Consider the following 72,089-nt stretch of genomic DNA (forward strand, 5'->3'; position numbering starts at 1 on the left):
TTACATTGAAATGAATGTGTGAAAATACAGATTACGAGTGGAGTTTTATACCAATTTGTATTTACATTGAAAACAAACATGTGCCAATGCGTCTATGTTGGAGTTTTATGATGATTTACATTTACAGCAAAAACAAATGCAGCCTTGGGTCTTTTTAGAATACAAGGAGGGCTAAGTGTTAAAGTGGACATGTCATTGATCATAATCATCTGTGATCACTGACCCTAAAAGCCACTAGTGTTGGTGATCACAGATCACGATATGTTAAAATACGAGGGGGCTAGGTGTCACTTACCAATCGCCACTAGCGGTGGTCATGGGTTGGGGTTTCAAGTGGGTTTGATGTGGGAAGAATTGGGTGCCGACTAACTTTGAAGTATTAAGCTTAGGCTTCGCCTTCAAAATTATGGGTCTGATTTGGACCCAATTTTATTTTTTACCATGTTGAAATGGTCACCCCCTCACTAATAGTGAATGCCATTTACTTGGATGAGTTTGGCTTCAATCAGGGCAAAGCTCGTTGGAGCAGTTTTTACTGCCTTGCATTGAGAATATCTGTACTTTATGCTTTATTTCATGGGGAGATATTCCCATTGCAAAGTTAGAAAAGGCTACTAGAATGGTGTGGGCACATGTTTGTCCTGATGGAAGCCAATCTCTACTCGGATTAGGTGGGGGAGGAAATAGGGTGTGTTCAGTGTGGTTTGAAGAAAATCTTAGACTAAGACAATAAAATACGATCTATAAAATTCTTCAACAAAACCAAACCATTTTGGTATGTAAACCAAACCAAACAATTTTGTTACAATTTGGTGTGGTTTCTAATATGGGTTGGGCCATTTCATTGCATTTAATCCAATTAGAAAGCCCAAACAATATATATATATATATACATATATATATATATATATATATATATATATATATATATATATATATATATATATATGCATAAATTTATGTGCTACTAAAATGTTAGCTTTAATAGCTACTAAAATGCCTATATTTATGTATTTTATTAATCTCTAAATGTAGATTCAATTATTAATTTTCACCTCATTTAATCCCATCTCATGAAGTCTTAGGTATTGAATATCATTTTCTTTTATTAAATTCTATATTTAAGTTATTTTCAACCATCCGAATCAAATTGATCAACCTATAAAGTCATAGTTAAGTAATAAAAATTTTAAAATAGAAATAAATATAAAAAATTAAAAAAATGTAGAGAAAATGAGTCATATTTATGATATTTTTATTAATCAAATTAAAAAATAAGTGTAGTAAACAATAATTATTTTTATTGACAATGAAAATTAAATACATAATTTAAAACTAGCCAAAAATAAAATATAAAAACTAATAATAAATAGTTCAACTTTTGGATTAAACGTGTTAACCTTTAATGTCATAAATAAATAATAAAATTTAATAAAATATAAAAATAAAAAATACGTAAATTTTGCAAAAAAATACATTTAGGTGCATGTATATAATCATATATTTATTGTATTAAACAAAAAGTAAGTGTGATGTATCATAATCATTTTTACACACAAAAATATAAAAAAAAAACTATAGAAAAAATTGAACATATCTGTAATTCTATATTTACACTATTATTAAAATTATGAATAAAATTTTGAAACTTTCATTTGACTAAAATATTCATTTTTGAATTTAGTTCATATTTAATCATAAGATTCAAATTGTTAATTGAACTACTACTTTTAACCTCATCAATTCCCTCTACTTAAATCTTACATTTTATTTTTGATAAATAAACAAAAAAAAACACCAAAAAGAAGAATCTAATCGAGTAAATTAACCTATCAATGATACTTGAAAATCCACAACTCAATCCCACATATTTGGATGGGGTGTTTATATATCATATTTAGATTTTGAAATTTACATCTGATTAATAATAAAAAACAAAAAAATCTATAAAATTTATAAAAAAAAATTGGATACATTATTATTATCTTTATAATCTTCTAAAATTAATACTCTACATATATATTTATTTAAATTTAAAATTTCTGGTTTGTTTTATTTTATAAAATGCAGAATCGAACCAAATCTGAAATTTCAGTTCGGTTCGATTTGGTGCATGCACCGTATAGTGGACTTTTTGTTTCGTTTTTGTTTTGTTGTTTTTGTTTTTTTTTGTTTTTTTTTTTTTTTTGTATATTGAACTCTCCGTAAAAAACAATTGTGGAAATCGGTGTTGCATTTGCTTCACATCTGCTTTTTACCCGCAGAAGTAGAGGATGCAGTGGAGAAAGAGCCTTTCCTTCCCTTCTCCAGATGAAGTTGTCCCAGTTCAATGGCAGCGGCAGCAGCAGCAACAACAAGAAGTTGCTCTTTTTGTCTCCGATCAGAGGACTCTCTATTTGGTATTTTCTCTCCGTCTGTCTGTCTATCTGTCTCTCTCTCGTGATAGTATTATTGATTTGACTTGAATTTCTCAGGTGAACATTTTCATTGTGAGCATGGTTCGTTTTTTGAATCGATTCTCAGCTCTCTGTGAGGAAAAACTCGCCCACGTCCACAGGTATGAACCTTCCAGTTTCTTTATTCCGGTTACTCATGGAAACATATCTTATTAGAATAAGATTATTCAAGATCAAAACAGAAAAAGGAAGACATAGCTCTATGCCTCCTTTTGGTATAGCTGGTTGAGTCTGCTTTAACCCCATTTTGATACCCACATGGAGAAAATAAATCTAAGAGAAAGGTAATAAAGGTAATTAATTATTTTGTTTAAGGTTTAGTTTTTCATAACGGATCCTATCTTGAAAACCAGAGGAAAAAGGGAAATTAGTTATTCTGATTTTTCTTATTCTAATTTGTTCATTGAAACTCTTATATTTCTTAGTTTACTATTGTTGGAGTTTTTTAATTTTAGTTATTCTAGTTGTCTTGTAAATCTAGGGTTTGTATGAGAAAGGAAGAAAGAAAGAGAGAAAGGAGAAGAAGAGAGGAGTTTGTCGAATGGTGTGTTCTTGTTACTATTCACACCCTCAAAAAGCATTTTATATTTTGAAACAAGAGTATAAAGAGAAAATGTAAAGACTAAAAACACCATTGCCTAAACTTTCTCAACACTCCCCATCAAGCTGAGCATATATGTCAATCATGCCCAGCTTGGCAAGGTTCTTAGCAAACTTTGGGTGGTGAACACCTTTAGTGAGGCAATCGGCTAGTTAGTCTTTCGAACTTACAAAAGGAAAACAAATCTCTCCACTAGCAATTTTTTCTCTAATAAAGTGTCTGTCCACCTCAATATGCTTTGTACGATTATGTTAAACAGGATTGTGGGTAATGTTTATGGCTGCTTGATTGTCACAATATAGTCTCATTGGGATATCCGCTTGGATCCCATCTTAGCCAATAAGGTCTTCAATTAGAGTAGTTTAAACACTCCATGAGCTATTGCCTTGCATTCTGCCTCAGCACTAGAACGGGCAACCACAGATTGTTTCTTCTCCATGAAACCACATTGCTTCTGACTAATGCATAATAACCAGATGTTGATCTTCTATCATCAATGGACCCTACCCAATCTACATCTGTGTAAGCCTCAATCTTTAGATGGTTGTGGTTGGAATACAATATCCCTTTACTAGGGCATTCTTTCAAATAGGCCAAAATTCTATTAATTGTCTATATATGAGAGGTCCCAGGTTCATGAATATATTGGCTAACCACTCCAACAACGCAGGATATGTCAGGTCTAGTCAAACAAAGATACAGAAGGCGGCCTACTGAAGAACTTCTCCTTCAGTAGCACTCAACTTGTGGTTGGGATCAATTGAGTTTCTACAAGTTTACACCCTAATTTCCCAACTTCATGAAGCAAGTCAAGTACATATTTCCTTTGTGACAAAAAAAATCCATTTTTAGATCTTGCAACTTCAATGCCAAGAAAGTATCGGAGATCACCAAGGTCTTTAATCTCAAATTTGGAAGCAATGAAGGACTTTAATTGGGAGATATCCGCGATATCGTCACCTGTCACAACAATATCATCAACATATACTATCAACATTGTTACTCTTCCATCAGCTCTTCTAATGAATAAAGTGTGGTTTGCCTGAGATTGAGAAAACTCAATCTTTAAGATGGCATTTCTGAGCTTGTCAAACCATGCTCTAGGAGATTGCTTGAGCCCATACTAGGACTTCTTTAAGCGACAAAATTTTCCTTCACTGTTAGGAAAGCTCACCCCAGGTGGTAAGTCCATATACATTTCCTTTTGTAAGCCCCCATTGAGGAAGGCATTCTTCACATCCATTTGATATAAAGACCAAGAGTAATAGGCAACAAGAGAAATGACCACACGAATAGAGTTCATTTTAGCAACTGGAGCAAATGTTTCCAGATGATCAATGGCATAAGTTTGTGTATATCCCTTGGCTACAACGCCATGAGGCGTGCTAGGGGGGTCTTGCTCCGTTCTAGTGAGCTCTTGCCTCTACTTCGACAAGACCTCCTCTTTCAACTAATGTTATACATCTTTATTTTTCTTAATATAAAAGATTTTTATTAAAAATAAAGAAAAAGTGAGATCCTCCCTTCCTCTTCATCCTCCTCCTCCTAACCCCCTCCTCTTAAGGAGGCTTACGCTTCCTTGTGTTTAGGAGGCTTACGCCTCTTGCGTTTCGAACTATGCCTCACGTCTCTAGGTAGTGGAACGCCTCGCATCACACCTCCACGTTTTAAAACATTGATTGGACCTTTAGAGAGTCCCACTATCTCTGACAGGTTTGCTTTCATAGTGGCAAGAGGGGGAGGTCATGGGAATAGAAGAGGAGGCCGAGGTGGTCCTATATTTAACCGCGGTGGTGGGCATAGTGGAGGTTGAGATTTAGGGGGAGGTCATGGTAGAAGACACAATAATGGTCTAGGAAGTGCACATACTATGGAATGGAGGGGTATATTATTAATTTTTGTTATGATCTGCATTGGCCAATCATGTTGTGACAAGTGGTGTTGGTGAAGTTGGTGAAAACTTACAAGTTGACCAGACACGTTCTACATTTGTAAGTGCATTAGGAAGGAGATGGCGAGTGTTCCACATAATGAATATAAAGGGTTTCTCTAGGGTTTCTCGTAGAACTACACTACTACCCTTGCCCACTTAGGTATAGCTTGTTTGGCATCCAAACCGTCCCATTGGATTATTGACTTTGGAGCTTCCAATTATATGACTGGGACTTTAGGTGTGTTTTTCTTCATTTCTTAGTCCTCCACATTCCAAATACCCTAGCTAATGGTTTTACTTCCCATATTTGTGGTGTTGGTAATGTAGAAAACGTTGTTTTTAAAGTTCCCAACCAACATGGACAAGAAATCCAACCACAACTCAGGTCTTCAAACCCTCTGAGTCTCAAACTGTAAGAATTCAGATGTGTCTTCCCTGTTATGAGACTGAAACAAAAAGACCTCTCCAACATTATCACTCAATGGAAAACACCAATGCCATTCTGTGCATGTCCATGTCATAACACCAACTTTTGCTAAGCTCAACCTCACTAAAGAAGCATCTAGACTTAATGATTTTTTTAAAGTAACTTCAACACAATCTTGAGTTATTTATTTTTTGTTTTCTCTTTAAAAAATTCAACATATTGCAGGAATTTCAGCCCTAAAAGAATAACCTAATCAAATGAAAACCTTATATCTCTAGATGAACCCTCATGACTCGCCTTTAACCCCACAGACCCAAACCTTGGACCTAAACCTTACAAAGCATCATTTGTTTTTGAGTTTTCTCCTCAAAATTGATAGTTAAGTTTTGGATCATTTCTGTCCTCAAGTTCCTTGCTCTTCCAACAAAAAATTTATCAATGAATTTCTACCAATTTTGATCCCAACTTAGATGATCAAATGACAAGTTGCAAAGCAGTGTCCATACAAACTTCCAAGTTTTCTAACTTTATGAGTATTCCACATGCTTTAAAATTGATGCACTTCTTTGTAATTTAAGTTGCAGAATCTATTAAAATTCAAGTGCATCTATTTTAATGATTGGAACGACCAGATGGTTGTTGCTAATAGTTTTTAGTTTTGTGATTGTTCAGGAGAATATTGCAGTTAGATGCTTCTCTTACACTACTAGAGGCACAGTTAATGAGCATTGATTGGAATAAAACTGAAGAGCATTGTAGCAGGTCAGAAGATGCTGGGTCTTCAAAATAACCAAATATACATAATAATCATTTATCTATGGAAAGTTCCTGCAGCATGTTAATCTGGGTTTAGTTTGAATGTTTTCTTTTTTCTTGGTATATAGTTGTACTTTTTGCCTGATGAAAGTAATGTTCTTTTATGATTTTCTTACACCATCTTTATGGTAGAAGTTACCCTAGTCATACCCAGTGTTAACGAAATAATTCACCCCAAATTGGGATAAGTTGCCTCTTCTAATTGGGAACTGTAATGCTCATGTAGATTAGCCATTTCTGGGAGAAGTGCTAGAAAAATGTGGTTTTGGGGAAAGATGGAGAAGGTGAATGGACGGGTGTACCAAATTCAGTAACTTTATCTTAATAAATGGGATGTAAAATGTATTTTCCCAGCCAAGAAGGGATTAAGGCAGGGAGATCTGCTCTCCTTTTTTCTCATTACTCTTCTTGTAGATGTGCGTAGTAGATTAAGTTTTAGGGCAGATGAATGTGGGCTGATCATGGGATGGAGAATTGAAAGGGAACAGATTGTAATAACACATTTGCTCTTTGCAGATGATATGGCATTATTTTGTTAGGACATGTGAGGGGAGGTAGCAAGGAACATGCATTTACTGGTTCAGTGTTTTGAGGTACCTTGGAATAGTACTGGGCGGGAATGCTAAATAGTGTGTTTTTTGCAACCCAATGTTGGATAGATTCACCAAAAAAAAAAAAAAAAGAAAAGAAAAGCATGCAACTTGGAAGAGGCCCCATATCTCATTGAAAGGATAACCTTGTCTATCCTCCCACCAGTTTTTCCTCTAGGTTTTTCATTCCCCAACATTGGTAACTAAAAGACTAGAAAAGATAGAGTTTTTCTTTGGGAACTGCGTGAAGCTTGGGGGGGGTGATAGGAGTGGGGATAATTAGATTAAACAATTATTAGGAAAATGACTTTGGAGATATCCACTAGATGAGGTGATAGGAAGTATATATTAGTGCTCATCCAAATGGCTGGGGTGCTGGCTTGGTTGCAAGATCTACTCTAGCTTCTCCATGAAAGTCATTTTCTTATTTGCCCGTCTTTCTTGAACTTCACAAGGTATGATGCTTGTTTTGGGAATAAAATTGAAGTTTTGGGAAGAATTATGGTGGGGTAATGTTCAATTTAAAGGATGCTTTTTCCTCCTTGTACAACCTTTCACCTCTCAGGCTTAATTCTATTTTGCGGTTTGCTTCACCTTCTCTTTTCTCCCCATTGTGGCTGGTCTGGAATTTTAGTTTTAGTAATGGGCCCTAGGGTCTCCAGAGTTCCTCTAATTGCTCTTCTAAAGGACGTCCTGTTTGGATCTTGAATCTGTCCAGAAATGGTGGCAGGATTTGGAGCTTAAACCCCTCTGGTTCCTTTTCTTTCTCTTCATTTGCTTTAGGCCTTGACCCAGTCCCTTGTTCATTCAGTACTACTACTGATGGCCCTGGGTTCCCCATGCTGCATCTTTTAAAATTCAGCATAACCTGGTTCTGATTTGGGGGCTTCTGATTAGCTTGAACCAAATGCCTTGTAGTTGAACATCTTGATATTCACTGTCATCCCCTCGATAGGATACAACACTTGCTTAATCGGACTAAAGTTCTCAAAACTAGATACTTTCCATGTCACAATTATTTCACGATACAAAACTCAGTTAAGGACTCTTGGGGGTAGAGGATCATTTTAGTGGGGAAAGAAATAGGCAGGTGTTGTTAGGGATCAGTTTGGGGATTTCTGTGCCAGTGTTCAATCTGTAATTCTATGTTATAGTTGTCTTTGTTTTTATTTTTCCTCTTGAAGCTGGTTTTGTAATATTTTTGGGCCTGATGCCTTATTCCTAGGGCAGCTAGGAGATTTTTCTAATAGTTGATAAAAAAAGAAGAGTTACTGGAAAAAATGGTGTTTGTGGAAAATTGGCTATGAACAATTATCAAAAAAAAAAAAATAAAAGATAAAAGAAAAAAAAGGCTATGGACAGAATTTGCGTGGAAGGGCCCTTGGATTTCATCTAGGATAAATGTGTTGGGCGCACAAGAAAACAAGGTGTTTTACTGTAGATTCGGTATATAATTTGGCACTACCGCACCATCATTTCGGAAAAATGCCAAAGGACCCATGCTATAAACAATGCAATTAGATTTAATGTTTTTAAAGATTTAGTGCCTTCGGTGTTTAATTGATTTGATTTTAGGTGCTATTTGGATGGATTTAGTGTTTTGTACATGTCATTCATGCATGTGACATACGTATATGCACATGGCATACATGTATCATTGAATACATTTTAGTGCCATGTGGCATTCATATATATTATTATATAACACGTGTCATTAAATACATTCTAATGTTGTATGTGCCATATGGCACGTCATTAAATACATTTTAGTGTCATGCAAAGTTCTAAATTTTGATACGCCGATTAAGGCACATCAAGTGATATCGATAGTGTTTTTTTTCACATTTTTTATTTTTTTCAAAACCGGTTCTGGGGGGCCGATTTAAGGCTTCACCCCCTAAACCCGTCAGAACCCTGATACGCCTTTTGTAAGGATATATCGGAGAGCTCCCGAGACGATATGTATCGGCTGATGCGTATCTATACTTTGAACCTTGGTGCCATCCGGCGTATTTATGTTTTGCCACAATGGTACGTGTCATTGATTACATTCAAGTGCCACATCACACATAATGTCATTTAATTCATCCGAGTGACATGTGGCATCTATATATTAACCATATGGTAGGGATTTAAATGCCACACATGCAATTAATGTACGTGCTGTAGACAACATAAAGCACATTTTGGCCTCAAAAGCACAAAATATGAAAAGCCAATTTCGTATTTTTGTAAAAGTATAAATGATGCCAACCAAACTAAAAGTGTTTCTGGTACCATCTTACATAAAAGTCTATCCTAACAATACCTTAATTTTCCCACAAAAAAAAATTTAATTTCTCTCTTTTTTTTTTAAACTTTGGATCAGTGCGATCAAGACCATTTAAATTTGTAACATTCACTAACTATTACCATAATCTATTGAAAAGAGTACAAGTCGTTTTTGCACAATTCACATATACAATTCTCTTGTCTCTCTCAATCTGATTAATGCTGTCTTGTAAAAGAGTCTTTAGAGAATCTTCAATTTTGTTGGTTGTAGTATCTCACCCCACTTTGTTGTATCTTGGGCTCGATTTGGAAAGAATGCAAATGTAAATATTCACAGTTCATCTAAATTATAACATTTGTATTTATAATGAACATATTTGTATTTATACTATTCCCAAATGGAGTCTTGAGTTGGGGTGCTCACGGTTTGGTTAATTGAACCGTGGGTCTTTTTTTTGTAACCGAATTGGTACTATCGGTTTTTTAAAAACCGATTGACCGGTTTGGTTAATTGTTGGCTCGGTTCATCATTTTTTATTTTTACAAAATATATTATATAAATATATAATAAAAAGTGTATAAATATATAAAATATTTTATTTTAAGTAATAAATAATATATCATATATTATAAGTATATATTTATATATAATATATATTTATTAATTTATAATATATAAAAAATATTAAATATATATAAAATATATAAAAATATATGTATACCAGTCGGTTCTCAGTTAACTACTGGTTTTCCATATTGGTTAACCAAAATTGAACTGATATCTTCATTTTTTTTTTAAATACCGAACCGATCGGTTCAATTAACTGATTTTTTTGTTTGCTTTTGGTCAGTTCAGATTTTCAGTTTTTTTGTTCACCCCTAGCCTTGAGTTCAGCTTGCGAAGAGTGCAAATACCAACATATCTGTACTTATAAAACGGATGCTTGACTTCCTATTGGCATTTGGTGCATGTCATAAACGTTAAATTTGATTATATGATTTTATCCTTGTCCACATGCATAGCACATTCCCTTGCACAAGTACAAGTGTATTATATTATTAAACCTTGTATTTGTATTTGTGATCTTTTCAAACTAAATGTTGAAAACAAATTTACTTATAACTCAAAAACAAATTCAATCTATTGAATGAAGGGCAAATAACCTTCTAAAACCAGTGTTTAGACACGTTTTACAGTTTCACCTCTAACCACATCTCCAATAGAAACGAATTAGGAAATTCCAACGTTATGACCATCCCAAAAGTTAAGTTTTTACTTGGAGAGCAATATACGGTAGTCTTGTTATGGAGAAGCTTTGACGAAGAAAAATAACAAAGAACTCCTTAATACAACGTTATCACCAGCAATATACAGTAGTTCTGTTATGGGGAAGTGATGGAGCGCAATCTGGCCGGTCTTAGCTATCAACGAATTCGCCTCTAAGTTGGAGCGTCGGGGAGCCTGAAACGGGAAAGATGAAAGAACTCCAGGGGAAACCCGGTATGATAACTTCGAAGCTCAAGTCAGTAATCTTTTAAAGGCAAAGTGTAAATTAGATAGCACAAAGTTCACATACCTTGTTTGTTGGGGGCAGGGGGCCTTTTATAACCACTTTGCGCACTCGCTCCGAGGCCCTTGTCAGGTTGGGTATGATTACCCTTGCGTCTGTCAATTTGGTCATTGTCTTTTCTGCGGGGATAGAACCACCACTGCCTAATCGTCTCTCTAACGGGAGATGGCGGTGCTCGGAGGCGGTGGTAGGTGGCCGTTTAGAGTGTGGTCGTCAAGCGTCAGATCCCAAGTTAGTCAGGTGCGACGCCCTCGGGTACGGACTTCCCCAGTGTCAGGCATAGTACGGTTTGTTTGGTTTTGGTGCCCTGAAGGTGATGTGGTGGAGTGGTGAGCGAGGCGAAGTCTTGAGTTTGGAGGTATGTATAGGGCCGGTTAGTTTGGCGAGGTGTATCTCGAATTGTTACAAGGCAGGACAGTTCGATGAGGTGTATTCCGAACTGTTACAAGGTAGGCTAGTTCGGCGAGGTGTATTCCGAATTGTTACAAGGCAGGCCAGTTCGGCGAGGTGTATCTTGAACCGTTAAGGCAGGCCAGTTCGACGAGGTGTATCCCGAACTGTTGCAAGGCGGGCCAGTTTGGCGAAGTATGTCCCGAACTGTTGCAAGGCAGGCCAGTTCGGATTACTTTCTGGTTTGGGGCCAAGGGTGAGTTCGGGCCCCTAGTAGGGAGTTCGGACCGTTGGTTTCTCCCCTTGGTGCTCGCGCCTTAGGCTTGCTTTTGTGTCGAGCTGTTGCTTTTGCCACGTGTCGCATAACTGTGAGGTCGGGCCAAATCTTCCTTCAATTGCCCCCCACTCCTCGCGCCAAGGGTCTTGCCCTGGTGCGAGGAGTTTTGCGAGGTGGTAGGTGGATTTGTCCCGTTCTTCGAATCTTGACTGCGCGAGTTGCTTTTGCCAGGGTTCTTCGGTTCCGAGAAGGCGGGAAATGTGCCTACTGCTCATAAATGTTGACGGTCGTGACAGCGCGCGTTTAAATTTCAAAAATTCGCGCCGCTAGGACGTGACAGCGGGTCATTTAAATTTGAAAAAAGCATGCCACTGCCGTTCTGAAGGGACGTGCGCTGGCGGTTTTGTCAGTTGCAGGGAGACGTGCGGCGTGGTCAGTTTCAGAAAGATGTGCGCCGGTGCGACGTCGGTTTCAAAAAGACATGCATTGACGTTTCGTTCTTTTCGGAAAGATGTGCGCCAATCACGTCTTGACCTTAGGGGACGTGCGGTCAGCACGAATGTGGGTCGTCAGATCGTCTTTGATCTGCACGGCCGGTTCTTGGTTACTGTAATTATAAATAGTGGGGGACCCCAGTCGATTTGTCACTTCTGCGGTTTGCCTCTTGAGCTCGCGTCCAAGTTTTTCAACTCGCGTCTAGGCTGGTTACTTAGCCTTCAAAGTTTTTGGCTTGTTCCCATCACCGGAGCTTTCAAAACTTTCTTTCGGTGGGTACCTTCCTAAATCCACCTCTTTTCCTCGATGTCTAGCTTTGATAGCTCAGACGACTCTTCAAGTAGGACTGACGTAGGTTCCACAAACCGAGTTGTATCCCCCGACTGCCTTAGTGATCCTGAGGTGGAACTCGATGATGACTATGAACCCGTAGGCTGCGCCGCTTCGGGCAGTTTGGCGTCTACCTCTCGTTGGGGTCGGATGCTAAACAGGTTTGGCCCCTCGACTATGACGCCCGAGGGGCTTCAAACTATACTTATGTCTTACAATCTGCCTGAGGGGTATATGTATTTCATTCTTTCGGGTAACTTTCCTTGGGAACACGGTCTGGATGAGATCGTGATTTTTTGAGAGCAGCTCGCTGTGGGGTTGCGACTGCCTTTCCACCCCCTTCTCGTCGAAGTCATAAACCACTTCGGTGTCACCATTGGCCAGCTTCATCCGAACTCTATTCGGAACCTGGTGGGGACAGGCTCCCTCTTTTGTGAACAAAACTTCCCTTTAGACTTGGAGATTTTCTCTTCTATCTTCATGCTCAAGAGGCAAGTGGATTCTCTTCTTGGGGGAAGACGGGCATATTACCTTTCTCCTCGTCCGGGCTTTAAGCTTCTGCACGATCTTCCTAATAAGGTCTCGGCGTGGAAGCGGGACTACTTCGGCGTGCGAAGTTCACAAGGATGGCCCTTTCAGACTGGGTGGAGTGAGGCTGCTCCTGATTCTGGTGTCACTCTCGACAAAGAGACGGTGAAGGGCCTTCGGCTGAAGTGCCATGAGTACTTGACAGAGGCCAAGCTTATTGCGGCTGGTATGAGTTCGGGTAGGTTTCTAGTTCTACGGTTTCTTGCTTGCTTTGTTCCTTCATTTTTTCTGATGTCGAACTCGTTTCTACAGTTGTGATGGATGCGAAGACAACTCGTGGGGGGCGCCTGTTCCAAGGCATGAAGAGGAGGAAGCGGATCGCCAGGCGAACTCGTACCGAGCTGCCCCTGGATGAGGAGCCTCAAGTTCCAAGCCACACGCCGGAGGATCTGCACAGGGAGCCCGAGGTGACTCCGCCAATGCATGAAACTACCGGGGCGCCTTACGCTGAGACCACTCATACGGGTGCTCCTGCATACTCCAGTGCTCTTGCTCACTCTGGGTCCGCTCATACGCGAGCTGGGCCCTCGGGCTCGGGAGCTCAAGGGGAGTTCAGGAGCGTGTTGACGCCGAACTACGCTCTTCAGAAGAGTAGGGAGGCTACTTTCACCGAGGAGATCGCGGCGTGGACCGATCTTCCTTTGAATCAGGTCGCCTGTCGCGCCGTAACACACGCTATGGTGGTAAGTCAGATTTCGTCTGCCTTCATTTTCTATTGCTTTTGCTGTTGTTGCTCACTTGTTTCTTTTGGTAGGTGAATTCTTCAATTCACGCCTTAGTAGCCCAAGTGGAGAGGAGCTCGCGACAGGCGCGAGCTACTGAGGCTGTCGCCCATGCTGCTGAAGAGGCTTTCTGTGCCGTCAAGGCGAATACCCGAGCTGCTAAGGCGGCTGCTTATGCTGCCGAAGAAGCTGCTCGCGTCGCCATGGCCAGGCAGACAATGTCTCAGCGTGATGCCGAGGCCATGGGGGTAGTCGTCAAACACATGGCGGACTTGAAGTTGGACTTGCAGCATCAAGTCGAATATCTTCAGGAGGACATCAGGGAGAAAACGCAGATTTTTTCCCAAGGCATTGAAGACGCCAAGAAGAAGGCCGTTGAAGACTATATTATCTCTCCGCGTTTTGACGATCTGATGGTGGATTCTTACAGAAGGGGGTTCAAACTGAGTCGGTGGATGATCCAGAACACGTACCCCGACATCGATGTTAGTGCCATATCCACTTCGCGTATAACTCAGGAGATGGCTAATGTTGCCGATGGCGAGCCAGATTCTGAAAGAGAGGCAGGGCCTTCGAATGTTGTTGAAGTGCCTTCTGATGGCGAAGAAGTAGCTCCGAGCATGTAAAGATTTTTTTTAAGTGCCTTCTGATGGCCAATGTACTCCTGTTTCTTGCAACGGAATAGACAATCTTTTTGCCTGAGTGTTCTTTTTCCCGAACTGATTCTTTGTTGATCTGATAATATGCCACTCTCGTCCGGATTATTGTACTTACACGACCTGTTTTGGCGCTAAGGATTTTGTAGCGAACTGGTTTTTTTGCCGAGCTAATAATATACCCGACTTTTCTTTGCTTGCTTACACCGAGGTTCCTCTTGGCTCTGCATCATGGCCCTTAGGCCCTTGAAGTGATTTCATCCACTTCGCTTGGCGGTTTATAGGTAGTATCGCCTTAAGTTCACAATGTTCCATGCTCGAGGTATTTGTTTGCCTTATAAGGTTTCGAGCTCGTATGCCCCCCCGAGCTCTCTCTTTACTTTATAGGGCCCTTCCCAGTTTGGTCCAAGTTTACATACGCCGGGTTCGGGCACCATAATCTTACAAAGGACCAGGTCGTCGACCCGGAAGCTTCGCTGCTTTACTTTGGCATTGCAGTAGCGAGCTACTTGCTGCTGATAGGCTGCTGTCCGGATGTGTGCGAGGTCCCTTACCTCGTCCAGTAGGTCAAGGTTGGTCCGTAACTCGTCTCCGTTTGTCCGATCGTCGTATGTTTCTAGTCGCAATGTTGGTACTTCGATTTCTACCAAGATCACTGCTTCAGTGCCGTAGGTGAGGTTGAAGGGGGTTTCTCTTATGGCGGTTTTTTCTGTAGTTCGGTGAGCCCATAAAACGCTTGGTAGCTCTTCGGCCCACAATCCCTTAGCTCGATCTAAGCGTGCTTTCAGTCCGCGCAGGATGGCTATATTCATAACTTCCGTATGACCGTTTGCCTACGGGTGCGCGACTGATGTGAAGTTCTGCCGAATCCCCATGCTCTGGCACCACTCTTGGAACTTGATATCCTCGAACTGCTTGCCATTGTCGGAGATTAGTACCCGAGGTAACCCGAAATGACATACTATGTTCTTCCAAAAGAAGTTCTGTATGTTTCGGGCCGTAACTGTTGCCAGAGGTTCGGCTTCTATCCACTTCGTGAAGTAATCCTCTGCCACAACTAGGAATTTTCTCCCTCCTGTTGCTGGCGGGAATGGCCCCAAGAGGTTGATGCCCCATTGTGCAAAGAGCCACGAGCTGGCGAGGTATTTGAGGTCGGAAGCAGGCTGATGGTGGATATTGGCTTGCTTCTGGCATTTGTCGCATTTTCTGACGAGCTCGATTGCTTCTGCCTTCATCGTTGGCCAGTAGTATCATTGTCGAAGTGCTTTTTGGGCGAGTGCTCTGCCACCCAGGTGTCCGCCGCATAGGCCTTCATGAGTGTCGCGGAGTACGAACTTGGCTTTGACAGGTCGCAGGCAACGCAAGTAGGGGAGCGTGTAGGACCGTCAGTACAACCGTTCATCAATTATGACGTATTTGGCTGCCTGGCGCTGCATCCTCTTGGCCGCATTGCGTTCTACAAGGAGGGTTCCGTCTATCAAGAAGCTCGTGAGTGGGTCGATCTAGCTCGGCTCTGCTTCGAGGACGGGAGCGACCTCCTCTGCCCCCCCTGAGAATACTAGGCCGAGGTAAATTCTCTATGTTCACGGTTCTCATGTTGTGACTTGTGCTGGCTAGCTGGGATAGAGCGTCGGCCTCAGTGTTCTCTGACCTCGGGATTTGCCTGATGAAGTGTGACTAGAAGTTGAGCAGGGCCTCTTTTACTTTCGCCAAGTATGCGATCATAGAGAGCTCGCGCGCTTCATACTCGCCCGTGACTTGGTTGACCACGAGCTGGGAATCGCTGCAGATGACCAAGTGCTTTGCTCTTACCTTTTGCACTAACTTCAGCCCGACTATCAGTGCTTCGTACTCTGCCTCGTTGTTAGATGTCGCGAACTCAAAGCGTAGTGCGTATTCCAATTTTGTGCCATCCGTGCCGCATAAGATTATTCTAGCCCCGCTACCTTGCTGGTTCGAGGAACCATCTACGTAAAGGATCCAGGGCTCCTCATCCCAGTTCGCGTTTCGCCTGACCAGGAGAGATGCCACACTGGCTGCCACTTCACGGGTTCAGACTCTATTGGCTCGGGAGTTCCGGGTTCACCCAAACTGGGGACCTCAGACTCAACCTGTTGGGCTTCGTGGCTGAAAGTGCACTCGACGATAAAATCTGCCAAAGCTTGGGCTTTAATTGCGGTCCGTGGTTTGTACTAGAGATCGTACTCGCTGAGTTCGATGGCCCACTTCGTCAGCCTACCGGAGACCTCGGGCTTCAACAAGACTTGCCTTAGGGGTTTGTCGGTTAAGACGATGACTGTATGAGCTTGGAAGTACGGGTAGAGTTTCCGAGCTGATATCACCAGTGCGTAGGCTATTTTCTCTATCTGCGGGTACCTCGTCTCTGCTCCCTGCAGAATTTTACTAACATAATAGACGGGCCGCTGGACCCGGTCTACTTGTTTTACTAATACCGAACTGACCACCTCGTCGCTCGCCGAGAGGTACAGTTCTAAGACCTCGCCCTCCTCGGGTCTGGCTAAGGTCGGTAAGGTGGCGAGGTAAGTCTTTAGCTCATCGAACGCGAGCTGGCAATCTCGGGTCCATTCGAACCCTTTGCCTTTGATTGCCTTAAAGAAAGGCAGGCAGCGGTCTGCCGACTTGGACATGAAACGACTCAGAGCGGCTATGCGGCCGTTTAGCCTTTGAACTTCTTTTACTTTCCGAGGTGGTCTCATATCAAGGATGGCCTTTATTTTGTCAGGGTTGGCCTCAATACATCGCCGGTTGACAATGTACCCTAAAAACTTACCTGAGGTGACACCGAAGACACTTGTTTGGGTTTAGTCTCATGTTATATTGACGTAGAATTTGAAAAACAGAATCCAAGTCTTTTATTAATTCTCGCAAAAACTGTGTTTTGACAACCATGTTGTCTACATAACATTCGATTTTCGTGCCAATTAAAGGCCGAAAAATTTATTTACAAGTCTTTGAAAGGTCGCACCAGCATTCTTTAGCCCGAAGGGCATGACCTTGTAACAGTACAGGCCGAACTCGGTAATGAAGCTGGTTTTTTCTTGGTCGGACTGGTCCATCTTGATCTGGTTGTAGCCTGAGTAGGCGTCCAGGAAGCTTAGCAGCTCATGTCCCGAGGTCGCGTCCACTAGGTGGTCAATTCGGGGCAAGGGGAAGCAGTCTTTTAGGCAAGCTCGATTCAGGTCGGTGTAGTCGACGCACATGCGCCACTTGCCGTTGGCTTTTTTCACCAGCACTGGGTTGGCTACCCAGCTCGGGTAATGAACTTCCCTTATGAAGTCCGCTGCGAGGAGCTTTTTGACTTCTTCGTCGACCGCCCTCCAGCGCTTCGGGGCTAAGTTGCATTTCTTCTGTCTAATGGGTCTGACTATAGGGTCAGTGTTAAGCTTGTGAGTTATAAGGCCAGGGTCAATACCGGGCATATCTGCCACAGACCATGCAAAAATATCTAAATTTTGGAGTAAGAAACTTACCTATTCAGTTTGCAAAGGCTCCTTGACGGAGGCACCGATCTGGAGTGTTCGTGCCGGATCTGTAGCCGAGGTCGGGACTGCGACTGTTTCCTCAGTGGGCGAAGCTCGTTCCTCGCCCTGCTCCACAGGCCGCTCCAGTTCGAGGTCGCCGACTACCTTGGTTTTTCCCTTTAGGGCGACGACATAGCATTTGCGGGACTCAAGTTGATCACCCCGCGCTACCCCCATAACGAAGTCCGTTGGGAACTTCATTGCCAGATAATAGGTGGAGACTACAGCACGCTGAATATGCGTAATTGGTCGCCCTATTATGGCGTTGTATGGGGAGGGGGTCGCGACCACTAGAAAATCATGGGTGAGTCTTACCGCGTATGGCCATGTGCCGACTTCCACAGGTACTGTTATCTTCCCCAGGGGCCTGACTTCCTCTCCACTGAAGCCCACCAGAGGAGTGTGTGCGGGTTTCAATTCACTTTTCTGCAACTGCAATTGGATGAACGCCGATTTGAATAGGATGTCCGCCGAACTGCCTGAGTCTACTAGTATGCGCCGGACTTCGAAGTCGTTGATCCTTAGCTTTATGACGAGCATGTCGTCGTGGGGGTAGTGAACACCTCGTGCGTCGTCTTTTGTAAAAAAGATTGTTCTTCCTTCTTTGGCCTCTTGGGAGGATTCTGCTCCCCTCGGGCTGCTTCGCGAACTGACGTCCTTGCTGCCACCGAAGTGCATCCTGCCACCACCGAACCGCCTACTATCACGTGGATGGTTCCCTGTACTAGCCTTTCTTCTGGGGGAGGTCGCTGTAAGGGTTCGGTCGGCCTGTTGCTCGGCTCGGGGACATCCTTCCCGTGTTTCCCTTGCCGACCTGCTTTATTACTATTGTCATAATGTACAAAATTTCTTAAGTACCCGCGACGGATGAGTCATTCTATCTCGTCGCGGAGATTATTACATTGCTCGGTGCTATGATCGTGATCTTTATGAAAACTACAATATAAATTTTTGTTCCTCTCGTTGGGTTGCTCTTCAGGCGAGGTGGCCGCTTTACGTAAGGGGCATCCTTGATCATCATCAGGATCTCGATCCGCCTTGTGTTCAATGGCGTGTAATCCGTCTAAACTGCTAAGGGAGCTCGGGACGGCTGGCTTGGCTTCGCCTCTCAGTTCTGGCCTCTTTTGTCACTGGGGTTGGAGGGCTTGCCTTCTCTTTTTCTTTTTTCAACCCCGCCTTCGTTTCTCTGGTTGATCTCTTCCTCTGTTCTCATAAACTTGTCCGCGAGCTTGAGGAAGTCGGCCACGGTTACTGGCTGGCTAGCCACCATGTGCCACTTGAATTCTTTGTGCGTCACCCCTCTTTTGGCCGCGGTGAGCTGTACCGCGAGGTCTAATCGAGGGATCTGCAAACATGCTTCATTGAATCGTTTGATATAGCTCCAGATGGGTTCTCCCTCTCTTTGGATTACCCCAAAGATACTTTCCTCGGTTCTGGGACACCTTTTGCTAGTAACAAAGTGCACAGTGAAGATCTGCACGAACTGAGGCCAGCTTCTTATTGACCCGAAAGCTAGGTTCTGGTACCAGGTGTGGACCACCCCTCTGAAGGTGGTGGTGAAGGCCACGCACATGCACGACTCGCTTGCCCTAGTGTGGTGCATTTGTGACTGGAACGGGTCGACGTGGTCGTTGGGGTCAAAGGACCCATCATACTTGTCCAGAGAAGGGAGTTTGAAATCTCTAGGCAAGGGGACTGCCAAAAGTTATGCTGAAAGGGGGGAAGGAACTGAGAGAATGGGGACGGTTTTTACCTCGCCCGAGCTCGTTTCTTCCTAGCCTCTGAGCTCGGGTAGCACACAAGTAGCAGTTCGGCGACTTCGTCGGTGCCTTCTTTAAGTGGGCCTAGTGCTGGCGCTGCTGGCCTCCGTGTTGCCGAGCTCGACGGGCCCGAAATGTTGGCCTGCTACTAAGGCGCTGAAGTGGTTCTCCGTGAGCAGGAACTCGGGCTTGGAGCGCCAGGGTGGCTTCGTGGGCGAGCTTCCTGACCCACCCGTGAGCTGCAAGGCGGGGGTGATCTTTCTTTGCTTACGGCCCGGGGATAAGGCCTGACTATTAGGGGGTTTTGTGGTCGGGAAGCTTCTTGGTGAGGTCGTCCACTTTGAGGAGAGGCATTGATTGACTTTGAAACGGGGTGCCGGGGTGGAAGCAATGGTTGGTTCAAGGGTAGCTGAGGGAACTGTTGTTGATAATGGTGTTGGGAGAGGTGGTGTAACACCTGGTGTTGCTGGAGTTGGTGCTGCTGGAATTATTGCATTTGGGCCTACATTGCCCCCATGCATTGCATGAGGTCATCTAGCTGGTTTTGGCGGGCTGCTAGTGGGACAACAGTTGGTTCCGTGAAGTTCGTTTCGATGGGGAGTGGAAGGGGAATGTTCAACGAGGGAGTGTTCAGAGGTGCCACCGCCTGTGGCACATTCAGACTTGGGATCCCATCCACTGAAAGGGGGATGGTGAACTGCCCAATGCACACCGCCGGAACATGAAGTTGTTCTCCGGTAGTGGCTATTTCGGTTCCACGTCCGACACTGCTGGAGGAGGCCATTTCGGTGTTGGAGTGGGTGTTGGAGTTTTTGAAAGAAGGGTAGGTAAAAGAGATTTAGAGGGAGGCTTTTAGAAGTGTTCCCATAGACGGCACCAATTGATGGAGCGCAATCTGGTCGGTCTTAGCTGTCAACGAATTCGCCTCTGAATTGGAGCATCGGGGAGCCTGAAACGGGAAAGATGAGAGAACTCCAGGGGGAACCCAATATGATAACTCCGAAGCTCAAGTCAGTAATCTCTCAAAGGCAAAGTGTAGACCAGATAGCGCAAAGTTCACGTACCTTGTTTGTTGGGGGCAGGGGGCCTTTTATAACCACTTCGCGCACTCGCTCCGAGGCCCTTGTCAGGTCGGGTATGATTACCCTTGCGTCTGTCAATTCGGTCGTCATCCTTTCTATTGGGACAGAACCGCCACTGCCTAACCGTCTCTCTAATGGGAGATGTCAGTGCCCGGAGGCGGTGGCAGGTGGCCGTTTAGAGTGCGGCCATCAAGCATAAGATCCCAAGTCAGTCAGGTGCGGCGCCCTCGGGTACGGACTTCCTCAGTGTCAGGCATAGTACGGTTTGTTTGGTTTTGGTGCCCTGAAGGTGATGTGGTAGAGTGGTGAGCGAGGCGAAGTCTTGAGTTCGGAGGTATGTATAGGGCCGATCAGTTCGGCGAGGGGTATCCCGAGCTGTTACAAGGCAGGCCAATTCGGCAAGGTGTATCCTGAACTGTTACAAGGCAGGCCAGTTCGGCGAGGTGTATTCCGAACTGTTACAAGACAGGCCAGTTCGGCGAGGTGTATCCCGAATTGTTGCAAGGCGGGCCAGTTCAGATTACTTTCTAGTTTGGGGCCAAGGGTGAGTTCGGGCCCCTAGTAGGGAGTTCGGACCGCTGGTTTCTCCCCTTGGTGCTCGCGCCTTAGGCTTGCTTTTGTGCCGAGCTGTTGCTTTTGCCATGTATCGCATAACTGTGAGGTTGGGCCAAATCTTCCTTCATTAGGAAGCTTTGACGAAGAAAAATAACAAAGAGCTCCTTAATACAAAATTTGTGGGGCTAGAGGAATGGTTGATCATGCATCATTATATTATGATACTAGTGGGGACTCGTGCGATGTATGGGATTTATCAAGTGAAAGATAAATAATAGAAAGGGTCATTTACTAAAATATTTTATAGTTTCATAGATTTACTAAAATCTACCTTATAGTTAGCATTTTACTAAAGCATCATTTGTGTTTTGCAATGGATTTAATCAATATTCCATTAGATGATAGTGAAAAATGACAGTGTTGATCATAATATTCATTTAAATGAATTTAATAAAAAAATAGAAATAAAAATATTATTTTTCCCTTAATAAGACACGGGCAATCACTCTATTGGCTATATTTGGCCAATTTTATTTTTTGTATAAAAAAGTATTAAGGGTATTTTTGGAATAAAAAATCATGGGTCAAATGGAAAAACAAACACTCCTTAATAAAATGTTGATTAAGTAAATAAATTATAAAATATATGGGATGTTTTAGTAAAATGAAAATTATAAGATAGGTTTATGTAAATATGTAAAACTATAAGGTGTGTTCTAGTAAATGATCATAATAGAAACACATAAGAGTATACAATTGTTTTATATTTTTAAGTTTTTAAATAATTAATAATTATTCATATTTTATATACTACTTTTAATAAATTTTTTATAATACAAAAATAACAATAATTAATTTCACCAACCCGATCAATTCGACCCGAGTTTATCAGTTTTTTAGTATTTTATGTCGAATTTAATTCAAAAAATTTTTAATTCGACCAAGTTCGAACGATCTAATCATGGATATATATTAATATTTTATATTGGGTAAATTTCTTAAACTATCCTTATAGTTTAGTTAATTGACTTAGTGTATTCTTACAATTTAAAAATTGACTAAGGTTATCCCTGTTTCTCACAATTGACTAATTTTACACTTGTCGTCAAGGTCTCTTAATATTCCTTCGAAACTCATTCGCACGTGATATATACTTTTCTAAATCCAATTTTACCCTCCACCTCCCACCCCTCTTTCCAAACTTCCTGGGTGGAATTGCGATAGATCCCCTCCATCCCGAACTCGTGGTGTCGTTGTTCTTTTTCTTGACATTCTTTAGGGTTGGGGTCGGTCTCAAGCAGCTGGTCCTTCTGTGGGCCCCTGAGGATCCAATACAGAAGCCCTTTCTCCTCTCCGCATCCCCCAGATCTCTTCGCAGTAGTTGCAGCAAATACTCTCCCCACCGGAGGAGCAAAAGCTATGGTGAGTGGCGCCATGGTATTGGAGGTCTCCTATGCCAGTCGAGATGGGGCCGACTATGGTGGTTACAGCGATAAACAGTTGGGTGATGCAATTCGTATTCGCATTGTATTTGACAAAGACCCAGTCACAACAACCGGTGTTGGGATCTCATTGGATGAAAGCTGGATGGATGTAAATGGATTTCGTGAATCCTAGGAGTACCTTTTCGTCTTTTGGGTGGCAACGGGCGGAGGAGGCGAAGGTGGAAGATGGAAGGAGTGCTTTGTAATCCGGAATTGTTAACCTCTTCTCCTATTTTCTTCTTAAAACGGTTAAATATTTTTTTATTTATTGTGTTTAATATCAAAAACAGGGGAGAATGGAGAAGGAATTATGTTGGATGGATGTAAATTCTATTCTCCTTATGAAAAAAAAAGGAATCGTGTTTAATGGAATCCTAAGAGGACCTTTAATGGATAATGGAGAATAGAGCTAGATCCATCCAGATCTATTTCTTTGATTAAAATTCTAAAAGTCAGAACACTAATTTCTTCCTAAATGGCCTGTTTTCTTCAAAAAAAAACAGTAAACATGACTTAAATAACCATCTCACCTAAAGAGTTGTGAAGAGTTGGAGAGGTGCAAACAATAAACCGGTTGCAGACATGGATGAATGCGTGGATCGAACCATGAATAACTGCGCACCATCAACAATTTGCACAAATACGGTTGGGAGTTACCAATGCTCTTGCCCAACGGGTACAGAGGGGACGGAAGAAAAACTGGACGCAGGTGCATCCCTCTTCAATCTTCACCGACAAAACTTCAGGTGATTCAAGTATCATAGGTAATATATAGCGTCAATTTCTTAAAGAGGAGGATGATGGAAAGTTAGCCATTTTTGGGATGTTAGGGTTTTGATGAATCGACGCTTCTTTTCGATCTTTCTTGTTTTATTTTGAAATTTTGAGGAAGAATAAAGGGTAAAATAGTCTTTATAGTCTTTCTATTAAGGATGCTAAGACGAAGGAAATATTAGTCAATTGTCAGATGTGGTGTTAGGAAGTTTTCAAGCACGAATACTTAGTCAATTAACTAAATCAGTTTAAAAAATTTACTCTTTTATATTTTAAATATAATTTTTAATATGAAAAAGTGAGAAATTTCTCATATTTCTTAGTCTAAAATGTTTTATTTTCTAAATCTAATTTTTAAATTTACTTTTAATAATTGTATTATAATTTTTAAAATTAAATTAAAATTTTAAGTTTAAATCTTTTGAATCGACAGACCTTTTGTGAAAATTGACCAAAACAGATACAACTTGAGTGGGTTAGTTTTCACGAAAGGTCAATCGGTCTCAGTTTCCCAACTCCCCAACCCGACTAGGTCAATTTGATTGGCCAAATAGCCTACAACCGTACCGAACCAACTCATGAACACTCATAATTTTAGCTAAATTAATAGTCTTATCTCTGATAAATAACAATAGTTTAATCTCCAATAACTATTGAAAATTTATAGCAAAAATACACAATTATTGAAAATATATTGATAATAAAAAAATACAATAAGTACTAAAAATATATTAACTTAGTCAATAAATAGTATAATATCAAATAATAGTTTAATCTTTAATAAATATTAATTAATCAATAATTTATAACAAAAATACAATAAGTACAACAAATTAAATTTAAAAAATTCAATAATAGTAGTTTAATCTCCAATAATTATTGAAAGTTTTCTATTAAATAACAAAATAAAATAAATTTATACATAATCATTGAAAATACACTTATCACAAAAAACAATAAATATTAATGAAATACAATAAATATTAATTTTAGCATATATAATTATATAATAAATACAAATTAAGAGTTTAAAAATATTATTTATAAATATTAGTTTTTTGAAATTTATTTTCTCGAATTATTACTTGATATAAGTGAAATTAGTTATTTACAATATTATGTAAAAAATTCAAATATTATTAATTTCAATATTATGTTATAATTAATTTTCTATTTTTCAGATGTTTTAAACATATTACATAATTTCTTTATTTTAACTATTTAAAATCTAGTTATGTTAAATATTTTGCTATTTAAAATATTTAGTTATTTAAATACTTAATAATATGTAAAATATTTAAATTTTAAAATATTAATTATTTATTGAATTTAATTATCCATAAAATCATATTTTATACTATTATTACATAATTTCATTATTAATTTTGTAATACATTGAATTATTAATAATTTCAATATTATGTTATAATTATTTTTCTACTTTGAAGATTTTTTTTAAACTTATTACATAATTCTGTTATTTTAACTATTTAAAATCTAGTTATAATAAATATTTAAATAATCTATAAAATATTTAATATAGATAAAAAGTATGGGAGAAGATAAATAGGAATTAGGGATAATTTAGGAGATAAATAGGAATTAGAGATAATTTAGAAGAAACATAGGAATTAGAGATAATTTTGGAGAAAGCGAGGGATAGTGGGGTAGGTAGTTTAGGAGGAGATTATTTAGGTTCTAGGAAAATGCATCTCATTGGTTGTCTCAATGATAACCAGAATGGGTTGTACTTCCAATAAAAAGGGCAGCCTAGTGCACACAAGGCTCTTGCAAGCAAAATCGGGGTCTGGGAGGGACATATACTCAACCTTACCCTTGCACATATAGAAGTTGTTTCCAAGATTTGAACCTTGGTAGGGGTGCAACTTGGGCAGGCCTAACCTAAACTTCACTCAAACACAAGCTCAATTTGAATACATAAAATTTTAGTGTGGGTTGGGCCAAGATTGAATAGTTTGAGCTTGACCTTGGGCCTTTGCCAGGCTTGGGCTTTAAGCCTAAATTTTAGGATTGGGCCAAGGTTAAGCTAAAACTTGGCTCAATCCAACCAACTTGCACCCCTTAGCCCTTGTTACCTAGGTCATAATGGAGTAACCCTACTATTGCACCGAGGTCCACCCTCAATGGACTATCCTTCCAATAATGGATGAAAATATTTTGTTGGCATGAATAATGTTAGTAGGAAAAATCTATGGTTGAATATAAGGAAACTCGTGGTTGAAGATGACTCGCAGGTGGTAGTAGGATGGCTACAAGAGGATGGTTGAGGCAGGGTTGTGGAACTTCACAAGTGGCTAACAAAGGATATGGAAGTGAAGTACAACTGTGTGAAGAGATCCGCTAACTCTCTTATAGATGGGTTATCTAAGCAATGGGTGGCTCAAGATTCTTTATTTTGGGCAAAGTTGTAATTTCCTTTTATTGCTTTTATGGAGGCTCCTACCCAACTGGGTGAGTGAAGAAAGTTTATCTTCCCCTGTATTTAATTATGTTTATTATTAATAGAAAGTTACTATTATTGATAAAAAAAAAAATCTATGGCACCCATGCCACCAAAAAGACAATACCAGAAGAGCTTTGACCAATTAACCCCCCTCTGAAGGGAAGAGAGATCCATCATATGGATGGCCGAACCATGTTAGGTGGTTGGGCGAAATTTCAAAAAAAAAATTTTCTCTTTCAGGAATCCTATTCCCCAATTTAGAAAAACTACATTTGTTAAGGTTCGTTCTTGAAACAAACCAGACCAAGTCTGTAACCAAGATTAAGGGAGTGATATATCTAATACATAATCCATGCAAGTAGCTCTCAACATAGGTGTTCACGCCTAAAAAGGATACCAAATCCCACCTCCACTAAAGATGATACAGCTTAGGGTGAGGCAAGATCAACAAAGCAATTCTTCAACAAGAATTGCAATCCTTCAACAAGGATCACACTGGGGATGTGAGCACAACTTCAGATCTAATTCTTCAAGCAAGAATCAGAATCAATAACCTTTCTTGACCAGTCCAAGAATGTGGAGATCGAAATGGGTAGGGCAGCAAGAACAGAGAGAAGATCTGGGCTTTGCCAAAAATGTTTAACAGGATTTCTCCCTTTATTTATAACCCTTCTTGGATCAACTTCCTAATCATATCAGGAGAGGGTTCTTTGATCCAAATCTCTATTTAGATCTGAAACTCCTAAGTGGATAAGACATATCTTATCCTCTTGTTGATCTAGAAGTAGATCTAAACTCAAATTCGCCCATCTCTTATTAATCTCACTAAGCTAGTTCGAATTGGGCTTTAGGCCCATTAAGTTATCATGCTCACTTCCTCTTTAATTTGGTGGCTAGCTTGGCTTTCTTTGTATGGCGTGGGATCTTAGCATTGATTTCTACAAAAATCATATGGTTTCAGCCTATCATCTGTTACAAAGCCTAGCCGAATTCACTACTGAAAACAGTGAACCCCTAAGTCCATCAGTATGGTCTCTTAGTAGGCCCAACATTTACACTAAATGGTCTCTAGGTCTAGCCACCTTATGAAGCCCCAAGGACTATGGACTTAAGTGAGATTAGCCCATCAGGTAAAAGCCCTAAATGGTCTTACACTTAACCTCTCAACCCATAATGATTAAATATTGCCCGACAAGAGAGGACCTCTTCCTCGACTGCAAGGTATAATGTTTCACTCTCTGCTCACATGGATCCCGGGAATTAAAACCTTTTGCAAATATTTTGTGAAACTATAATATATATGTATATCTCTATATAAATATATTTTGCAAAAACAAATCTCAACAAGTTTGAAATCAACTGCCGGTAGTTTAGGTTTCCATCAGAGATAGTGCATTCCCTGATCATTCACTTTGTCCGACAAAGGGGTTGATCTTGTCACTATGATCACCCATTCAAGTGAATTCTCGGACTGCTTCAACATACCTAGGTTTTGACCCCCTCTAAGGATCTCACTGATTGGCATATCAAAGACAACCCAATCCAACACCTAGTGCAACACTATAATCGAGTCTAGGGGTTAGGTGTAACTTTCTAGTTTTGCTCATCTGTTTCCAAGGTCCAGGGCATAACTAAAAAATGGTCCAGTTCAGGGTTTCAAGTAAACCCACATGACATATGCTTCAGGTCTCACCCTAGCAGCTGAGACAAGCCACCCCAACTGACTTGGCAACACATTAGTGTCGGCCTTGGTAGGATAAACCTCCCTAGGTTTATCCAACGACTATGAAGATTCTAAACTAACACGAGTATCATAAGTGTCCAGTTTAAGGGTATTACATAGAAACACACTATAATAACATGAATCAATTATGTATTTTATTCATTTACAATAAATGTCAAAATGTACATTAATCTGATTAGAGCTAAGGGCATACACTGTTTAATACCCCCCTCATAGTCAAACTCTACATAAAGATATAATTCATGTCAACACTGCACCTTGAAGGTCCATTTGGTTTGTGGGAATAGAGAGGCTTGGAATTGGAATTAGACCCAACTGTTTGATTGGGCAAAATCAAAATCCCATTCTCATTCCTGGTGGAATGGCATTCCTCCCCCTCGGGAATGAGAATCGATTCTAGCTAATTCCAATACCCATCTGAACAAAACAAGTAGGATGAATAGACCATTTCAATTCCAATTCCGATGGACTTTGATTCTAATTCGAGTTTGGAAAGGCTGATCTATGAGCACGTAAATTGAAAACCATAGGTACAATGTCAGCTAGAACGAACATCCAAGTCTTGCAAAATGCAAACTAATGATCCTTTCATCGATGATAAGGTTCTAAGGCCATGTTCAAGAGTGCTTAAGTTAAAAACAAGTGCTTACTCAAATAAACACTTATTTGCATTTGGCACCCAATTTTTTTAAATGCTTATTTTATATTGGACGTTTGGTAGTATTTTTTTTCTAATAAGCACTTAAATAAGCATTTGTGACTATTTTGTCTTTCATCTTCTTTCAAAATTTCAAAATACATCATTTGAAAGCAATTTTAAGAATGTACTTTTATGAAAGCATTTTTATAAAAACACTTTTATGAAAAACAGTTTTAAGAGAGTATTTTTATGAAAGCATTTTTACAAAACACTTTCATAAAAATACTTTTATGAAAGTAAAAGTGCTTTCATAAAAGTACTTTCATAAAAGTGTTTTTGTAAAAATGCTTTCGCAAAAGTGCTTTCATAAAATTCAACTAGGGATAATTTTATAAGTGGTATTTTAAAATTCAACTAGGGATAATTTTGGATGAAAAGATTGAATAACTGCTTATTGTATAAGCATTTTAAAAAAAAAGCTGAAAATTTGGGTTTAAAATATAAGCCCTTATTTTTTAAATAAGCACTTATTTCAGGCTTATTTCCCAAATACCAATAAATGCTTAATGGCCAAAATAAACACTTATTTTTAAGCACTCTCAAACATGGCCTAAGTAGGTTATGGTGTCTATCCAAGATAGAGTAGCAATTGTATGGCAGATAAATCACAATATTCTGGCTTTATTCTCAAAATTGTATGCTGTGCTCATTGGTTTAAGGTCGTCAAAGTTAAACCTGAAGTAAATCAGAAGACATCTATTCAAACTGACTACGTGATAGGGTATTAAGGCTGCACCAATATCTTCCCTCATTTTCTTTCCCTTAATCATTACTAATATCTTATTAGTAACTGAGTGAATTATAGATGGTAAATTTGTATTCTGAAATGCAAGGGCAATCCCTGAAAAGGTCATTTGATTTCATGTAGTTTGAAAGCAAGCTCAACTCAACTCAATTCAGTCTTAATACAAGAATTCAACAATCTAGATATGATCATTGTTCAATACTTCTGAAGCACACATGAGGCTACTATTTCATACCAAAATAGTGCATGGAACACGATCATCTATAAAGAAATTCTGCATATGCACAGGAAATAAGAACTTGAAGCTCTCTGTTTAGGTCAGATGTGATGTGATCATTGTTCAAGATTTGTGGAGCACATGAGGCTACTATCTCATACCAAAATAGTGCATGGAACACGATCATCTATAAAGAAATTCTACATATACACGAGAAACAAGAACTCGAAGCTCTCTGTTTAAGCCAAGGTCACAAAGCCTTCAATGGTTGAACATGAAAACAACTCTTCCACCCTTTGGTATTGAGAATATTCGGCAATCATAGAAATGCCTCAAACAGTTACAAAAAGTAATAATTGCATCTTTTCCCCAAATATATATATACAGAACCTGTATGTAAGCACCTCATTCTCCTGGGTCATACAGGATCAAACAATTACCTAGAACTATACAAAATAAATCTCTATCTCGATACAGATCAATATACACTGAGTGATTAAATTATGAATTGTCAAAGATCTTAACTACAATATGGATGTTGCATCAGACAAATGAATATCAAGATCTGACCGGTTAATCACATACGGGATTCCAGATGCATCCACATCTATTAATGCAGTGTCACCAGTTTTGTATTTCCCACCAAGAAGTGCTTCACTTAAGACATCCTCAATTAGAAGGGTGACCGCCCTCCTCATGGACCGAGCTCCGTAGTTTCTGTCATAGCCTTGCTGGCAGATAAGATCCTTCATTGCCTCAGATACCTCCAGACCAATGCCCAAAGACATAAGCCTTTCCTCCACTTCTTGCAGCATCAGATTTAGAATCTCAATAATCTGAAAAGAAGTGGCAATGGTCTGAATTACTTATGCTAGAATCTGATATTAATGGGCCCCTTACATGTTTTAACATCAAGTATTACTAGTTTTAGAAAAGTTTACTTCAGCTAGATGATTTAACTTGCTGTAACCTTAACCTAAGTTCTGGATTGGTTTGATTGAAACCAGTTTGCAAGCCAATTTCTATTGGTTAAGAACTTAGAAGAAAATAATTAAAAAATAGCATAAAAATGGAATGCCTTGAAAAATTGGGAATTTGATGACAAGGAAAAATAAAAGACAAAGGAAAGATCTTGTAAATCAGGAGAAAGAATAATCTATCACAAGCAATATTTAAAAAATAACCCAGGAACAGAACCTTTCCCTTCAGGTGGTGAATTAATTGTTCAACACTTAAACTGTCTAGGCCAAACAGTCAACCCATGATGTCCTAAATCAGATAATTAGATAACATGTAAAAAACAGAAAAGACTGCAAAAACATTGGGCATGCCTCTAATATTATATGTTCATCATATTAAACAAAAATAATGATAAAATCTCAGACTGGCAAGTGTGAAATGGGTTCAAGTCTGAAAGAGGCCACTGTGTGAAAAAAAAAAAAAAAAACCCAAAGGCTAGGTTCCTATCTAGTCCACACCTCCCAAAGACCCCAGATAACTAGGGCCAACATTGGGTAATGGCCCTTTTTTTCTTATTTAACAAAAATAAATATGATAAATGAGAAATATCATTTGGGTAATGGCCTTAATGTCTAACCTGTGACCTGCTGACTAGGTCAAACAATTAGGCAGTTCAAGCGACTGGACTATCGGTTATTGATTGAGTCAACATTTCTTTTGCATATAAACAGTTCGGGGGCTAAACAGACCTAGGAACTTGGCTGGGTGATGGGTGGATGGGTCTGACCAGATAGTTCACAATGGGTTGAAAACACTACTATAAGGGCTATTACCCAATTTGGTCCTAGTTAGCTGGGGCCTTGGGAGGAGACTGGTTACAGACCTAATTTTTGGCATTTTTGCACAGTGTCCACTCTCAGACTTGAACCCACATTATGCTTGTCAGTCTGGTTTTATCATTGCGCCAAGCAATGACCCCTGTGTTTTCCATTCTGTGCAAAACATTAATAGTACAAGTCTTCTGCACCATCTTCGCCTCCTCTCTCTGACAGATTTTATGTGTGATACACGTGGCACATGGCTAGCTTAAGCACGAAACCAAGTCTTCATGGTTAACTCTTCAGTATGATCTATTCTATTGAAACTGCAAACATCTCTACTATGACCAATATTTTGGTTGACCTATCTGCTTGATTTGCTTTTCTGGAAATGCATGAGTACACTTAACCTCCATATCAGCTTCTGATGAAAGATTGTGACAATATTGGATTAAGTTGGAGATGCTCCATGGTGGTTCAAAAAGTTTATTTAGGCAATCTATTGTGATTTTGGAGTCCTTTCTATCCATGTTTTTTTTTTTTAATTCACTTTATGAGCTACCTTAGCAGCCTAGGCCTCTGCCACATAGTGGGTAGCAGAAAAACCACTAAAAATGTGGCAGAGGCCTGGGCTGAAAGGAAGCTCATATTCTAGCCCAAGAAAGTGGATTAAAAAATATATGGATAGAAGGGGACTCCAAAATCAGTATAAAGACCATTAGCCAATATTGGTTCCCAACTATCAGGGTCTTGGGAGGGGTAGACTCGATACAGTCCAAACCTTAGGCATTTTTTTTTCTTTTTTGCACAAAGTGGCCACTCTCAGATTCAACCCACATTCTCATGCTTCCCATCCTGAGATTTACCATTACACCAAATAATGGTCTCTACTCCAAAACCATATAGACTGCTTAAATTAATATTTTAAACCATTGTAGAGCATCTCCAACTTGATCCAGGATTGTCACAATCTTACATCAGAAGCTGATATGGAGGCTTTCACACATTTACAAAAAGCAATCAAACACCGATTGATTTGCGAATATTGGTTAAAGTAGAGATGCTTAGTCTCAATAGTAAGGTTGTACTGGAGAGTTAAAATATATCTGTAATGGACTGTTGGGTTGTACTACCCCCTCCCCCATTTTGTGTATGTTCCTTTATCTATTAATACCAAAAAAAATAATAAAAAAAGTGCATAGTAGGTTCGTCAAATAAATAGCATGCATAATGTATATATACTAGCATCCCAAAGCCAAGATGCTAAACTGATTCCTCCAAGGACTGGAGCTTTTTATTGGGAAGCCTTTCTAGGAAGATGTAACACTAGTGACTTGCTACAGAGAAAAAGACCTAATTGGTGCATCCTAAGGCTAATGGTGAAAGCGGCTATCACTTACTAATCTCTTGCTCTTTTGTTTCACATATTTGAGAATGATTTTTTTTTCTTTATTTGGTTGCAGGTGGACACCCCCCATCAGATGTACAAAGCTTGTTTGCCTCCTTTTTCAGGTGGCCAAAGAAGAGGGGTAGAATTCTTTGGAGATGTGTCAGAGCTGCCATTTGCTAGACAATACGAGAAGAAAGAAATTCAACGATTTTTAATGAAAAGGAGAGGAACAGAGAGGGCATTGTTGAAGCAATTACTATTAGAGTGGTACATCGGGTGAAATCTCTAGAAATGTTTGAGTACATCTCTACAGATATGATGAGAAAAAGTTGGAAGGAAGTGGCTAATTCAGCCCCTGCCAAAAACCAAGATTCCATTTGGTCTCCTCCAGCTTTTGGATTTATCAAGTTGGACTGATGGAAGTAGTGAAGGTAACCCGGGGCCTTCTAGAATTGGAGGAACTTTTAGGGATGGGGATGGGAAAGTCATTGATATCTTTTCCGGTCCTATTGGTGTAGGTGATTCACTTTGAGCTGAGATCTTGGCAGTGATGGAAGGAAATGAAGAAGGCAAAGGAGCTGAACAGTCGCTAGCTTATTGTTGAAGAGGACTCAAACTGGTTATAGGATGGCTGCACAAAGAAGAGAATGGTCTATGGAAGTTTGCTAATGAAAAAAAAAATGCTTAACTGGCTAGCACAAGGTTTGGAAATTCAGTTATAGTGGGTAAAAAGAAGTGCTAATTCCTTTGCGGATACCCTTGCTAAACAAGGGGTGGGAAGAGAACAATTGTTTTGGGCTATTTTGTAAGTTGAGTTGTTTTTTTGTTTTGTAGGGGAGGATTAAGAGAGTTTACCCCTCCCCTAGTCTCCTTTGTACTACCCTTTTTTTATTAATGAAAGTTTCTGTTATTGATAAAAAAAAAAGAATACCCAATTAATTAGTTTTATTTAATCGTTGTGAGCTACAAATTTTAAATGCTAACCTGAATGAAGAGAAACAACAAATAAAGTAACCATGAAAACTTAGTTTCATACATACTACCCATGTCACATGTTGCACAGATTAATGCAGTGAACCTCTTGCATTAAGTTTCCTTATTTCTAAGGTTATGCCCACAAGTCCTATATCTATAACAAATCCCATTTGCATTACTTAATATTTTATCAGATAATAACAAAAAAGAAGAATAATTGTTTACATTCTTTCTCTTATGTTATTTTGATTGAAACATACCTTCCTAGAGTCATGTTTTTACAAATATAAATGGATGTTAATCAAATAAGTATCAAAAAAGAAAAATAAAAGAAAATTGGAAATGCACTTCAGCAGTTTACAAATGCAAAGGAAAAACAAAAAATAAAAACCTCTAATTAATCTCATCTCAATAATACTAAGTTACTAACAATCAAGAGAAAAGGTTATTGGATATAGGAAAGCCATTTTAGAAGTAGCAAGGCACAAGGTGAATATAAAGATTTAGTGAACAAGATTTTCCATTAGAAGATTTTTTTTGCAAATATTTTGGTTCACATTTCTTAATTGTAAACAAAAATTTACAAGTGCCCACATAACTAATTTTCCCTAAGATAAACTATTAGCATTTTAAGAAAGGAGAAGTTTGAGAGTCGGCAAAAGGGGGAATAAAAACCTCCCTTTTATATAAGGTAATAGGTAAAAGGATACTGTTAGTGATTTAATGCTAAGATTTAATTTTGCTTACGGATTAAGAAAACTAAGCTAAAATGTTGCCTTTAATGTTGAGACCCATTTAACTAAAATTGATAACCAATGTGCCAATAAAGAACTGGTCTTTATTAATAATCTGTGTGCGTGACTAACCTGTGCCTTCTCAAGGGGACGGAATACAACTACTTCATCAATCCTGTTGAGAAACTCTGGCCTAAAATATGCCTTAAGCTCTTCCAGAACAAGGGCTTTCATTCCAGAATACGAACTTGGTTCACCATCATCTTCAATCAAGAAACCAATGGACATGTGTCTACCCTTTGCAATGGTGGTAGAACCAATATTGGACGTCATAATAATCAATGTGTTCTTAAATGACACCCTTCGCCCCTGTTGAATCCATGCTTTTTAAAGTAAGAAGCACTGCAGCTATTATTGGATATGCAAAGCATATAAAAGGATATAATGCAATTGAAATTTGACCAAATTTATCAAGGCCAAGACACCAAGTTTGGGATTGCTCCTAGAAGTCTTCTATTCTGTAGCTTCATGGCCAGTGAAGTGATTCTCTGTATTGACATGTCTTTTGATAATTTAAATTAGAAGTGCTTATCTTCCATTAGGAAACAGAATCTGGTAAAACCTTTTTATGGCATCCGCATCTCACTCTCAGCAGAAGCTGAAAATAAAACATGTGCAATGTGCACAAAAATGTTATTTTAAAGATTTCTTTTAAATGCCAAATAACCCTATAATCTGTCAATTATTTTTTTATTGACCAACCTATACCTTACCTCAAACTATCTTGATGTTTAAAAGCTAACCTCTAAACAAAAATGAATCACCAAGTACTCTAATTATATGAATTTTTCCTTCTAGAAGTGCTTCCATGAAAGATGCTTCACTAGAAGGATATTCTAACCTCAGGAGCAATCCCAAATGACACTATGTTTGATCAGTCAATGTTGACACCAGTTTCAACTTTGAAAGATTAAGAAACTTGGTAAATCTTCCCAGTCAGTCTCTTCATATTGAACATATAACAATGTGCACAAACCTGAGAATCAGTGAGGTGGCCATCTTCAAATACTTGGAGGAGGATGTTAAATATATCTGGGTGGGCTTTTTCAATTTCGTCGAGCAAAACCACTGTAAAAGGTCTTCTTCTAGCTGCTTCTGTTAGAATGCCTCCCTCTCCATAGCCTACATACCCTGGTGGTGACCCTATCAACTTGCTAACTGTATGCCGCTCCATATATTCGCTCATGTCCAGACGTAGCATGGATGCCTCCTACAATAATGACATACAAGGAAATGGAATTAACAATGGAGCATAAAATATCAAGGATACACAGATGCAATAAGAGGATTGGTGCTTGACCTTTAAATGTTAAAAACAATTAGTATTTTATTTGATCTGAACTGAGGAACACGCTGTGCAGGGAAAATGTCCTAGTTTACCCCTTTCTGTTACTTTCTATCAGACTTGACATACAAATAATACCAAACAAGGTTGGGATCATTTTCTATTCTTTCTGACATAGCTCGTAACTTTGTACAGGAGATGCAGGGATATTTATCTCAAGTACAGGTGACATTTTATGTATGAATAATCCAGCATAAGCTGTCTTAGAGACTTTGGTTCCTCTGTTAATGCAAACATTATAACCTTCAACTTACATACTTTCCATGTGGTTAAGAGCTAGAAGTATAAAGCTCAAAATGGACCATTTTGTTGCTTCAAATTAGTATAAAAATCTCCCCAAAAGTAGGGGTGCAACTTGGGCCAGGTTAGCCTGAAACAAACTCAAAAAAGGTGGGTTGAATTTTGGGTTAAGGATTGAAAAATATAACCCAACTTAATTTCAGGTTGGGTTAGGGAATGAGCCCTTGGCAACCTAACCCAACCTGAACCTGACATATCTTCATATTTGTATGTATAAATATTGGGTTAGACTATGATATTGGAAAGACATGATGCCAAAAAAACTTGTAATCAATAAACCGGTATCATAAAAGTGATAACCAATCAGGTGGTATTTATCAAAATTCACCGGGGGGAGGGGGAATTGATTGGTCAAAGCACTTCCAGTATCATGTCTTTCCGGCAGCATAGATTTTCCCATAAATATTAAATAAATTTATATGTATGCATGCAACTATGCATCCATGAAGATAAATTTCCATGGTGGGGTGCTTCTAGACATCTTAGTCTTATGGTGGGAGAATCTTTCTCTTAGAGATAAATTTCCATCATTGCTCTCTCTTTCGACCTTTACAAATAAAACTATCTCCCACTTTGTATCCCTATCCTCTGTTGGGCTTTCTTGGAATTTTGGGTTTAGATGAAAGCCTGAGGAAGGTGGAAATTCAATTGAGTATTCAGCTAGTGGAGATAGTTGAAGGGGTGGTGGTGGATCCATCAGAGTCTGATGCTAGAGTGTGATTCCCTTGTCCTTCTGGCAACTTCACTTGCGCCTCCATCGATTCCCTTATTGCCCATGACCCTTCCCCTAGTTTTCAAGTGAAAGAAGTATGGAGTGGTTAAATCCCTCCTAAGGTGAGGGCTTTCTGTTGAGATATTTATCATGCTAAAATCAACACTAGTGAGACTGCAAAGAAAGAGACCACATTGGTGTTTATCTCTACATGTTTTCCTTCTCTATAAAGTGAGTGGGGAAAGTACTCATCATTCACTAAGCTCCTATTCTTTTGTGTTTGATATTTGGGAGTGGTTTTTTGCTTTCTTTAGGTGCAGATGGACACCTCCTTTGAATCTGCAGTCCATATTCAACAACACTTTCTTTGTCCCTCCCAAGAGTAGAGGAAAGATTCTATGGAGATGTTCCAGAGCTGCACTTTATGGGCTGTTTGGGAGGAAAGAAACAGAAGATTATTCAAGCAAAAAAACTCAGGACAGAAGAGTTCTTATTGATCTCATAACGGTAAGAGTGGTTCATTAGGTAAAATTATTGAGGTTGTTAAGTTCCTTCTCCACCAATGATGTTAGTAAAAAACTTGAGATTGATAACACTCTTTCATTAGTAGGGTGGCTGCACAGCCTGTATGGGAACCACCACCAAACCATTTGATCAAGCTTAACTTCAATGCTTGCAGGCTTGCAGCAGAGGTAACCCAGGCGGCCAGGCCCCTCCAGTATTGGGGGAGTTTCCAAAAATGGTGATGGAAGTCTCTCCCTCCCTCCCTCTATCTCTCTCCCTCTTACACAAATACAAGGGGACTCAAAAGTAGTTGTGGGGTGGACTCAAAATGAAGGAAAGTGCCCTTTGCAAATCTGCAAATGGGCTGGCAGGCAGGTTCGCAGAACAAGGGGTAGAAAGAGAGAACCTATTTTGGGGGAATGGGACTTCTCTCTGTTTTAAGGGGAAGTGGCTTCCATTTAATATAATTTTTTGGGTTCAGTCTATCTCAACCTCTGGGATGGCTAATCTTTGGTAATTCTAATCTTCTTCCAATAAAATTGTTCTGCTATTCATCAATTAAAAGGGGGGGGTGCTAAAAGCCCATTGTGTGTAGGTACTTACTGATCCAAAGTAGCATTCTGCCAAAGCTTTTGCAAGCTCAGTTTTGCCAACACCAGTTGGGCCACAGAAAAGCATTGCTGCTATAGGTCTATCAGGGTCCTTCAAGCCAACACGAGATCTCTTTACAGCTCGAGAGATTGCAAAAATAGCATCATTTTGGCCAACAACCCGCTTCCTAAGTTGCTCATCAAGACCCACTAGAACCATTCTTTCATCTGCATCAAGTTGCTGAACTGGTATCCCAGACCAAAGTGAAGCCACTTCTGCTATATCATCTGGTCCTACTACCACAAATCTGAGACACAATAAATGTTAGATGTCTTGAGCCTAGTATTTGCATACTTGATTAAAAAAAATTAGGCACCTAGTATCATACTCATCATTGTCAAGTGTGGAGGGCAAAGGAGGCTCTGATATGAGTTTGGTGTCATCCTCTATAAAAGAGGCAACATCGGCATATTTAATTTTATTTGCCAGGACCTGCATGTAAAACAGAAACGAGTACTGATCAATCCGGCAAATCCTGAAACAATTTCTGCTAACTAGCAAGCAAAGCTCTTACCACTTCATGCATGGCCTGAACAGCTCTGATTTCTTGCCAATAATCATTTGGTGATTTTCTTAGTACAGAAGTTTGTTCTTCCTTCCTCCTTTTGTAGGCATCCATGCGTGCCCTACTTCCAGCCTCATCAATAAGATCAATGGCCTTATCAGGAAGATACCTATCTGGAATATATCTTGCTGACAGATATACGGCAGCATTTATGGCTTCCAAAGTAAATCTACATTTGTGGTGAGCTTCATACTTCTCCCTTAGGCCCAACAGTATCTTAACTGCATCCTCCTACAAAATGTTAAAAGCAAAATCTAAGCAGATTTTGGTATACAAATTAATACAGATATATAAAGAGAAAACATCGAAGATTACCTGGCTTGGCTCATTAATCAACACAGGTTGAAATCGCCGAGCTAATGCTTTGTCTTTTTCAAAATGCATCCTGTGTTCATCAACAGTTGTAGATGCAATACACTGGGAAGGGAGTGGGTTGTCAGTCTGAATTGCATACAAATTGAAAAACAAAGATACAAAACTTGGAACAAGTCTCTCAGGCTTGAGGCAAATACACCAAAGATAATTCAGCACTACAGAAAAACAATGAAAAATGCAGAAAATGCCATATTAGTTATTAAGCTTTAGCCCATTAGTTCACTAGCATTTCAAAAGGCATATTATATTCAGTCATTGAATAAGTCTCTCAAGCTTGAGGCAAATACACCAAAGATAACTCAGCACCACAGAAAAACAATGAAAAACGCAGATAATGACATATTAGTTATTAAGCTTTACCCCATTAGTTCACTAGCATTTCAAAAGGCACATTATATTCAATCATTAATTTGTATATAAAAAAGGTAATAGAAATTGTAGATCTCATTTACAATCAACAACTGTCCATAAGTTGCAGCATAAGTACATGCAGTGCACATACAGCTTGCCAGTGTTCCATGGATTCTCCTAAATGGATGTTGTGTGTGAGTCGGTGTCTTCCTGGGTTCTGAGGAATTCCATGTAATAATTCCCTTTTATCTCCTTGGCACAAATGAACAACTAATGTGCAAGATGAATAACATTTTTCACATTAAACGCTACTTAGTAACAAGGCAACATTTTTGCAGGTATATAATGTTAGAATTCAAAAAAAAAAAAAAAAAAAAACAAAGTATCCTAATAATATCTATGTTTTAAATATAATTAGTATTTTAATAACAAATTTGTATGAGTGTGGCAGAAATGTAAATGTGAGATGGATGACCAGAAAAAATAGATAGGATCAGAAAATAACTTATTCAAAGATACCCAGGAGTAGCTCCAATAGGTGATAAAATGAGAGAAAGTAGACTAAGATGGCTTTAGGCACATGTTGAGAAGACCATATACAGCAACAGTAAGGAGTAATCTGTCATAAGTTAAGGGGGCTAGAAGAGCTACAGGCAGACCAAAAAGGACATGACCTAAAGTAGTGAGAAAATTTATGAAGCCATAATTTAACAATGGATACGGTACTGAGCAAAATGGAATGACAAAACAAGATTCATGTAGTTGACCCCATACAGATGGGACAAGGCTTAGATGATGATATGATGACCATATCATGTCATAATCCAACTCAGCTTGCCCAGTCAGACTCTTGGACACATGTCATATTCCAACTCTCATATCTGAGTCCATGCAACCCTGTACCTCACATTTTCAAACTTGAGTCTCCAGCATTGTGCTTTAAGGTTGCTTGCTTCAAGGAATTCCTCAGGTAGTATGGTGCCTCTGATACTTTTTAAACATGTCTTTGATAGAGTCAAACTAGTTCAACATATAAAACAGATCATGGAATATTAATTTAAGAATGGGTTCAAGCTCAAGTATCTAATTTTTCACTTTCTGCCTGATGAGTGATTCTTGTTATTGGATATCATTTCTTACCTATTGTTTTAAAAAAAAAAAAAAACAATCTTTCTTATCTAGGTATGTCATACATATTATGGTCTCCGCTAACCATGGCATACTGGTTATACAATATTAATAATGATAAATTATCTAACATTTTGAAAACCTATATGTCATGTTTTCCGGGGAACATGGCCATATAAGAACAAAACTCAGTGCCAAAACATCATGGCATGAACCATTACCTGCAACTCACCCCTTCCAAGTGAAGGCTTCAATAAATTTGCAATATCAAGGCCTGATCCTTTGTTTCCTTTTCCAACTGTACCAGATCCAATAAGTGTGTGGACTTCATCAATAAATAGAATGATATCACCTGCAATATTTTGCATATATAGGGCATATTAGACAGAACGAAAGAACATGTTTATTTCCATGAAGTTCTAATAAATATGTTTACCTGCTTTTTGTATCTCGCTGATCAAGGTAGTGACCCTTGCCTCTAACTCACCCCTCTCTTTTGCACCTGCCATTAATAGACCTATATCCAAGGACACTATGCGTTTTGTCTGCACGTGAAATAGTAGCACTAAGAAAGTTGTAACATGCAACTTCTTTAAGAAAGGCATTGGCAAAATACTGGATGAATATGGAGGATATAGGAGGAGAATTAAATAATAAAAGGACACCAACCCACCAAAAGAAAAATGGGAACATCGCCATTTGCAATACTAATTGCCAACCCTTCAGCAATAGCTGTTTTTCCCACTCCTGGTTCACCTAGAAGAATTGGGTTATTCTTGGTTCTTCGGCAAAGGATTTGGACAATTCTCTGAATTTCATGGTCTCTACCAATTACAGGATCAATAAGTCCTTCACTAACTCGAGCAGTAAGATCCACACAGAATTGCGCCAAGACACTTTTCTCTGAGGGAAATAGTTTAACAACTTAGCATTCTTCCTAAGACACGAAGTTGAAAATCAATTGGAAGATGTCAAATTAATCTTGATAAACAAACATCTATACACCACCTTCTCTCTTCCCGGAGGACTTCAAAACTGATGTTTTTTCAGAAGAAGGTTTACTGTGCATCTGTTTTGATGCAGCAGGCAATTCTCTACCTTCCTTGGCAAGTTCTCCTTGAAGTCTGGAGACTGCTACAACTGCTAAATGATTGACATCTGCTCCCAATCTGTGATCATATTCATTTTTCTCATAAATTGTAGTATGTACATTTCACCAATACATGCATCAGTGCATTAATACATTATATACAAATTATACATTGTAAAAGTTTGAAACTAGCACCATTTCAAACTCATTGTAAATTGATGTATACATGCTTGTTCGAAACTCATATGTTTAAGGTAAAAAAAAAAAAAAAAACATCAATTTCCAAGCTGCAATTCAACTCAGCCTTAATTCCAACTTGGGGCTGGCTACATAAATCCTCTTCTACACATTGTGCTCTATCAAGAAAAATGGTAATTTAGTTAGACCAGTTGTATCTCCCCAATTAGGGAGTCAAATTGGGTTTGAGAGTTTCCTATATTTTGACTGGGTACAGACTGAATCTGAGGCCAATGTAGTTAAAATTGTTCAAATCAGGCAACCCGATTTGCACTCCTACCCCTAATGGGTTCCTTGGAAATAATTGCAAAGCACAACTTGTAGTCCAACAGAACTTCTACACAATTATCCACAATCATGTCGTGCACCCTGGAAATGCTTTCCCTCAAAAGGAACCAAACTAAAAAGAACAAAAGAAATAAAAAGGTGAAAATTATTATTTTTTTGTTCTCATAAATATCACATTTTTCTTTGAGACCATTGGCAACAAAAGCTTGACCAATTATGTCTATTCCAATCCTTCTCAGGTCTAGAAGAGCAACAGAAACTGACTAGTTATTGAGAAGAAATTGTGTTTCCTTCAAAGTATGCTGTTCAGTCTGCCAGGACTCAGAGTAGTTATTGAGTTTTCCTTTCTCTAGGAGAATGGAAAAGATGGAGAATGGAAAAGAAAACTCAAAAACTAATTTAAGAGGGAAAGGCATATAAGGAGGTTCTTGAGACCAAAAAAACATATATAGAAAAAAAAAAGAATAAATCATCCACAGGATTGTAATTAATCCATTAAAAAGAGACAAATAGAATGGGTATCACACATTTCACCCAAAATAAATCAGTAAGAATATGCAGTTCAATGTGTAAGATTCCACAGAGACACACCATTTTACAGAAATGATATTAGCATGGGCAATTGGAACACAAATTCTCCACACAAAACCAGGTTTGGAGGCATCAATTCACAAACGGAGTATGGTTGTTATAAACAAAAAATGCCAAGCAATGTAATCCAAATTCAAATAGCCATTGTTTTGAAGAAAGACGAAGGATCACATGGGCATCGCCTAAAGTTTTCATAGCAACTAAAAGCTATTAGAAATTCCAATATTTACCTACAAGGATACCAACCAAATTGTTAGATAAGAAAACAAAAAATCTATTGAAGCAACAATGCTATGGGCATATCCGCATATAAGAATGAAAAGTTTGATACAACTCCTGCAAATTATCCAAAGGAACTAGGAAATTATACCTCTTAAGGACACGGCCAGCACTTCCATCATCAACAGTGAACAGCCCTATAGAAATGTGTTCAGGAGCAATGTAATTATAACCCTTACTCCTTGAATACTCCACTGCAGCATCAAACACACGCTTTGTGCTAATAGAAAAAGGCACATCCGTGGAAGCTGCGGCAGAGTTTTTGGCACTAGTACTCGCGGAAGACTCGGAGTTTGAGTTAACACCATCATCGCCCCAAATGGCACGAACAGCCTCACGGGCCTGCTCAATTGTGACCCCAGAAGCGAGATACCCATGGACTGATCGATCCTCAGCGACAAGACCCAATAACAAGTGCTGGGTAAAGACCATGTCATTGCCTAAGGCCTTGGCCTCTCTCTGAGAAAGCATGACGGCCTTGATAGCCCGTTCAGTGAACCGTTCAAAGACCGCCGAGATGGGCGGTATCCGATGGGTCTTGCGGATCTTGAGAGGAATTGAATTGGACCTAGATGGGATTTTGTTGCGAGAGATGGAGATGCCGAAGATGGAAGAGGCGGGGGGAGAGAAATGGCGAGGTGGGTCGACGTGGAGGAACATGGAGCGGCCATGGCAGTCGATTGAAGACTTAGGTTTTGATGAGAAAGAATGGTTGTGGAGAGAGAAGGAGGGCTTGTGTCGACGGAGGTGGGGAAAGAGGGGGTAGAATTTCATTGAATGGACTGATAAAGGCGAGGAAGTTGATACTTCCATTGAGAGATATGAACAGAAAGTTAGAGATGAGCAAGAAAGAGAGAAATTCAGAAATTTTGAATGCTAATAATAAGAGAAGAATGATAATACAACTAAGAAATGGGAAATGAATCAGAAATAATTTTGGAAAAGTTAAAGAAGAAGAAGAGAAAGGGAGATCTCTGGGAATGGGGAAAATCTATGCTGCCAGAAACACATGTCTATGACATGATGATGATGCCGAAAGGGTATTGATTTTCAAATTTCGGTATGTTTGTTTTGTTTGGCACAAACTCTTTGGATTTTCTTAACACCCAAAAAAAAAAAAGAAAAAAGAAAAAAAAAATCTTTGGATTTTCGTTATATAAGTCAACTGAATATCATTAACTGATTTTTTTATAAAATCTTTGAAATTGCCTTGCCAATGCAAGTTTAATTAGATGTCATCTCTCCACTTTTCTCTCTTATCAAGGTTAAGGTTTCCCTTTTGATCGCACTGGCATTTGTATGGTAAATACAATATTAATTATGATTCCACAGTCCACAACCACAAAGAAGAAAGAACCATCTTGGTGATTAGGCCACAAATTCAAGTCTGTTTTCTTTCTTTTTTTTTTCTTTGAAGATAAAATGGTCATAAATTAAGCATTTGTATATTTCATCTCGACAAAATGCTCATCCAGAATATCAGCAGGGGCCTCAGTATCACAATGCTTGCCAGTGGCTACTATGCCAACGGATGAGCAACATTAATTAATTCTTCCTTGCTAAAAGCTTCTTTTTTACAATCTTCTACCCCCCACCGACCAAATAATCTTCCAGGGGGTTTCAGCATTCTCACTCATCAGTGCGCAACCGTGTGATAAGCTGTGCTTGTGCATCACTTTCCACAATTACAGAAAACACACTCAGTGAGTACGTAGACAGCCAACGCTTTCAAATTCAGTTGCAAAACAATGAGAGGTAAAAAAAATAGCCATACTCTTAGCAGTAACATTCTCTCCTTCTGAATTCCTTACACTAATACCAGCACCATTCTTTGTTGAATGAAGCACCATCAAAATTAATCAATTTTAAGTTCACCGTGCCTAGCTAGCTAGGAGCTTCTTTCAATGATCACCACATCGATCCCACCTCACTGTTTGCAGATGAACCAACTGTTTAATAATTTCACACAACAAATAAGACACTAGTAGCTAGCCATAATCCCAGAACCTGTATTAGCAGGAACCATGTTAAAGATAACACGGTTTCTATGTTTTTTCCAAATTAATACTCCATGAAATAACCAACCCATCAACTGATTAACTGTAAAATTAAAGAGTTTGGAGACGCCAAGCATTAATTAATTTCCACACCCAGATCCAGTCCTTCAAGGAGACTTCCTTACACCTTGATCTGTACGAATAGCCAAATGAGAACCAAATTAAACCACACAGTACTCTTTAACAAAACACAATCAAAAAGCGTGTGAGAAATAGCTTCTTCATTTTTAATTTTCCAATCGGGCATAAGCCATCAATATAAGTCAAATATCTCTCAGCTAACTCAGTCAGCCATACAAGGAATGGCACTATTCAAACATCGCCAAGCAAACATCATTATTCCAGGAGGGATAAGCTTAGAGGACCACAAAATTTCCAGGTTTGTTTGAACGTCATTCATCTTTTGAAGAAGAAGCAATCTCAGTTCTAATTTGTTTATAAGCCGATTTCAACTTTTCAAAGAAATTTTACTTGAAGGAGAAAGTGTCCATACTCCATATTAGTCCATCAGCCCGTCCCTTTGAACCTCGGTTTATCTAATCTTCAACTCTTCACCTAGATCCATTGGATATTCTAAGCCATTAAAAAAACAAAAGCAGCAAAAAAAAAAAAATGAAAATAAGTTCTAGGTTATCTTTTCAAAGCTGTTTTACATCAAAATAAGATTACAACAATAAATGTTAGGGGGGTATAGCATGTATTGACTAGTAAGCCTAGTGTCACTTAGGTCCTCAAATTTTAAAACATGCCAGTTTAAGTATCCTCACTCTGAACTTTTAATTAAAGCGTGTTAAATCCTTATGAAGTGATGATACGTGCGATTTAAAACTTTTTAAATATCAATACTACTTAAAAATACTGTTCATCATCTTCCACCTGAGACTGAAACAGTCCTCCGTAACCCAAAATCAAATCCTGAAGAAAGACTGAAACAGTGTTCGCAAGCCCACCTCTCGTCGCCCAATCGTCTGTGTTCCATAAGCTGGCGTAAACCCTCATGGGTTGCTTGTTGGGGAAAGCAACGCCAGACTCATGTGAACACTCTGATAGGTGCGCCGTCCACAGAGAAACTGAAAGAAAATTGCAGCAAACACAGATTAAAATTAAATGGTTATATAGTTTCAGAAGACCCATTTTAATTTATATACAAATTAAGCACCGTACACCTGTATGATTTGCCGAGGATTCCAAAAGAAAGAGTAGTTGTGGAAATCCTTGGTGGGATCAAACCAGAGATAGAGCTGCTGCTCTCTAGGCGCATATGGCAGGGTCCCGGATGGCGCAACGTGGCGTCAATCGGATGAAATCCTGGCTCCACCTCTAATTATGAAGGTCAAGTATAAAAAAGGGTGTTCACCTTCAAGTAAAGCATTTAATCCGTTCTTGCTTTTTTGCTTTATTTCTCTCCTGACGTTGTTTGAGCCTTCATCTTAAATCTGGTTCAACCCCTCTCAAGTACTTAACAAACTTGACCGTTGAAATCTCCATCATTGGAATAACAGCCGGTGCCTTTGATGATTGGTCAGGGGTCCGATTACCGATTCCTGATTTTTCCAATCTAACCGTCCAATCCAGTCCGATTTTAAAAACAGTGATGTGTATAGAGAGAGATAGGTGTGATCAGATGGTCACACGTAAATACGTAATAATTATACAGGACTTTGGAACCATAGGTCTCGGAAGGTCACACGTAATAATTAACAGAACAAACCCATAACGGCATGCAGGTATTTTATGTTTTCTCTGGTTTTAATAGAAACACCAGCGCGTGCAGGGGAGCCTGCTGTTGATGGATTTGAGAGGAATTGTTTGGTTTTTGTGGGAACAATATCATTACAATTCCCTTGGAAAACTGTACCAAAAACTTATACCTCTTTTATTTCTTCTTAAGAAAGAAGATGATAACAGTATTTTAATTTTGAAAAGGGCATTTAAATAGTTGATAAAAAATTAATTAGATAACACCGGAAGGGTATTTGTATTTTCTTACATGTCACTTAACAATCGATTGATTAATGGTAAATACTGAATTGACACATTTTGAAAATTTAAGTATTGAATTGTCACGTTTTAAAGTTAGGGGACCAAAATGACACTAGGCCCATACAAGGTATTAATCGAAAATTTTCCCTAATATAAATCCTACCTGTTTTGTAACTAGTGGTGCATGAAATGGAGTATTGGGTTCTTTTTAGTTTTTCAAAATGACAAAACCCTAATCAGTCTCCCATGGCAGCTCTAGATGGTGATCCGAATCCCTCTTTCACTGCAATTCTCACCAAGCTCTCCGATATCCCAACCTTTCTTTTGACATTTCAGTACTGATTGGCACCAATTTAAAGGGGAACCAGCTGTTTTCTTCCCAGAAGAGTTCCATGTTTTCTTGCCAGAAGAGTTTCTCTCATGTTTCGTATGAGGTTTTCAAATGGACACTGATTGCCAAATGCACGTATAGCAAACCATCTTTATCAACAATCAAAGATCTTATATTGTGTGATCATTTAAGCCCACTCAGGAGATTTGGGTTTCTTTCTTCGTTGGATTCTAAGCATATCTTCATTAGGTTCGAAAATGAGGAGGATTATCTTAAGATAGGGCTGCCAACAGGTCGGTTCTGGGTCGGAATTTGGTAGAACCAGTTTCGAACCAGCAAGAAATATAATGGACCTGGAACTGGCCCAGACCCTATAGGGTCTATAACTTTAGACCCATAATTGAATCGATTGGTTCTTGGGACAATTGTACCCAATTATACTATAGCTGCCAAACATCATTAATAATTAATTAAAAGAAGAGTAAACATGGATTAAAATATCAACATGATATGCCCGATACGGGGCGTATCGTATCGGTATCAGTAGGGGAAGATATGGGATATGCCACGACTGGTCAAGCCGCCTTACATTTCATGATAAAATAAGTGAAATAAATTATCTTTTATTATTAATTATTACATTTAATCTAAAAATATTCAATAACTCCAAATACAAAAAATAAGAATATTATTCAAAATTATTATTTTATAAATCAATAAAATAAATAATTTATCAAATCCACATATATAAAAATGATTTTTAATTTCAACATAGTTATACAAATAAAGATATTATTAATTGAATAATTATTATAATACTTAGAATTATTTATGTAGACTTGATAAATTATAATAATTATTTTATAAATTGTTAATTAATATTTCAATATGCATTAAATAGTAATGTATTTATTATTACAAAGATAAAATATTGTTTACAAAATATTTGAGAATATAATATAAATTGAATCTATCAAATCAACTAATCTACATTTAAATAAAAATTAACTTTTTATTTTAAAAATTTTCATAAAAATAACAAATATTAATAATGAATAATTATTTTAGTAATTAAAATTTATGAATTTTCATATGATATGCATCTTAAAAATTTCATTTACTGAACATTTTCAAAATAATTTTTAGTTGATTTTTTTGTTGATGTTAAAAATTGAAATAGTAAAACAAAAATAGTTGATATAATAATTCAAATATAATTGCTGCATATTTTTATGCCTTGGATTTTAATAAAAATAAAAATTGATGCATTATTAATAAAATTGTATAATATCTATACATCCTGTTATATCAATAATAATATATTTCTTTAGATATACCATTAAAATATGCAGTTCCTATGTATTTATATGTTATTTATAGTTATTTTGACATTAAACTTGAAATTACTAATATAATTATTGAATTTATATGCATTTCCTTAATGTATCTAAACATTTGTATATTTTTCATCTGTATCCATGTGTTTTCCAAACGTATCTGTATCCATATCCATGTTGTCCGATACAATACCCGACGTTGATACTTTAATCCTTGAGAGTAAGAGATTGAAATTTATCTCATGAAAAGGTTTAAAACAAAGGGAAAATCAATATGGATTTTTGTTTGACGCCCACACCATAACAACAAGCTCAAAACACACCCAAAAGCAATATAGATTTTAGCTGCAGTCCACAGATTTCTTGTACCGCATGAGCAATGTATGAGCAACGGAGGAGAGACTAGAAAGAATATATACCTGTGAGTGAGGAGAAACCGAGAAAACAACTATTAGAGATGGACGACGATGGAGGAATTGCAGATGGACGGATGAACGGACGAAGTTGTAGATGTAGCCTACAGCCCCTCTTTGTCTCTGGCTCTCATTCTGTGTTCCCAGTTCTGTCGTAGTGTATTCACTATTCAAGAGCCTAGCTTAAGCTTGTCTTTCAAACTGAGAAGAAACAAAAGGGGAAAAGGAAAGGGCGTGGGCATTTCAGTAGGGTTTTGAATGAAACCTTACCGAAATGATCATTTTAGACATTTTCTCTTTAAATATTACATATATATGTAATGTAATTTACTAATTATTATATATTTAATAATATATATGATTATATATATACTTGGTTCGGACATGATCGACCTGATAATAATTGGGAAAATGTATTAGAAACCGGAACTGATCCATCGGAACAAGTTTTGGAATCAGAACTAATCCAATCAGTCCGGGTCCATCGGGTTGGGACCTGACCCATTGACAACCCTGTCTTAAGGTATGGTTGAAGGATGCATTCAAGATTAAATTTTTTTTATTCCATTTATTTAAGTGGGTACTAGATTTTAAACCAGGCTGGGATCTGTTTGTAGTTCTAGTATGGATCAATTTTCCTTTATTGTTGATTGATTTTTACATCGAAGGATTCCTTAGTCCATTGCATAGGTCATAGGTTCAGTTTTCAAGATAAATCCAGCGACTCCAACTCTCTCTTTCACATTAGCAGTTAGGGTCTGTGTAGTGTAAGATCTTTTGAAGAAGCACCCTCATCATGTTTAGATTGTATCTGGTAGAGATTGGTTACGACAAGATGTAGTGTATAAACACCTCCCTCTTTACTGTGAGAGTTGCTTCAAGATTGGCCATCAAGCATAAACTTGAAAACATGATTAGGGGTGCTCATAAATTCAGAAAAATCAAACCAAATTGAGAAAGTCTAACTGAAGAGTGTGATCAATTGAATCAAGCGGTTCAATTTCGGTTTGGTAATTTTGAAAAATCAAAGGATCAGTTTGATTATCAATTAATCTAGAAAAAACAGATACTTTATCAAACTGACTGTTATATATATTATATATGTTATATTTATAATTAACTATTTATAATTAATATATATATATATATATATATATATATAATCAAGGGATTTTGGACTATAATTTGCAGCCCCCTCCCTTATAAACCACATTCTACCCGTGAATTTGACATCAATCCATGAACAGGATTCAGTCCACCCCTATAATCAAAAAGTCGAAGAATCAGAACTAATTAAGAACTAATTAACTGATGGTATTGTTTTAGTTTCGATTTGGGGAATTGCAAGAAGCAAAAAGTCGAAGAAAATTAATGTTGTATATATGGGAACACTCCAATCAAAAATCAAGAAACAGGACTGCTGAAGGTTTCAACTAAGTGTGGTGATGAAAGGTCGAAATATGTTTTGTGTATTGTAAAGCAAAGAGGTTGGGATGAAATGGTATTTGGAGCTAGTGCAACCCTTCAAATTAAAAGCACCTCGACGTCGAATTCAAATCTCTCCAATGGTAACCGAAACAAACCTTAAATCCTAATTGTCCAGTCACTCCTAGAAGAGAAATTTGTCACAATGGTGAGAATCCTATTAAGGAATGTATATCTAAGAAAAACAATTAATGATCCAAATTAATAATGGGTGATAGTGGAGAAAAAGAAAAAGAATCGAAAGTGGAGGATTGGGAGACAATGCCCAACAATCAATAGGAAAGAGTTCAAACAATTGTCAAGACCAAATAAAAATTATCACCCTCGTCTATTTCTTGAGAATTTTCTTTTGTTTTTGAATATAGTTTAGTATTTAGAGATTTTCCTCTTTGTATGGTTTTAAGGGTTAGGTTTATGCCCCTCTCCTTTTATTAAAAAAGTTTTTCCTTTTCAAAACGAAAAACATATAAATGAAACGAGTTTAACATTTCTAAGAGCTATGAAAACAAAAACAAAACAAAAAAGAAACAGTTTTGGCTAAGGGTTCCTAATTTTGGTGGTCTTAACATCTTATTTAGTTAAGTTTGACAAAAGTGGATAAACTAATAAAATCTCTCTTAATAAGTTGGGTTGGGTATAGTGCAATAAGGTGCATTGATATAATTGATATAAAAGTAGGAATGACAAATTTTCCCATTTTCTCGATCTTTGTAGTGATCCGCTCCAAATGGGATGGGTATAGGGATGATTTTCCCCTCGTGGGGATGAAGATGGGGAAATTTTCGTCCCCGTTAGCGGGGACCCTGATCCCTACCCCGTTGGATCCCTACTAATATATATGTATATATGCATGCATACGTTATGTATGTACACATACATCTATATATTAATATTTTTAAAAATATGGTTGAATATGTATGAATATTTTCTAATAGGATTCTAAATTTTAATTTAATTTATTTTTATTTTTTTAAATAAAATAAAAAATAAAAACAAAATGGTTAACATTATAAAAAATCACGGGGAATGGGAATCCCTATGGAGATGAAGTTCCCCATGGGGACGGGGATGGGAATAACCTTGTCCTCGTTAACAGGGACGAGGACGGGGATGGGGATGAGGATTTTTGCGGGGACAGGGACGGATAGAGGCTCCCCGTCCTTGCCCTGCCCCACCCTGTTGGCATTTCTATATCAAAGTGTATCAAACTCTGCTTATTCCGAAAGTCGGTGGTCGTAGGAATAGAATCCATGTTTATATTGGAGCAAACCAGTTAACAAATCAACAGAGCCACTCAGTTAAGAACGGCAATGGGGCGGGTTCGAGGCGGGGATTACATTCCCCATCCCCGACCTCGACCCCCAAATCACCCTCCGTCCCCGTCCCCGATCCCCGATGGGGAAAGGAATCCCCCTTCCATCCCCGACCCCGACGGGCTGAGAGATTGAGACAGAGAGAATGAGAGATTGAGACTGTGTGTGTGTGTGTGTGTGTGTGTGAGAGAGAGAGAGAGAGAGAGGACCGTTGGGAGAGTTAAGATCGACGATGAGAGAGAGTCTGATGGGCAACGACGGTCAGCAATGATAGGCGAAGGTTAGAAGACTGACAATTGAAACTCTTCATTATCTATCTCTATCACTCAAGAAGGCACGAAGCTAGGTTCTGAATCTTTTGCAGTGGCGGCGGGTGACAACGACGGCGGTCGGCGATTCGACGACGAAGAGTCGAAGATGAAGGAAGGCGAATCGGCGAAGCTATTCTAGAGATAGACGAGTTGAGAGTTCTCGACTTCTCTCTTCTCTCTGTCGAGGGTTTTAGACTTTAATTTAGTATTTTACGCTTTTTCCTTTTTTTCAAGTTTTAATAATTAATATTTTAAAAATGAACAATATTATATATAATATATATATAATATTATACATTAATCGGGGATGGGTCGGGGCGGGGATTGCATTCCCCGTCCCTGTCCCAAATTGAGGATTTAGGAGTAGCCCCATCCTTGACCCCAACCCCGCCAAGATACCCCCCATCCCCGACCCGATGGGGTCGGGGAGCACGAGTACCCGTCGGGGACAGGGAAAATTGACACCCCTACACTCAGTTGGCCCTGTGATTTTAAAGAGTGGAATTGCCCACCTTCCAAAATTTTGAAGAGTAGGAGATTTATATTCAAAAACACAAAACACTTATTGGCTATGGGTCGGGGAGCCCGAGTACCTATCGGGGATGGGGAAAATTGACACCCCTACACTCAGTTGGCCCTGTGATTTTAAAGAGTGGAATTGCCCACCTTCCAAAATTTTGAAGAGTAGGAGATTTCTATTTGATGAAGGATGATTTGACCCGATCTATGAAATGGCGACACGTGGACACTGACCCGACGTAAGCAACAACTCAACATTGCAACCCAGTACAACTAACTAACGGGCCCATAAAGCAGCTCACCACATCATATCGCGCAAAAGGAGGAGCTCGCCACGACGCAAGCTCCAGGTTCCCCGAGCTACCCTTAGAGGGATATTCCGAGACAACTTCAGCTCGCAAACTAAGAAAACCAGCTCGCCCGAGCTCCCGAGAAGACAAGTCATCTCGAAGACTAATTCTACTAAGGGTACTCCTAAAGTATCTCGAGCTCACTGCAAAGTAGCTTGCGAGTGAACCGCACGAGCATTCCGCAGGAAGCTTCTATCTAACAGGCCGTACCAATTAGGCTGCGCCATATCCCTCGCTGATGGCGCAGTCCCTGTCCTTTTGTCAGTCTGTGCCCACGTCTCTCAGTAGGCGGAGGCGTGCCTGTCACTTTGGGGACGTGTCACTCGCCCAGGTAAGGAGTACGTTGCAACAGCCACCTGCGCAGCCCTAGCAGGTAACGGCTGTGGCAGGGGGCCCAGTGGCGGTTATGCCCGACCTCACAAAGAGCACCCCTATAAAAGCCCTCAGGGCAGAGGAGAAACTTCTTCTGAAAACCTTCAATCTCTCGAGTACTAAAAAAAAAGTGTGACCTCCACTCTTAGCCTTCGTTTTCTTTCTTTACTTCCCATACACAGTACTAACTTAAGCATCGGAGTATTCCCATCGGGTAAATCTCCGGAAATCTTTCCTTTCATCTTCTTAGGTGCCGTTCATTGCCAGCAAGGAGCTAGTCAACAGTCAGCTAGGAGTACCCGGATCGCGCTACATCACTATTCAAAAACATAAAACACTTATTGGCTATGGGTCGGAGAGCCCGAGTACCTGTCAGGGACGGAGAAAATTGACACCCCTACACTCAGTCGGCCCTGTGATTTTAAAGAATGGAATTGCCCACCTTCCAAAATTTTGATGAGTAGGAGATTTCTATTCAAAAACACAAAACACTTATTGACTACGGGTGGAGAGCCCGAGTACCCATCGGCTAAAGGAATGACTACTTTCGTGGGCGTTTATAGATGGGTGTTATGAGATAAACCAACAGGTTAACAGAATTGAACTTAAAATATATTATTCTATGGAGCTATACAACCTAGGTAGGGATGGCAATTTTCTCCATTCCCATCAAGTACTAGGCCTTTCCGATCAGGCTGGGATGGACTATGGAAATTGCCTTAGTGGCAATGTTTTCAACCTATCGTTGACCTAGTTGATCTAACTGTTTGAATCGTCACTCAACCAAGACTTCAGGTCTGGTTCAGTCAAGACCCATTAGATGGGCAAAAGGCATTTGATTTGATCGATTTGACTATTGATCTGTTCAACCCAGTGATCGGGTCACGGGTTGTACACTCATAGCATACAAACTTTTAGAGGCCATAAATTTGCACTCCAATGTCTAATTGGGGTGATTTTTTTTTTATTTTTTTTATTTTGGGTAACTTTTCGAGATCTATGCGTCCCAAGGTGTTGCCCCACTATTTTAGCGAAAAACCCCTTTTTAGGCCTCAAATTACAATTTTTAATATTTTTATAAATAAAAAATTAAAAACTGAATTAAAAAACATAATGCCTCAAATTGTTAAAACATATATATTTATACATACACACATATACTTAATCCATATATGCATTGACATGGCATGTTTGAACTGTTCAACTAGGCTAGTCGAACTAGTGACCTGCGAGCTAGAGGCAAAAACGGTTCAGCCTCTGGGTTGGCTTTTAAAACATTGCTTAGTGGGAATAGGGTGGGGATGGAATTAATAGGAATACTTGATTGGGGACAGAGAGTGAAGTCCACACCCGCCCAAACCCTGACTATAAATATTAAATATATGTGTATATATTATATTAAATATATAATATTATTTATGTTATTTATAATATTTTTATATTATATATATCAAAATATATTTAAAATATTATTTATATTTAATTTTTTTATTTTAAATAAATAAACTTTTAATTAAAAAATTCAGGGATTCAGGCCCCCAATGGGGAAGCCCTCTTTGTCGAGGACTAAGGATGCAAGCTAAAATTTTTGACAGGTAAAACTCAAGGTCAGGATGGGGAGTATGACCCCCACCCCAAAAACGGTTTAGCCTCTGGGTTGGCTTTTAAAATATTGCCTAGTGGGAATAGGGTGGGGATGGAATTAATAGGAATACTTGATTGGGGACAGGGAGTGAAGTCCACACCCGCCCAAACCCAGACTATATATATTAAATATATGTGTATATATTATATTAAATATATATATATATTATTTATGTTATTTATAATACTTTTTATATTATATATATCAAAATATATTTAAAATATTTATTTATATTTTAATTTTTCCTTTATTTTAAATAAATAAAATTTTTAAAATAAACTTTTAATTAAAAAATTCAGGGATTTAGGCCCCCAATGGGAAAGCCCTTATATACTACATTTAATATTTTTTTTATAATACAAAGATAACAATAATTAATTCCAGTTTGGTTTATTCATCAAACTGATAAAACCAACCAACTTGATCAATTCGATCCGAGTAAGTCAGTTTTCTAGTATTTTAGGTCAGCTTTGGTTCAAAAATTTCCCAACTCAACCAAGTTGGACCAGTTTCACTTTGGCCATTTGTACACTAACCAAAATCGGATGACTTGACAATTGATATATATTAATTTTTTATATTTTAAATATAAATTTTAATATGGAAAAGTGGAAATTTTCCCTTATTTCTTAGTTTAAAATATTTTATATCATAAATTTAATTTTTAAGTTTAAATCTTTTGAACTGACTAACCAAACTAAAAAATCGACCCAAAACAATACAACTTGAGTGGGTTGGTTTTCACAAATGGTTAGTTGGTTTTAGTACCAGGTTCATTTGGTTAGCCAAACAACCTACAATTGAACCGAACCAACTCATGAACACTCATAATTTCAGCTAAATTAATAGTTTCATCTCTAATAAATAACAATAGTTTGATCTCCAATAATTATTCAAAAGTTTCTAGGGAAAATACACAATTATTTAAAATATATTGATAATGAAAAAATACAAAAATTACAAAAATACAATAAGTACAAAAAATATATTAAATTAGTCAATAAATAGTATAACAAAAATAATAGTATTTTAACAAAAATACAATAAGTACAATAAACAAAATTTAAAATTTTCAATAATAGTATTTTAATCTCCAATAATAATTGAAAGTTTTCTATTAAATAACAAAATAAAAATAAATTTATATATAACTAATGAGAATACATTTACCATAAAAACAATAAATAATTGCTGAAATACAATAAATATTAATTTTTATGAAAGTTATTTTCTTGAATTATTAATTGATATAATAGAAATTAGTTACTTATAATATTATGTAAAATATTAAATTATTATTATTTTCAATATATTATAATTAATTTTATACTTTTAAGATTTTTTTATAAGTTTATTACACAATTTCTTTGTTTTAACCAATTTAAAATCTAATTATGTTAAATATTTAGTTATTTAAAAACTTAAATAATATGTAAAATATTTAAAATTTAAAATACTAATTATTTATTGAATTTAATTATCCATAAATTATAATTTATACTATTATTACATTATTTCATTACTAATTTTGTTATATACTAAATTATTATTAATATCAATATTATATTATAATTATTTTTCTACTTTTAAGAATTTTTTTTAATTTTTAAATAATTTCGGTATTTTAACTATTTAAAATCTAGTTATGTTAAATTTTAAATAATATGAAAAATATTTAAATTTTTTTGTTATGTGCTGAATGTAATAATCCATAGAATTATAATTTATACTATTAATACATAAATTCATTATTAGTTTTGTAAGATATTATATTATTATTAATTTCAATATTATGTTATAATTATTTTTCTACTTTTAAGAATTTTTTTAAAATTTATTACATAATTTCGTTATTTTAACTATTTAAAATCTAGTTATGTTAAATGTTTACTTATTTAAATATTTAAATGATATCTAAAATATTTAATTTTTTTTGTTATTTGAATTTTATTTATTTAAAGCTATTACATGTTACTAAATATTTTGTTACATAATTATTTATATATTTATAATATTTTTTTTATTTAAGATATTTAATTATTGAAATATTTAAATAAATTTTTATTTTTTAATGTTAAATTTTTATTTTTTGAATAATATTTAAATTGATAATCGAAAAAAAAAACAGAATTTAAATTGTTAGTACATAATTTTGTGATGTATTATGAAAACTTAAAATTATTTTTTTGTTTTAATAAATATTTTTAAATTGTTATAAAGTTTTGTTAGAATATTTAAATAATTCTTAAAATTTTTAATATTAACTTTCTTTAAATAGGTATAGATAAAAAGTGGGGGAGAGGATAAATAGGAATTAGAGATAATTTAGAAGATAAATAGAAATTAGTGATAATTTAGGAGAAAGTGAGGGATAGTAGGGGAGGTAGTTTAGGAGAAATTTTAGGAGAAGAAATTATTTAGGTTATTGGAAAAGTGCATCTAATTGGTTATTTAAAAAATGACATGGAATTAAAAAAATTCAGAAAAAGGAAAAACTTTCAAAATTTCCTTGTTTTTATATATACTAGTGGGGACCCATGCAATGCATGGGATTTATTACGCAAAAGCTAAATAACATAAATGGTCATTTGCTAAAATACCATTATAGTTTCATGGATTTACTAAAATCTACTATATAGTTAACATTTTACTAAAACACCACTTATAATTTGCAATGGATTTAATCAATCTTCCATTAGATGACAATGGAAAATGACAGTGTTGACCCTAATGTTCATTTAAATAAATTTAATCGAAAGTAAATAAAAATAAAGATACCATTTTGCCCTTAATAAGACACGAGCAACCATTCTATTGGCTATATTTAGTCAACTTTGTTTTTTGTACAAAAAAGTATTAAGGGTATTTTTTGATTAAGTAAATAAGTTGTAAAATATATGGGATGTTTAAGTAAAATGAAAACTATAAGATAGGTTTAAGTAAATATGTAAAACTATAAGTTGTGTTCTAGTAAATGACCCTGATAGAAACATATAAGAGTACACACTTGTTTTATATTTTCAACTTTTTTAAATACTTAATAATTATTCATATTTTATATACTACTTTTAATAAATTTTTTATAATACAAAATTAACAATAATTAATTTCAGGTATGTTTATTCATCAAACTGATGAAATCGACCAATCTGATCAACTTGACCCGAGTTGGTCAGTTTTCTAGTATTTTAGTTTGACTTTGGTTCAAAAATTTCCCAATTCAACCAAGTTGGATTAGTTTCACTTTGACCATCTGTAAATTAGCCAAAATCGACCAACCTAACCATGGATATATATTAATATTTTATATTTTAAATATAATTTTTAATATGAAAATATGAGAAATTTCCCATATTTCTTAGTCTAAAATGTTTTTCTATCATAAATCTAAATTTAAAATTTATTTTTTAATAATTATACTGTAATTTTAAAAATAAATTAAAATTTTAAGTTTAAATCTTTTGAACTGACTATTAAGCTAAAAAATCGAGCCAACCGATAAACTGGAGTGGGTCGATCTGACCAACTCCCCAACTTGACCAGGTCAATTTGGTTGGCCAAATAGCCCACGACCGAACTGAACCAACTCATGAACACTCATAATTTCAGCTAAGTTAATAGTCTCATCTCTGATAAATAGCAATAGTTTAATCTCCAAAAATTATTGAAAATTTATAGTGAAAATACACAATTATTGAAAATATATTGAAAATGAAAAAATATATTAACTTAGTTAATAAATAATATAATCTCAAATAATAGTTTAATCTCTAATAAATACTAATCAATAAGTTATAATGAAAATACAATAAATAAAATAAGCACAACAAATTAAATTTAAAAATTTCAATAGTAGTAGTTTAATATCCAATAATTATTGAAAGTTTTTTTGTTAAATAACAAAACAAAATACATTTATACATAATCATTGAAAATACATTTATCATAAAAAATAAATAATTACTAAAATAAAATAAATAATAATTTTAGTATATATAATTATATAATAAATATAAATTAAGATTTTAAAAATTATTATTAACAAATATTATTTTCTTGAAAGTTATTTTCTCGAATTATTACTTGATATAAGTGAAATTAGCTATTTACACTATTATGTAAAAATATTAAATTATTATTAATGTTAATATTATGTAATAATTATTTTCTACTTTTCAGATTTTTTAAATTTATTACATAATTTCTTTATTTTAACTATTTAATATCTAGTTATGTTAAATATTTTTTTATTTGAAATATTTAGTTATTTAAATACTTAAGTAATATGTAAAATATTTAAATTTTAAATTATTTATTGAATTTAATTATCCATAAAATCATAATTTATACTATTATTACATAATTTCATTATTAATTTTGTAATATATTAAATTATAATTAATTTCAATATGATGTTATAATTATTTTTCTACTTTGAAGAAATCTTTTAAATTTATTACCTAATTTCGTTATTTTAACTATTTAAAATCTAGTTATGATAAATATATAGTTATTTAAATATTTAAATAATGTATACAATATTTAATTTTTTAATTTTAATTTTATTTATTTAAAGCTATTACGTATTATTAAATATTTTAAAAACATTTAAATTAATAATCTAGAAAAACATAATTTAAATTATTAGTACATAATTTCGTGATATATTTTGTAAAAATATAAAATTATTTTTTGTGTTTTTAATAAATATTTTAAAGATATTATATAATTTTGTTAGAATATTTAAATAATTCTTAAATTTTTTAATCTAAATTTCTTTAGATAGATATAGATAAAACATATGGGAGAGGATAAATTGGAATTAGAGATAATTTAGAGAGAAAGGCATGAGCGTTGGATTGTTTCGAGGAAGAAAAGAACTCATAAAGTTTACAGAGAAAGGCCTTTTGAAGCGTTTCCCACAGATGGCGCCAAATGATGTAGCGCAATCCGGTCACTCCTAGCTGGCGCTTGCGTGGCTCCTAAGAGGTACCTGAGATGAGAGGAAAGAGGAAGAACTCCCGGGGGGTTTCTCGGTGGGAACGCTCCGACGCTTAAGTTAGTATTGAGTGCAAGAAGCAAAAGGAGAACGAAGGCTAAGAGTGCAGGTTACGCAGGTGATTCAAAGGTACTTTGTTCCTTGAGAATAAGCCCCTTATAACTGAAGTCTGTTGCTTCAGGCCCTCTGACCTTTGACAGGGCGAGTATAACCGCCACTGTCAGTCTGCCACAGCCGTTATAGGCAGGGCTGAGGTGGCACGCACGGGGCCGTCGTGTAGGGTACGTGTCTGCCAGGTGTGGGACGCCTTTCTAAAGGTGGCAGGCACGGCGAGGGGGACATGCCTGCTGTCCACAGGTTTGTCGGGTACGGCGGTCGGGCAAGAAGCCCTCCTATGTTATACCGAACTGTTCTCCTATGAATTACCCTGAGCTGGGCTGTCCTTTGAGTCACGGAGTGCCTGTAGCCGGTTATGCTGAGCTAGCCGACCTGAGGTCTTTGTGCCTCGGGGCTTCCAGAGAAGAATCGTTGCGTTCTTGCTTGGGAGTGGCCCGAGGTCCATTAGAAGGAGCTCGGGTCTCAAAAGGGTTCAGGGTGCCCTGAACTCGGGGCCCCCGAAATGCCTTAACCCCAGGGAGGAGGTGCGGGCAAGGCGGCTTTCGGCGAGTAGTTTACTTGTTGAGTTGTCGTGCTGAACTCGGCGGGACTTTCCCTCCGAGTTGTGCTCACATCCATTGCGCTGTCATGCTTAGTCACTGTTTGAGCAAGGTCATGCCGATGTGTACCTGAGCTACAAGGTCAGGGCAAATCACCCTCCATCAATTGCCCCCCACTCCCTTCTGGCTGCATTGCGATCTGCAGGGAGGGTCCCTTATGGCAAGAAGCTCGCAAGCGGGTCAATCTAGCTCAGCTCTGCTTGAACGATGGGAGCAACCTCCTCTGCCCCCCTGAGAATGCTAGGCCGAGATAGGTCCTCTATATACATGGTTCTCGTGGTGATGTCGCTAGTGCTGGCTAACTTGGACAGGGCATCGGCCTCAGCGTTCTCCAACCTAAGGATCTGTCTGATGAAGTGTGACTGGAAGTCGAGTAGGGCCTCTCTAACCTTGGTCAAGTAGGCAATCATGGTTGGCTCGCGAGCTTCGTACTCGCCGGTGACCTATTTAACCACGAGCTGGGAGTCGCTGCAGATAACAATGTGCTTTGCTTTTAGTTCTCTGGCTATGGCTAGTCCAACTATCAATGCCTCGTACTCTGCATCATTGTTAGATGTCGCGAACTCGAAACGTAGCGCATATTCCAGTTTCGTATCGCTTGGGCCGTGCAAAACTATTCCGGCACCGTTGCCCTATTGGTTCGAGGAGCCATCTACGTGAAGGATCCAAGGATCCTCATCCCAGCTCGCGGTTGGGCGAGCTAGGAGAGGTGCCACACTAACTGCTACCTCACAGGGTTCGGACTCGACTGACCCGGGAGCTTCGGGCTTACCCGAGCTAGGAGCCTTGTGTTCAACCAGCCTGGGAACTTCGGAGCTGAATGTGCATTCGGCTATGTAATCTGCTAAGGCTTGGGCCTTAATGGCAATTCGCGGCTTGAACTGGAGGTTGTACTCGCTCAACTCAACGGCCCACTTCGTCAACCAACCAGAGACCTCGGTCTTAAGCAATACTTGCCTCAGAGGTTTATCGGTGAGAACGACAACACTATGAGCTTGAAAGTACGGGCAGAGCTTCCGAGCTGCGATTATCAATAAATATGCTAGCTTTTCCATCTCTGGGTATCTCGTTTCTGCTCCCTACAATACTTTACTAACGTAATAGATGGGTCATTGGACCCGATCTACTTCCTTTACTAGTACCAAACTGACCACTTCATCGTTCACTGAGAGGTACAGTTCTAAAACATCGCCCTCATTGGGTCGGGTTAAGGTCGGCACACTAGTGAGGTATTTCTTGAGCTCGTCGAACACGAGCTGGCAGTCTTGGGTCCACTCGAACCCTTTGCTCTTAATTGCCTTAAAGAATGGTAGACAGCGGTCCGCCGATTTAGACATGAAGCAGCTCAGGGCGGCTATGTGTCCATTCAACCTCTAAACCTCCTACAACTTCCTGGCGGTCTCATATCTAAAATGGCCTTAATTTTATCCAAGTTGGCCTCGATGTTGCGCTGATTAACGATGTATCCTAGGAACTTGCCCGAGGTCACACCGAACACACACTTGTTTGGGTTCAGTCTCATATTAAACTTATGCAGAATTTCAAAAACCGAATGCAAATCTTGTATTAATTCATGTGAGAATTGAGTTTTGACGACCATATCATCTACATAGCATTCTACTTTTCTACCGATTAACGACGCAAACAACTTATTTACAAGCCTTTGGAAGGTTGCCCCTGCGTTTTTCAACCCGAAGGACATAACCTTGTAATAGTATAGGCCGAATTCCGTGATGAAGGAAGTCTTTTCTTCGTTCCCTAGGTCCATCTTGATCTGGTTATAGCCCGAATAGGCGTCCAAGAAACTTAGCAACTCGTGCCCTAAGGTCGCGTCCACTAATCGGTCAATTCTGGGGAGCAGGAAGTAGTATTTTGGGCAAGCCCAGTTCGGGTCGGTGTAGTCAACGCACATGCGCCACTTGCCGTTGGCCTTCTTTACCAGGATAGGGTTGGCTACCCACCTCGGGTAGTGGACTTCTCTTATGAAGTCAGCTGAGAGGAGCTTTTCGACCTCCTCGTCGATCGCTTTCCACCGCTCCGGGGCTAGGTTGCGTTTCTTCTGTCTAACGGGCCAAATTACAGGATCAGTGTTTAGCTTGTGAGTTATGAGTTCGATGTCTCGGCCGCTTTGGGAGGTTCTGCTCCTCCCGGGTGGCTTCACGAACTGAAGTCCGAGCTGTTGCTGAAGTGCAACCCGCGACGATAGAACTTTCCACTATCATGTGGATGGTTCCCCGGACTGGCCTCTCCTCCGGAGGCTGCCTTTACGGTTGTTCGGCCAGCCTACTGCTGGACTCGGGAACATCCTTACTGCGCTCCCCTTGTTGACCCATTTTATTACTATTATTATTATTCTATACAAAGTTTCTTAGATACCCATGACGGATGAACTCCTCTATCTCATTGCAGATGTTTTTACAACTCTCGGTACTATGACTGTGATCTTTGTGAAAACTACAATACAAATTCTTATTCATTTCATTGGGATTCCCCCTCAAATGGGGTGGCCACTTCACGTACGGGACGTCCTTGATCGCCATCAGGATTTCAGTCTGCTTCGCGTTCAGTGGTGTGTAATCGGCTCGGTCCGCTACAGGAGGTCGGAATAATTGACCTAGCCTTGCCCCCCGAGCTGTGTCCTTTTTCTTTCAGCTATCTCCTTGACCGGAGAGCTCTCCTTCCCTCTTTCTTTTTTCGGGTGCGCCCTCGCCCTTTTGGTTGATCTCCTCTTCGGTGGCTATGAACCTGTCCGCAAGATTCAGGAACTCAGTTATGGTCGCTAGTTGGTTGACGACTATGTGCCATTTAAACTCTATGTGCGCCACACCCTTCTTAGCTACTACAAGGCGTACGACGGGGTCCAGACGTGGTATCTGCATACAGGCATCGTTGAACTGCTTGATATAGTTTCGAATGGATTCTCCCTCTCTCTGTACTATGCTGATGAGACTTTCTTCAGTTCGCGGACATCGCTTGCTAGTAACGAAGTGGGACGTGAAGGTTTGTGCAAATTGCGCCCAACTTCTTATCGACCCGATGCCAAGTTCCGGTACCACGTGCGGGTTGCTCCCCTAAAAGTAGTGGAGAAGGCCACACACATGCACGACTCACTGGCTCGCACCAGGTGGATCTGTGACTGAAAGGCATCTACGTGGTCATTTGGGTCAAACGACCCGTCATACTTGTCAAGAGGGGGAAACTTGAAGTCTTTGGGCATTGGGACTGCCAGGAGTTCGAAAGACAAGGGGGATGGAACCGAGAGGAGGGGAGCTTTGACTTTGACCGAGCTTACCTCTTCTTTTCCCATGAGCTCGGGCAAATCACGGGTGACAGATCGGCGAGCCCGGTGGTGACGTTTTTGCTTCTTGGTGGGCTTGGCGTTCGTGTTGCTCACCTCTGCACTGTCCGAAATGGTCTGCACAGGGAGTATCCCGATCTGCTGGTGACGGCTGCGAATAGAGGGGTCCTGCTTGGAGTTTGTTGCCAGGACCTCGAACCGGTTCTCAAGGAGTGGGGTTTCAAACTTTGACTGTCGAGGTGACGTAGACCTGACGAGCTAGGTTCCTCCCAACCTGTCTGCCCGCGGTGAGATCGGGGTAGCCGGTCTCTCTCGTCTACTGCGGGGGGAGGCCTGGTTTTTTGGGAGGTTTTGGGGGGCCTCTCCTTGGCCAGAGGGGCGCTCGTCCTGGCGGCGAGTCTTAGCTTGCTGCGAGGCTAGGTGCTGAGGCGGGAACTACGGCTGCTGAAGTTGAGGTTAAGGTAGCTGGGGGAACTGCTGCTGATACTGATACTAGGAGACCTAGTGCAGTACGTGTTGTTGATAGAGCTGAAGTTGCTGGAACTGTTGCATTTGGGCATGCATGGCCTGCATGCACTGCATAAGTCCTCCAGTTGGTTTGAGCTGGCCGCTGGGGGCACGACCAAGGGTTCAGTGAACGCCACTCCGATTGTAGCAGGGAGTGGGGCGATGACAGGTGCCACTGTGAGAGGCATATTCAAGCTGGGGATTCCGTCCGCTGAGAGGGGGACGGTGAACTGTCCGATACAGATAGTAGGAAGTTGGGGTTGTTCCCTAGAGTTATCCATTTCCGTGCTTCGTCCAACGTTGCTGGAGGAAGCCATGAGCGTTGGATTGTTTCGAGGAAGAAAAGAACTCAGAAAGTTTACAGAGAAAGGCCTTTTGAAGCATTTCCCACATATGACGCCAAATGATGTAGCGCAATCCGGTCACTCCTAGCTGGCGCTCGCGTGGTTCCTGAGAGGTACCTGAGACGAGAAGAAAAAGGAAGAACTCGCGGGGGATTTCCCTATGGAAACACTCCGATGCTTAAGTTAGTATTGAGTGCAATAAGCAAAAGGAGAATGAAGGCTAAGAGTGCAGGTTACGCAGGTGATTCGAAGATACCTTGTTCCTTGAGAATAAGCCCCTTATAACTGAATTTCGTTGCTTCAGGCCCTCTGACCTCTGACAGGGCAGGTATAACCGCCACTGTCAATCTGCCACAGTCGTTATAGGTAGGGCTAAGGTGGCACGCGCGGGGCCGTCGAGCAGGGTACGTGTCTGTTAGGTGTGGGACGTCTTTCTAAAGGTGGCAGGCACGGCGAGGGGGACATGCCTGCTTTCCATAGGTTTGTCGGGTACGGTGGTCGGGCAGGAAGCCCTCCTATGGTATACCGAACTGTTCTCCTGTGAATTACCCTAAGCTGGGCTGTCCTTTGAGTGACGGGCTGCCTGTAGCCGGTTATGCCGAGCTAGCCGACCCGAGGTCTTTGTGCCTTGGGGCGTCTGGAGAAGAATCGGTGCGTTCTTGCTTGGGAGTGCCCCAAGGTCCACTGGGAGGAGTTCAAGTCTCAAAAGGGGTCAGGGTGCCTCGAACTCGGGCCCCCCCCGAAGTGGCTTAACCCCAGGGAGGAGGTACGAGCAAGGCGACTTTCGACGAGTAGTTTACTTGTCGAGTTGCCGTGCTGAACTCGATGGGACTTTCCCTTTGAGTTGTGCTCACGTCCGTTGCGCTGTCATGCTTAGTCACTGTTTGAGCAAGGTCACGCCCACGTGTACCTGAGCTACAAGGTCGGGCCAAATCACCCTCCATCAATCTAGAATGTTTTATATCATAAATCTAATTTTTAAATTTATATTTAATAATTGCATTGTAATTTTTAAAATTAAATTAAATTTTAAGTTTAAATCTTTTGAACCAATTGACCAAAACAAAAAAATCAACCTGAACTAATACAATTTGAGTGGGTTGGATTTCACAAAAGGTCAATTGGTTTTAGCTGACCAACTTCCCAACCTAACCAAGTCATTTTGGTTGGCCAAATAGCATACAACCGAACCGAACCAACTCACGAACACTCATAATTTCACCTAAATTAATAGTCTCAACTCTGATAACTAAGAATAGTTTAATATCCAATAATTATTGAAAATTTATAGTGAAAATACATAATTATTGAAAATATATTGATAATGAAAAAAATACAATAATTACAAAAACACAATAAGTACTAAAAATATATTAACTTAGTCAAAAAATAATATAACCTCAAATAATAGTTTAATCTCTAATAAAAATTAATCAATAAGTTATAACAAAAATATAATAAATACAATAATTACAATAACTTAAATTTAAAATTTTCAATAATAGTAGTTTAATCTTCAATAATTGTTAAAAATTTTCTATTAAAAAGCAAGACAAAATAAATTTATACATAACCGCTAAAAATACATTTATCACAAAAATCAATAAATAATTATTGAAATATAATAAATATTAATTTTAGTATATATAATTATATAAAAAATAAATATTAAGAGTTTAAAATTATTATAAATAATTATTATTTTTGAAAGTAATTTTCGCAAATTATTACTTAATATAATTGAAATTAGTTATTTAAAATATTATGTTATAATTATTTTTCTAATTTTTAGGATTTTTTAAATTTATTATATAATTTCTTCATTTTAACTATTTAAAATCTAATTATGTTAAATATTTTGTTATTTAAAATATTTATTTACTTAAATACTTAAATAATATGTAAAATATTTCAATTTTAAAATATGAATTATTTATTGGATTTAATTATCCATAAAATCATAATTTATACTATTATTACATAATTCCATTATTAATTTTGTAATATATTAAATAATTATTAATTTCAATATTATGTTATAAATATTTTTCTACTTTGAAGAAATTTTAAATTTATTACGTAATTTCGTTCTTTTAACTATTTAAAATCTAGTAATGATAAATATTTAGTTATTTAAATGTTTAAATAATCTATAAAATATTTAAAATCTTTTGTTAGTACATAATTTAATGATATATTTTGTTAGTACATAATTGATAGTCCAGAAAAAACATAATCTAAATTGTTAGTACATAATTTTGTGATATGTTTTGTAAAAATATAAAATTGTTTTTTTTTTGTTTTTTATAAATATTTTAAAATTATTTTATAATTTTGTTAGAATCTTTAAATAATTCTTAATTTTTTTAATCTAAACTTTCTTTATATAGATATAGATAAAAAGTAGGGGAGAGGATAAATAGGAATTAGAGATAACTTAGGAGAGAAACTCTCTACTAAATTAAAGGTAACTTTGGAGATAAATAGAAATTCAAAAAAGGGAGAAAATTTCTTGACCGCTTTGTTTTAATATACATACATATATACATATATACATACATACATACATATATATATATATATATATAGATTAACGTGAATATATACATCTTTCTCGAGTTTTTTAGATAGATGATACAAACTTATGATGTCATTAATGGTTCCTTTCCCGATTGTTTTTTTACCTTTAATAATAACAATAACTATCACACTTATTTTTCTTTAATATTATCATCATAAAATATTATTAGGTATATGTTATATTTTATAAAATTTCTATAATTTTGTTAATTTATTTAATTTATAACATTATAGTTCAACTTGCTTGCAAACAATTAAATTGATGGCCCACAATTTATTTACTTTATTATTTATCATGGAGATGTTAATATTTTTAAGCTCACCGTCCATCTAAACAAAATCAAATAAAGGGTCAGTTTGGTTTGTTTTGCAATCAGAATCAAAATCATTTGGAATTGGAATCTGAATGGCTTATTCACATAGTTTGTTTGGTTCAGACAAGAATGGGAATGAAAATTGGAATCAACAAGAATGATAATGAAAATTGGAATCAAGAAGAATGGGGTTTCATTCCTAAGGGAGTAAGATGGAATGACCACTCCACCAGAAATGGGAATAAAATTCCAATTCCACCCAACCAAACAGTTGGAATCGGAATAGCCCATTCCAATTCCGATTCCAAACCATTATTCCCACAAACAAAACGGGGCCTAAATGTTCTCTTCTCTTGCTCTTTTGAATTTTGATATTACTGATTGATAAAAATATCTATATACTATTTTAAAAAGTTTGGACGCCCTAAAGAATATTTCTATTTTTTTTTAGGATAAAATTTACCTCTCTATATTTAAATTTATTAATAACAATGAGGGCAAATAGGGTAGTCAGTTATTGATATTAAATGAGTTGAAAAAGAGGTAATTTTAAGATATTTAATGCATTCAATTCCCTCTCATTAAATCCACATTTAAGTTATTAACTTGCACTCATGTTCATTAAATTTTATATTTAAGTCAATTTTATTGCTTCTCAAGTTCTCATCATTTAGTTCTATTAACTAAATCCATATTTAAAAAATTAATAATTCCAATTACATAAAAATTTATACTTTTAAAATCTACCTGGAAAAAATAGTGTTTCTTCTAGGTGGTGGTAAGAAATTAAACCATTTTGGGTCAAATGGGCCAATCCATGTTGCCATGATTAAATAATAAAATAAAAAAATTAGAAATTAAAAAAAATGCATTTTTAATATACATATTAAATAATAACAAGTATGATAAATAAGAAATGTTTTTATTAATTATAGAAATTGAATGTAAAATTTATTTGGAAATAAAAATATTTTCCTATTCTCTTTCATTAGATTCTATATTTAAGATATATTTTTCTCATAATTAAATTCTTGTAATGAAATCCACAATATTAATTATAATAGTATAGAAATAAATATTTTGAAAAGTAATTTGGAAACAAAACCATTTTCTTCCCTCTTTGATCGTGGGCAAGCAATTCGGCCATTTGAGGTCAAATGGATTAATAAATAATACCATGATTAAATAATTAAAAAATAAAATAAATAAGTATAAAATGTAATAAGTATTTTTATTAATGATGAAAATGGAATGCCAAATTTAAAATCTACCTAAAAATGAAATGGTCATAGTTAAATAATTATATTTTAAAACATAAAAAATTTAAAGAATCACAAAAATTAAAAAATATAGAGAAAAAATTGGGCACATATCTAATGTTATATATTTATAAAAAATAAAATATTGAGTACATCTCTAATATTATGCAAAACAAAAATAAGTATTATAAATAATAAATAATTTTATCAATGTTATAAATGTAATACGAAATTTAATGTCAACCTAGAAATCAAACTATTTTTCTTTTTGGGTGGTGATTAGTGGTTTAGGTCAAATGATATCATAGACAAACAAAAATTAAGTGTGATAAGTAAAAGTTATTTATATAATGTAAATGAAATATATAATTTAAAGGAAAATTATAATTAAAGCCAATTGTACATTTAAAATTAGGTTGCAAGTTGGTCTAGAAACTAATAGAACTCTAACAAACGGCTCTACATTTTAAATTATAAAAACCCCCACCATGTCATTAAAGGCTTATTTGGCTATTACCAATATAGGACTCTTAATCCATGATGGACTCTTAATCCAAGTTGATCTCATGTTTTTTTATATGGTCTGATTAATACCATATGAGTGTGTAAGAAAAAAAAAAGAATGAGAGAGGGAGCGGAAGAGAAACTAAGGGAGAACAACAGAAATTAAAGGAGAAAGAAAGATTGACCAAGAAAGGGAATGAAAGAGATTGAGGGAAAACGATAGGTATAGAGAGAGAATGCGAGAAATTGATAGAGAGAATGTAAATACTGTAACCGAAAACCATTTTTATTTATTTTCAAATCACACAGTTGTTGAGCAGAGAGAGATAACTATGAGAGTGAGAGAGTGGGACGGAGGAGAGAGAGTGGAAGACAAACTAAAAACCCTTTTTTTATTTTCTAATCATCCAGCATTAAAGGGAAATTTCGGTATAAGAATTTTGTTGTGTCCAACACGGATTAAGAATCTCATGTTGGCAACAACCACATAAGCCTCTAATAACATAGCGGGGGTTTTATAATTTGAAATGTAGAGCCGATTGTTAGAGTTTTGTCGGTTTTAGGACCAACTTGTAGCCTAATTTTAAATGTACAACCCACTCGGGCTATAACTTTCCCTAATTTAAAACAAATCCAAAATCAAAGTTATTTTCTTATCTAGTTGGTGGGTCAATGGCCCAACTTTTCAAAGAAATTCATAATGTCAGAATTGAATAATAAATATTTAAAAAATGATAGAACACCAAATATGAAAATGTATAAATTTTGTGGAAAACATTTCTAATGTTATATATTCATCATATTAAATAAAAATAATTGTATTAAAATAAAAGTTATTTTTATTTATGATAGAATTTGAATACAAAATTTAATAATAATAATAATAATAATAATAATAATAATAATAATAATAGTAATTGTTATTTGCCACAAGCATTTAAATCTATTTTTAATTATATTATTATCTTTGTTAATTTTCAATTTCCATGTTAATTATGATATATTTAAAATTCAAATAATTAATATAAAGAAAATTTTCTATAATAAATGTAATTATTTAGTAATGGCATCTTATATCAGGTAAATTTATTCCAGTCCATACTTATTTTGTGCAATAGAATCTAAGATTTTTTTATGTTGCATACCTTTGTGATTGCGGCGCGTACAATACATCACATGCACCCTTTTCGATTTCCGCTTTTTCTTTTGTAAATTTCAAGCAATCCCTCCCAAGTGGTCTTTCGGTTTCAGTGCAGAAATGCCGTGGAATATATACCAGTTCTAGACACAACCTTGCGGGTCCAAAGATTGAAAGGAGAAAAAAAAAAGAGATTTGATTTTGATTTCCTTTTTACTAAAAAGTATGGATAAATTCAATGTAGAATTCTAATGCATAATTATAAACATTCAAAATGTCAATAACCCCCATTCTATACATCAATGCCAGCTCATGAATTGACATCAATTCCGAACTGCCACCTACCCTATCTTTACTTTGGGCCTAAAAATTCTAATCCTTGATTGAAGTGTCTTTCTCGCATGATTTTATAGCCCTCTTGAATATGATATTAACAAATGTTGTCAACGTTTTTTTTATGATGTTTATTCATCCCATTTAATGGTTTTATATTTTAGAGTGAATGATGCAATAAATTTTAGGGAAAATTCCTTATTAGTATCATGTAATTTGGGCCTAGTGTCACACTGGTCCCGATTAGTATCATGCAATAACTTTAAAATGCATCCGAACTTTTAAAATGTGCCAATCTGGTATCTATCATTAACTACCCGTTAAAGTGGCATTTGAAAAGACCAAGGTTTTTAAAATTGAATCGGACAACAAACTGTTTAGGGGTCCGGTTCTTGGGTTGAACGGTCTAACCATTCGAACTGAACAGATGGCCCGTTCTAACAAAAAATAAAAAATTAAAAAAAAAAAGAAATGGCCAAAACAATTGGATGGTTCGAACACCCATGTTAGTGGTTTGTTGACCAAATCAACAGTTTTTGGCCAAAAGACTGTTATAGGGTAAAACGGAACCGGTCAGACTTGGTTTTGAAAACCATGGAAAAGACATAAATGCCCTCCAAGTGTCATTTAATTTTCTTTACCAATCATCCAATGTTGACAAAAAATGAACAATCCCAAATCCTTGCCACTTCTATTCAAAAAAGTTGGGATCAAGTTAAAGTGCTTGTATTTATTTTAGTTCAATTTCCATGAAAATAACTTTTTGAAGTTTTTTTTTTTTTTGCTCCCATCACTTTCTCTTCTTTTGCTCTATATGGCAAATAATGGTGCCTAAAAATAACAATTGTGCAGTAGTACTGTTGATGTACAATTCACTTGTTCTCCCAATTTCCAAGGCAACAACTATGGCACCAAACATCCCAAAAAGAAAATACTCCAAAAGGCATACTTTGAAATAGAATTGCTCAAGTTTCATTGCTGGTGATGAAGGATGAAATTCGTATATATTCAAGATAGTAGTTGACCCTTAAGTTGTTGAAGCAACAATTTTTCTTCGCATAGTGAATTGCATTCAGTGAGATTAGGATATATATATATATATATATATATATATATATATATATATAGAGAGAGAGAGAGAGAGAGAGAGAGAGAGAGAGAGAGAGAGAGAGAATAAAAGATGTTGTTTACCATCTAAGCACGTGACTAGCAGTGGCATGAGTGAAAAGATGACTACCCAAAATCTAAAAGGTATACTTTGGAACAGATTGTTCAAGTTTTTTGATGATAAAGGAAGAGGTTTGTATTCAAGATGGTAGTTGATCCTTGAGTTGTTAAAGAAACAATTTTTCCCCGCATACTGAACTGCATTCAGCGAGATTAGGATATAGAGAATAAAAGATGTTAGTTTACTATATGAGGATGTGACTAGCTAGCA

At 37.4% G+C, this 72,089-nt stretch overlaps 2 protein-coding genes and 1 long non-coding RNA gene across 3 annotated transcripts; 1 reads left to right on the forward strand and 2 right to left on the reverse strand.

Moving 5' to 3' along the window:
- The first annotated feature begins 2,086 nt into the window (after window positions 1–2,086).
- LOC148853287 (uncharacterized) lies at window positions 2,087–6,348 on the forward strand. Its single transcript, XM_088984118.1, has 3 exons — window positions 2,087–2,399; window positions 2,475–2,557; window positions 6,090–6,348. Exons 1-3 carry the CDS (start codon window positions 2,274–2,276, stop codon window positions 6,205–6,207), a joined length of 327 nt encoding a protein of 108 aa, XP_088840244.1. The 5' UTR covers window positions 2,087–2,273; the 3' UTR covers window positions 6,208–6,348.
- Window positions 6,349–10,066: 3,718 nt separating this feature from the next.
- On the reverse strand, window positions 10,067–23,390 carry LOC148853288 (uncharacterized). Its single transcript, XR_016112831.1, has 2 exons — window positions 23,077–23,390; window positions 10,067–10,556 (listed from the first exon to the last, which is right to left on the reverse strand). It is a non-coding gene; the product is annotated as an uncharacterized LOC148853288 (long non-coding RNA).
- Window positions 23,391–29,458: 6,068 nt separating this feature from the next.
- Window positions 29,459–43,519, reverse strand: ERD1 (Clp ATPase). Its single transcript, XM_088984119.1, has 12 exons — window positions 42,635–43,519; window positions 41,067–41,227; window positions 40,732–40,961; window positions 40,495–40,603; window positions 40,280–40,410; window positions 38,520–38,621; window positions 38,154–38,435; window positions 37,968–38,071; window positions 37,592–37,886; window positions 35,104–35,337; window positions 34,200–34,436; window positions 29,459–30,026 (listed from the first exon to the last, which is right to left on the reverse strand). The coding sequence occupies exons 1-12, from the start codon at window positions 43,354–43,356 to the stop codon at window positions 29,715–29,717; spliced, it is 2,919 nt and encodes a 972-aa protein (XP_088840245.1). The 5' UTR covers window positions 43,357–43,519; the 3' UTR covers window positions 29,459–29,714.
- Between the last annotated feature and the right edge of the window lie 28,570 nt (window positions 43,520–72,089).

This window comes from Nelumbo lutea, chromosome 4, assembly GCF_056320005.1.
Source record: "Nelumbo lutea isolate HS-2025 chromosome 4, American lotus-T2T, whole genome shotgun sequence".
NCBI classification, from domain to species: Eukaryota; Viridiplantae; Streptophyta; class Magnoliopsida; order Proteales; family Nelumbonaceae; genus Nelumbo; species Nelumbo lutea.

What these genes read in the sequence shown, in the direction of transcription:
- ERD1 (XM_088984119.1), bottom strand. Translation starts at nt 43,356, where the DNA reads ATGGAAGTATCAACTTCCTCGCCTTTATCAGTCCATTCAATGAAATTC. An exon ending in TTGGAAGGGGTGAGTTGCAG is followed by an intron (nt 38,622 to 40,279) that starts GTAATGGTTCAT and finishes CTCCCTTCCCAG; the next exon opens with TGTATTGCATCTACAACTGT. An exon ending in TTCAGGCCATGCATGAAGTG is followed by an intron (nt 38,072 to 38,153) that starts GTAAGAGCTTTG and finishes TTTTACATGCAG; the next exon opens with GTCCTGGCAAATAAAATTAA.
- LOC148853287 (XM_088984118.1), top strand. Translation starts at nt 2,274, where the DNA reads ATGCAGTGGAGAAAGAGCCTTTCCTTCCCTTCTCCAGATGAAGTTGTC. An exon ending in ATCAGAGGACTCTCTATTTG is followed by an intron (nt 2,400 to 2,474) that starts GTATTTTCTCTC and finishes TGAATTTCTCAG; the next exon opens with GTGAACATTTTCATTGTGAG. An exon ending in AAACTCGCCCACGTCCACAG is followed by an intron (nt 2,558 to 6,089) that starts GTATGAACCTTC and finishes GTGATTGTTCAG; the next exon opens with GAGAATATTGCAGTTAGATG.